The 52,913-nt window shown below is 39.1% G+C and overlaps 1 protein-coding gene across 1 annotated transcript; it reads left to right on the top strand.

Moving 5' to 3' along the window:
- Positions 1-31,099: 31,099 nt before the first annotated feature.
- LOC138826161 (cytochrome P450 2C5-like) lies at positions 31,100-51,428 on the top strand. Its single transcript, XM_070021262.1, has 9 exons — positions 31,100-31,333; positions 32,461-32,623; positions 32,809-32,958; positions 35,016-35,176; positions 36,811-36,987; positions 40,682-40,829; positions 46,437-46,624; positions 47,691-47,832; positions 50,566-51,428. The coding sequence occupies exons 1-9, from the start codon at positions 31,166-31,168 to the stop codon at positions 50,745-50,747; spliced, it is 1,479 nt and encodes a 492-aa protein (XP_069877363.1). The 5' UTR covers positions 31,100-31,165; the 3' UTR covers positions 50,748-51,428.
- The last annotated feature ends 1,485 nt before the right edge of the window (positions 51,429-52,913 follow it).

Raw genomic sequence — 52,913 nt, 5'->3', positions numbered from 1 at the left:
TATCAAAAGGACAAATCATCTGTAGATGGTCTCAAAAGAAAGCCAGATGCTGATGGCTCATGCCTGTAATCTTAACTACTCAAGAAGCTGAGTCCTAGAGGAATGCATGCCAAGCCAACCTTGGCTGAAAAGTCTGTGAGACTTCATCTCCAATTAGCCAGAAAAATACTGGATTGAAGGCATGGCTCAAATGGTAGAGCTCTAGCTATGAGCAAGCAAGGAAGCCGAGAGATGAAGGCCCAGAGTTCAAGTCCTGGTACTGGCACATAGACACAAGAAAAGAGTTATAACAAGAATAACTAAGAAATTCATGCAGAAGCCAGGCACCTGTAATCTTAGCTACTCAGGAGGTTGAGATCTGAGGATTGCAGTTTGAAGTCATCTCTAGCAGGAAATTCCATGAGACTCTTAATCTGTAACCATTGAAAAACCAGAGTTGGAACTGTAGCTTACATGGTAGAGGGCCAGCCAAGCAAGAACATGAGGCTCATTGTTCAAGCCCCAGAACCAACATACACAAAAGAGAAATTCATGAAGGAAAGTTTTTGTTAAATATTGTTTGTCATAATGGAAATGCAAATAAAAATGGCACCGAGATTCCATCTACCCCAGCCAGAATGGCTGTTTCACTTGAATGCTTAGAGGCAAGTACTGTGCTACTGAACTCCACCCATATTCCTTTGTCTACTCCTTCCCTCCAACCTTCCCTCCTTTACCCCCTTCATCTTTCCCTGTCTTCCCTCCCTCCTCACCCCCTCTCTCAGTTTCTAAAGAAAAGTTTGTTTTGATGGCACTGAAGTCTTAAAAAGTGGATGATAAGGTATCCACATCTGGTGAGGGCCACATGTTGCTTCAACTCATGGCAGAAACATGCAGGGAGAACCAGACTCACAAGAAAGAGGTAAATTGGGGTGATCTTGCTTATAACAATCCAATCCACAGCATCTAATCCAGTCCAATGAGGGAAGAACTGACTCCCAAGAGAAAAGCATGAATCCCACGGAATCCTTATCCTCTCCTCACCTTTGGAAAGTCTACCCTCAGCACCACCAAAATGGCAGCCACATTTCACCATGAGTTTAGAAAGGAATACACCATTATCCACACCATAGGCACAGTTGGTCCACTCACAGGCTTGTCCCTGATTTCCTGGTGGCAGCTTCTAGAGGAATCCTGGGAAGACCCAGAGAGATTTTCATTGTGTCTCTGGCATATCTCTGAATTCTTCATTTTTCCCATTAGTTGCTTTTGAAAGCTGCTATTACTGAATATGTGTATTGTCCCGACCCGCAGGACATCAACGAGGGCAGTGAACCTAAGCGAGAAGGAATGAAGGGACAAGAGACACGAAGAATGACAGCAAGACAAGGATTCTGATCAAGCTGCAAATTTTTATTTTTCGCACAGGGGTATTTATATGCTTAGAATAAGGAAGCTTTTTCATTGGCTGTTAAGGAAGCTTTTTCATTGGCCGTAGCAGCTGCAGGATGTTTGCTTAACAGCCTCAAGATGTTCCAGTGAGATAGTCAAGCCTATCATGTTGAGAGACTCCCTGTTGGCTCCCGACATCTCCCCCTTTCTTATTTAGAAAATTGACCTCAGTTGTTGGCTGCTCTTTTTAAGGGGGTGACAGAGGCTCTGTTCCTCTAAGGGCCCAGGGTTTTTCTCCGCTCTTGAGCAAGCGTCCTCACTCGGAGAGGGGAATTTTACAGGCCTTGGCATGTTTTTTGAGGAGACGGCTTGTGGGTATGCATGCCAACCGTCATGCACCAGAGCTTGCCACTCAGGGGTCTTGGGTTTTGGGATCTCGCGGATCCATCCCCCTGCAGTCCTACCTGCACCCTTGATTAGAGCATTTTTTCTTCCTCCCATAGGTGCATCCTCCCCCAAGGGGAGGGGCCTATAGGAGGAGGGGCAAACCTATCCCTTATGGCAAGGGCGCAATAGGTCTTGCCCCTTGAATGGTCAGGAGTTATGAATAAGGAGAAGGGTTTTCTAAATAAGAAAAAGGAAGGGGGGCGGTTCCCACTGGAACAAGCTCATGACAAAACATTAATTAAAAGCCTGGGGTAAATCCTAGATCTCAATGCCTTGGTCTGCCATATCAAGATGATGGTGATGAACCTGTATGGGCTTAGAAGCCAAGAGATCAATGTGTTATTTAATAAATTCAAACAGGAGGGTCCATGTCTGGAGTTCTAGCTGCATCTGTAAGAGAAAAGGAATCATCCTCGGGGGGAAGGTTTCCCCTGGGAAACCATTCACCTGTTTTATCAAGCCATTCACCTGTTTTATCAAGAGTTCTGGCAGCCACCTTGGGGCCGATACTAAAAATCCGAATATCCAAGCCCATGTTTATCTGTTTCTTGGGTAGCTTGGATGGGCTCAACGATTCCTTGTCCTGATTTTCCAAGACCCGTACCAGGGACAAAATCCATACGGAGCATTTGATGTGTAACCACAGAATTGGGACTAGCAAGGATAACTTCCATCTGGGTCAAGATATCCCGGCCCCATAGGTTAACAGGGAGGTCAGAAACAACAAAAGGAGTAACAGTTCCCCTATTGCCTCTTTGTCAGTCCAATTAAGAACCCTGGAGCTGACCAAAGGGTTTTTTGACTGCCCTATGCCTTTAAGGTCAGTTAGGGATGAGGTAAGGGGCCAACTTGGTGGCCAATATTTTTGGGAAATAACTGGCATCTGCACCAGTATCCAAAATTCCCTGAAACTCCTTTCCTTCAATTCGCAGGGTGAGGGTGGGTCTTTTTTGAGTGATAGGCTGAACCCAATATGCATCAGAAGACCCCAAAGAAGCAGTTCCTCGCGGTGTGGTCTGAGCAGTGGAAGAACCCCCTGAATTTAATGGGAGCAGTACCAATTGTGCAAGCCTAGTTCCAGCTGGAATAGCTGCAATCCCATTAATGGCCGTGGCCAAAATTTTTATTTCTCCTGTATAATCATTATCAATAATACCAGGAAAAACTTGGACACCTTGTAAGGTAGCAGAGGCTCTTCCAAGAATAAGGGCACACATATGAGATGGAGGGGGTCCCAGGGTCCCAGTGGATATTATTTGAGGTCCTTGTACAGAGTCTAGTACTGTGTTGGTGGTGGCACAGAGGTCCAGTCCTGCACTGCCTGGGGTTGCCCGCTGGAGGGAGGCAATCGTGGAGAGAGGTGGGGGGCTTGTGTAGGACCAGGAGTTTGGAAGGGTACAAACCCTATCGCCCCTGGGCTTGTGTTGGGGATAGTCGGGGCCAAGAAATGGGCTGCCCAAGGGCATTTGTTTTGGACCTACATTGATGGCCCAATGATGGCCCTTACCACATTTGGGACAAAGAGTGGCAGGGGGTGGTCTACCTGTAGCTTGGGAGGGCATTGCCCCTTGGCTTTGTTTGCCGAAGGGACATTCACACGCAAAGTGACCAGGTTGTTTACAATAAAGCAAATACGCGAGGGGGGGCGCTGAACTTTGAAATGCCTTGGTAAAAGCAGCACCTATGGTGAGCCCCATGGAGTGAGCGATTCCTACTCCAGCACAAAGCCTGAAGAACTCAGAGAGGTCACCCTTGTTTTTATGTGGCTGGAGGTCATCTTGAAGTGCAGGGTTAGCATTTTCAAAGGCAAGATGTTTAACAAAGGCACTTTCACTTTCATTCGGCCCAAGAAGCCTTTCTGCAGCCAAGTTAAGCCGCGAGACAAAGTCACTGTAGAGTTCCTCTGGCCCCTGTCTAACTTTTGCCAGGGAAGTAGTAGCTGATCCCTTTTGAGGGAGACGCTTCCAAGCATAAAGGCCAGCATTTTGAATTTGTGCCAAAAGTCCGGCAGGAAAGCGCGCCTGTTTAGCATTGGTATCAAAGGGAGCATTACCCAAAAGTTTAGTATAGGTCCAGGTTTTTGAAGATGTTTTAGCCAAATTTTTTTGCGCGGTCTCTCTACCTTGTTCCTTAAAGTCCGCATTCCATAAAACAAAATCACCCCCACTAAGGGTGGCGCGGGCCAGGAACTTCCGATCATTAGGGGTGAGCCAGCATGTACTTTAGTTTTCTAACAAGGCTAACGTATAAGGGGCAGTCGGCCATATTGGGCACATGCATTTTTAAGCTTTTCAACAAACCGAAGGCTAAGCCTCTTATACTCTTGTTGGCCTTTTCCCTGGGTGGGTTGTTCCTCTTCATCCCCAGTATCCTGTTCCTCATCCTCCTTTTCCTCCGCTTCTGATTTGTCCTCCTCACCCTCTGAGGTCCTATCTGTCTGGCTCTGAGTTACTGGAAAGGCATGTGATCTAACCTTAATTTTATTAGGCAGTTTTGGCGTGTTGGCCAAGGCCAGTATGCAGAGTTCATAATCAAGGGACCGCAGTTCTTTTAGAGGCCAGCTTCGGCCCTGGTGTGTGCCATGCCGCTGGCCCCACATCCCGCGTCTGTTGCTTCACGGTGGGAACTCAGAGAGGCCGATGTCCTGTCCTGTTTGTTCTGGAGTGCTGTGCAGTCCTGGCCTCCCTCTTTGCTTTTGTGGCCACTTTACCAGTTTGTGTCTATTTTTTGGGTTCTTAAGGAGTCCGTGGGTCTTCTGATTTTTCAGGCTGCAGGCGTAGGAAGCCACACAGTATATGCATACACGCATCCATGCATGCACACATACTTACATACGTTCATATCTGTGCAACAGCTCCCAATGCAGGGCTATCCCGGAGCCGGCAGAGGAAGGACAAGGCACAAGAGTGGAAGATGACAGTCTACAGACAGACAGAAGTGATCCAGAGGGGTGGGGAAGACAAGGGCTTCCCAGAGTCAGAGAAGGAAGACCGAGGGCCGGGGTGGGGGTGGGAGGCGCTCCAGGTTGGAATACTAACCCCCCTCCCACCCTACACCTCTACTCTTAGAACTTAAGCCCCTGGTAGGCTCAGTGTAGAAGGCTCAGGGAGCTTGGAACATAGGGTTCCACCCCTCGTACAGCAAGCACAAAAGCAATGTAAGAAATTGGACACAAAGCCAGGCTAAGGGAGCTCACACTTGTAATACTGACTAATTCAGAGGCTGATATCTGGAGGATTCAAAGCCACAGAGTTCCAAAAACATTTCCAAAAAATAACCAGCAAGCTGGGTGCTGGTGGCTCATGCCTGTAATTAATCCTAGCTACTTAGGAGGCTGAGATCTGACGATCAAGGTTCAAAGCCAGCCCAGGCAGGAAAATCCATGGGACTCTCCAGTAAACCACTAGAAAACCAGAAGTGCTGCTGTGGCTCAAGTGGTAGAGCACTTGCCTTGAGCTGAAGAGCCCAGGGACAGCGCCCAAGCCCAGAGTTCAAGCCCCATGTTGGGCGCCAGTTGTCCCGACCCGCAGGACGTCAACGAGGGCAGTGAACCTAAGTGAGAAGGAATGAAGGGACAAGAGACACGAAGATTGACAGCAAGACAAGGATTCTGATCAAGCTACAAATTTTTATTTTTCACACGGGGTATTTATGTGCTTAGAATAAGGAAGCTTTTGCATTGGCTGTTAAGGAAGCTTTTTCATTGGCCGTAGCAGCTGCAGGATGTTTGCTTAGGGCAAGGTGAAAAGATTGGATTCTGTAAACAGCCTCAAGATGTTCCAGTGAGATAGTCAAGCCTATCATGTTGAAAAACTCCCTTTTGGCTCCCAACAGTGTATGTGTGTCTTAAGGATTGAATTAGTTAAGAAAGGAGAAATGTAAAAACACAATAAGGTTCAAAAGCATTGCACAGGCAGGACTGAAGTACTAATGAGTTAAATGCGTGCTGCAAGTGACCATGGACACAGCCCCCTTTGTGTTCTCTGCAGTGGACCAGCAAGCTGCCAGCAGGAGAGCCTCCTCCTCCTATTGAACAGAGCCTCATTGGCTGGAGCACAAGACCTTCCCATTTCTCACTAGAAAAAGCAGTGGGAACTTTAATTTTCTCTTAACAGCGACCACCATGTATCATAAGAAACAAGACTTTAGCATCTCTTTCTGTGGGGAAGTAATTTTATGCCAAACAGCCCTCCCAAATCTGAGCTCAATACTATTTCATTAAAGTGCTGCAGGAAATGAACTGTAAAAAACACCCAAGTGGCCTGATTGGAAACTCAAGTGTGAGGGGGCCAAGTGAAGAGCCTGAGCCCAGGCTGGCAAGTCCTCCCCAGGACTAGTTCTGAGTTCTGTGGCCTCTGGTATGAGCGCTCATAGCTCTGCATGTGAGTTTACTCAAGGGCAAACGCCACTGTCTTGGGATGGTTGCTGAAATGAACTGCAATTGTCCTTGAAGAATAATTCTAGAGGTTAGAATGAGGTAGAAATGAAGACATTGGCCTGCCTCCTCTCAAAATTGAGTTTTCTTTTTAAATTAATTTTATTTATTTTTTATTATATGGTACCTAGGAATTGAATCGAGAGCCTCATGCATGCTAGGCAAACACTCTACCACTAAGCTACATTCCCAGCCCAAAGCAGGATTTCCTAATGCTGTCTTTTAAATTCACCACTGATTTTAAATCTTTCACATGATTTTCTTCAATTTGGATTTTCTACAGTTCCAAACATTATAAGGGGATAGACTTTTATGAACTTGCACTTTAATTATCCATGGGGAAATAGTTGACACAGTAATTATTTAGTTTCAAAGAACTTGTTTAAAATTCAATTGAGACAATGTGATTAAATAATAATTAACTACTATTTCGGAATATATTTGAATTGAAGTTCTTTGCAATACTGAGTTCACATGTTACAAAAACCATTTAAAAATGTTTATCTTGCCCTTTTTTTTTCTGCTTGATGTGGTATTTTTTTTTAATTGTGAAAATACCATACAGAGAGGTTACAATTACATGGGCAAGGTAATGGGTACATTTCTTATCAAGAAGTGTTGCCTCCTCCTTTGTTTCCCCTTCCCATTCCTTCCCACCTTCCATTCCCCCCACACCCACCAAAGTTGTAAAGTTCATTTTTCGACATAACTATTTGTACATCTCATTGTTGCAATGGGTCCAACCGTATCCCTATTTAAACAATTTGCTTTTTCCCTTCCCCTCCACAAATTCTACCAACATCGAATACAGTGAAAACAGGGGTTATACCGTGGGGGAGGGACATACAAAGCAACAAAGAAATCATCTTATCAATATGTTAGAAACAATCTCAAAGAAAAACCATTTGAATCCTTATCTTGGGGTTCATTTTGCCTCACATCAACTTATCTGACTGTTTCTGTTTGTCTCAGACATATACTAGTTATTGCAAATAAGGGAAACCATGGGACCTATGTTTCGTTGGGCCTGGCTTACTTCACTTAATATAATTTTTTCCAAGTCTTTCCATTTCCTAACAAATGGGGCAATGTCATTCTTTCTGATGAAGGCATAGAATTCCATTGTGTATATGTACCACATTTTCTTTATCCATTCATCTACTGAGTGGCATCTGGGTTGGTTCCATATCTTAGCTATGGTAAATAATGCTGCAGTAAACATAGTTGTGCTGGTACTTTTAGTATAGTATGTGATAAATAATAATTAACTACTATTTCAGAATATATTTGAATGGAAGTTCTTTGCAATACTGAGTTCACATGTTACAAAAACGTTTTTAAATATCCTGCCTTAATGTGGGGATTACAGGCATATACCAGTCAGTATACTTGGCTCTCCATGTCCATTAATGGAGTGAATTCAAAATGAAAATGTGGCATATATATACAATGGGATTCTGTTCAGAAATTTGTGAAATCTATCCTTTTCAACATGGACAGGCCTGGAGGACATCATATTAAGTGGGATAAACCAGTGCAGAAAGCCTCATATGTGGTAAATTCATTTATAAGTAGAACCTAAAAAAATGAAACAAAACATCACAATGTGCCAAAGAAATATGTATAAATACTATTCTTCAGTTAGAAAATCTAAAAATAAATTGAGCGTTTTAGGAGAAATGGTGTAGAGTGGTGTTTTGATTTTATTCAGCTGAGATCCTGATCCATTATGTATCAGGTTTTATCTGTGGAACCTGATACAGTGGTATTTCTAGTGTGAGGAGTTTGATGTGGATAGTGATGAAAACTGAAGTGAGGAATGCATATGCCATTTGCTTAAACCTACAAACCAGTAGTTATTTGTCTTGTGTATGTGCCGTGATGATTTATTTTTATGTCGATTGTCAACATGACTGGACCCATTTACTTGGTAGAACATTCCTTCTGGGTATGTCCCTGAAGATGTTTCTGGGAGAAATTATCATTTCAATCAGAAGACTAAGTACAGCAAATCCACTATCACCGTATGAATGGACAACATTGAATCCACTGGGCTCTCAGGTTCTAGGACCCGTATATCTTCTCTTGCTCTTGGACATTGGAGTTCTTGTTTCTCTGGCCTGTTTTGTTTTGTTTAATTCACACAAGGACTAGAGAAATAATTCAGCCATAGTTTGTTTTGTTTGCCTTCCATGTATGAAGCCCTGAGTTTAGATCTTGCACACACACACACACACACACACACACACACACACACACACACACACACACACACACACACACCATATACACACTCCTCACAACAAAACTTTCTAGTCTGAATTTACACCATCAGGCCACTCTTTTCCTCTTCTCAGACTTTCAGCCATGGACAGAAACTGACACCATTGATTTCCTGGTTCTCAAGCTTGCAAATGGCATCTTGCATGATTTTCCAGCCTCTACAACTCTTGAACTTGTCCCCATAATAAGCTTTATCTTACACCCACACACACACACACACATACACACACACACACACACGCACACGCACACACACACACACACATATAAATGATATCTTCCCTGTTGATTTTGTGTTGAGAACTCTGAGCAATATCCCTCTCAGAAATTAGGCAAGGGTGCCTAGAAAGTAGATTCTGCCCTAGAATGTGTCTATAATTCTCTATTAGGCATTTTTATAATAACCCAGTGTAAAGAGAACTTTTCAAAAAAAGTTTATTGAAGTTAAGTGATTACATAAATTTCACAATATTGGGGAATAGTGATACTTAGCTAAAGTCACAAACACATTTTAACCTTTACAAGTTGAATTGCCATTATCATGGTCTATAAAGCTTGTGAATTCTACAAACTTTGACAATGTAACTATTTCTTCCAAATCGGATATATATATTTCTTTCCTTTTCCTTAGTGTAAACTGTTCCCTCTTTTCCTCTCATTCCTTTCCTCCCATTGCTGTCCTTGAGTTGCTTAGTTCATTTTCATCAATGTAATCTCATCAATCTCCAGTGCAGCTGATGGGCCCTTTTGATTCTGTATCCCTCTGATTCTGTGCCCTCCTCCTAGCTTCCCTCATATGTACACATGTATATACCATATGTGGGGTCAAGAACTTAGAGTCATCTAAAAACAATACGACAAATTAAGAAGAGTTACTTGAGTCTTGTTTACTTTGTCATATCTTGTTGCATTTTGAATTTAACATCCACATGCCAGGGAGACCAGGTGCCATTTGTCCCTTTGATCTTGGCTTATTTCACTCAACATGATTTGTTCTAGTTCCATCTACGTCCTTGTGAATGCCATTATTTTGTTTTCTTTTCCAATGGCTGTATAATATTCCATTGTATATAGGTACCGAATTTATGGATCCATTCATGTGTAGTGGGGCATCTGGGTTGTTTTCATATCTTGGCTATTTTGAACAGTGCATGTGTCCTTGTATCCTGGTTCCTGTTGCTCAGGATAGATGCCTACGAGTGGTATGGCTGGGTCATATGGAAGGTCTATGTTTAGTTCTCTGAGGATGCTCAAGGCTGTAGAGTTCCTCTTTCTCCACATCCCTGCCAGCATTTGTCATTGTTTTAATTTAGGATATAGGCCATTCTGACTGGAGTAAGGTGGTATCTCTGGATTGTTTTTATTTACATTTCTTTTTTTCTTTTTTAATTTTTTTTATCATAAAAATACTGTACAGAGGGGTTACAGTTACATTTCCTATCGAGCATTGTTACCTCATCCTTTGTTTTTCCCCTATCATCCCTTCCTTCCCCACCTCCCCAACTCCTCCCTCCCCTGCCACCTGCCAAATTGTAAAGTTGGTTTTCAACATAGTGCCTTGTAACTCTCATTGTTACAATGGGTCAACCTGTATCTGTAGTTAAGCATTTTGTTATTTCCCTTCCCCTCCCCAAATTAGAAAAATGTATATACAAGATACAGGGCACCGACATCAAATACAGTGAAAACAGGGGTTAGGCTGTGGGGGAAGAACATACAAGAGAAACAAAAAAATCATATAGTACATTTTAAATACATTCAAAACAATAGCAAGGAAGAAAAACCACTGTGTCCCTATCATCAGATTCATTTCCCTTACTATCATCTTATATGGTCGTAAGTACATAGCTTTTGACCTTTTCTGCTTGTCCTAGACTTTCACTAGTTATTGCAAATAAGGAAAACCATGGGACCTATGTTTCTTTGGGCCTGGCTTACTTCACTTAATATAATTTTTTCCAAGCCTTTCTATTTCCTAACAAATGGGGCGATGTCATTCTTTCTGATGGAGGCATAGAATTCCATTGTATAAGTATACCACATTTTCTTGATCCATTCATCTACTGAGGGGCATCTGGGTTGGTTCCATATCTTAGCTATGGTAAATAATGCTGTGATAAACATAGTTGTACTGGTAGCTTTAGTATAGCCTTGTTTGTGATCCTTTGGGTAAAAGTCCAAAAGTGGGATTGCTGGGTCCTAGGGGAGCTCTATGTGTAGTCTTTTGAGGAACCTTCATACTGCTTTCCAAAGTGGTTGAACAAGTTTACACTCCCACCAACAATGCAGTAGAGTTCCCTTTTGGCCACATCCCCTCCAGCATCTGTTGTTAGTAGATTTCTTGATTATAGCCATTCTAACTGGGGTGAGGTAGAATCTTAATGTTGTTTATGGCTAGAGAAGTTGAGCATTTCTTCATGTGTCTATTGGCCATTCTTCTTTCCTCTTCAGAGAAGTTTCTCTTTAAGTCTTTAGCCCACTTATTTATTGAGCAGTTATTTCTTTAAGGATTTGTTGTTGGGAGATTTAATTTTTTGAGTTCTAAGTATATTTTTTGATATGAGACCCTTGTCCATTGTATGGCTAGTGAAGATATTCTTCCAATTTGTAAGCTTTCTATTGATCTTGCTAGCTATGTCCTTTGCCATGCAGAAACTCTGCAGTTCCATGCAATCACATTTGTCCAACCTTTATTTGATTTGTTGTGATTCTGGGTCTTTATTAAGAAAATTTCAGCCTGTGCCAAGGAGCCCTAGAGTTTCTCCTATTCCTGTAATGTTTTCAGGGTGTCTACTTCGACTTTCCATTTGGAGTTGATTCTGGTGCAGGGTGATATATAAGAATCTAGCTTTATTTTTCTACAGGAGTTTAACCAATTTTGCCAGCACCATTTACTGAAGAGGCTGTCTTTCTTCCATTCTATTTTTTTTTTTTTGCTCCCTTATCGAAGATTAGGTGGCTATAGGTCTATAGGTTCATTTCTGGGTCTTCAGTTCTATTCCATTGGTCCTCAGGTGTCTTGCTGTTCCAGTGCCAAGCTGTTTTGATTATTGTGGCTTTGTAGTAGAGTTTGAAATTTAGTATTGATATTCCTCCAGCACTGTTCTTTCTGTTAAGGATCATTTTTGCTATTCGGGGTCTTTTATTGTTCCATATGAATTTTGGGGTTGCTTCTTCTATTTCCTTGAAGAATGAGGTGTGTCCTATGTGTCCAAGAGCCCTTTCCCAGGACTCTTGTGATTATCGCAGGAGACACAGGCCCAGGCATCAGCATTTATGTTTGTGGAGCTGCAGGTCAGTATGGGATCTTTTTCAGGTCCCATCTAATAAAATCATAGGTGGTACTGGCATTGTTCTATACACTGGAATCATAGGCATCAGTTTCCAGCCAGAAGTGTATGGTTCTCTAGGTTCATGAGATGGCTGCAAAATAGTACTGGGGTTTGTAGCACTGTGAACTGTTTTTGTGGAACCTTCTTCAGGTGCTAGGGAAAGACCCTATGTGGTATCATAGTTTTGCATGAGCAGCCATTTTCCAGGGTCCTTTGGTCACGTTCCACAGGTGAGGGCAGGGCCCTGAGATCCACACCCCTTGAGGTGTAGGACACGAGAGAGCCCCTTACTAGGTTGTATGTATTGAGCACTTGGGGTTCTGGGGCTTGTGAGTTTGGTATCTGTGGCCTTAGTTGGGTTGATCATAGGTGGATAAGTCTATAAATTTCTATCTAGAAGATTTTTTTTTCCTAAGGCATGAGCAGATGGCAACAAGGTAAGATTGTAACCAAATAACTTGGTAGATTTGTCAAGAATCACTTTCCTCTATTTGTGAAAGTCTCCTCTTGGCTTTAATTCATTTATCACCTTTGTACTCTACCATCAATTATCACAAAGACTTGGTTACTTATGAGTCCCAGAAGACTTGAAGATAAGTTCACTCTACTCAGCCCTCTAACCTTCTTCTCCCTCAGTACACACACACTCTGCCAGCCACAGGCTCAGTGCTTGGGCTCCACCATGACTAAGGGCTTCCGACCACTGCACCCTTGACTGCTTGAGCCGCTGAAACTTCACGGTGGGTCCATTACAGGCCTTCTCCCTGTCTACTACCAATTCTTCTGTTCATATTTCACCCAAACACTATTGCAAGCTATCCAAAGATTCCTTGATCTATGACTATTTGTTTTCAAGCCTGTAACAAGCTCAGTCTCAGCAGATTGTAATATTATTATTCCTGACAAATTAATAATAATACATACATATATATGTGTATGTATGTATGTGTGTATACATATATGTATATATATGTATATAGTGTGTGTATGTTACATTAACTCAGCAGGGGTTCTTATATTGTTTATTGTCTGCTGATTCTCTTGCTGGTTTTTCCATAGTTAGAGGAGTCCTTGCATGGAATGTACTCAGGCTTCAGTGCCCATTGTGTGTGCCTTGGGGCTTCAAACTCTACAGTCTATGGATCTATGTTTTCCTCAGTATGGTCTCACTCAGGACTCTTGATGAAATCAAAAGCACTAACACTCTTTCTTTTAGAGGGGCCAGCCTTATGCCTCAAAGTAGTCACTACTTCCCCAAATCCCCACCTTGGGTTTAAGGTTTGTGGAAGAGGCATGTTTAGTATGCAGGTAGAATTGTCAAGCTTGCCAATGCCATCTGTCTTTCTTTGTGATTGCATCTGGATTCTTCTAACTCTCTTGTTGGAACTATGAACGGTGTCCAGAAGTATTTTCTGATTGTTTTTATTGGGTTGTGTTTTTCTTGTGTCTTGTCACTGAATACATGAACGTATCCCCCTTGTCTTCAATTCTTGATTTTCTGTCTTTCACTTGATCCTGCCTATTGGTAGGGCTTTCAAGCAAGTATTTTCTCTTATTTGATTTATTGTTCTTTTAACTTTTCAAGCATTTTTTAAACAAGGTTCACATCTCTTAATTGCGTTACTCTTTGTATCAAAAATTGGCTTCTTTATATAATGCAGCTGCTTATTTTATTCTCTTTGATCTCATTCATTTATTCATAGCCCCTTTGATTTCACTGACAATAGTTATAATCATTTTTTATTATCGTTGAATAGTTGTACAAAGGAATTTTCATGTAACCTGTCCCTCTTTGTGTATGATGCATTTGATCAGTTACCCCTTCCATCTGTCTCCCTATTTTTCTTATCTATCCAATTTCCATGATTCTCCTCCAGTTTTCTAGTTCCAGTTTCAGTGAATAACATGATTGCATTCACTCAACATTCCTATCTCCACATGACTGTGCCTCCCATTAGATTATTGTACCATGGCTCAGACAAGCCAAGTTTCAGATTTCAAGTATTCACTTCGTTGAACAATTTGTTAAATATTCAAAGGAGTTACACCATGCAAACCATGCTTTTTCAGTTTGATTGTGGATATATGTATATATTCCTGTACATGCTTTAATATATGTTTACATATTAAGTGTAACTTCCATGTATTAGAGAAATCATGCACTCTTTGTCTGAGGCTGATTTAACTCATTGAATATGAATTTTTTCTAGGTCCATCTATTTCTCAGTAAATGATGTAAACTTATCTATGTTTCCCTCAGTATGGTCTCACTCAGGACTCTTGATGAAATCTAAACTACTTTCCCACAGCACTCACTTTCATAGCAGTTTTGTCAAGAATTAGGTGTGATAATATAGTGTGTGTTGTGTTTGTGTGTGTGTGTTTGTGTGTGTGTGTGTGTGTGTGTGTGTGTGTGTGTGTGTGTGGAGAGAGTCTATAAGAAGAATAGTGAGTGATATTACCCACCATCATCTTATCTCTTCTTTCTATTATTTTGTGTGTGTGTGTGTGCCAGCCCTGGGGCTTGAAGTTAGGACTTCATGCTATCCCTGAGTATTTGTGCTCAAGGCTAGTGCCCTATCACTGGAAACAAAGCTCTAGTTTCATTTTTTTGTTAGTGGTTAATTAGAGATAAGAGTCTCATAGAAGCTGGGACCCAGTGGCTCACACCTGTAATCCTAGCTACTCAGGAGTCTGAGATCTGATGATTGTCGGTTAAAAGCCAGCCTGGGCAGGAAAGTCAGTGAGACATCTCCAATTAACTTATCTCCCATTAGCCACCAGAAAACTGGAAGTGGTGTTGTGGCGTAAGTAGTAGAGCGCTTACCTTGAGCTGAAGAGCTCAAGGATGGCACCCAGGCCCAGAGTTTAAGCCCTATGACTGACAAAGAAAAAATGTCTCATGGACTTTGCTTCCCAGGTTTTAAACAGTAATTCTCAGATCTCAGCCTCCTAAGTAACTAGAATTACAGGAGTGAGCCACTGATGCCCAGCTCATCTCCTTCTTTTGCATATATATACGCACATATGTATGTATGTATGTATGTATGTATGTATGTACGTATGTATGTATGTATGTATGTATGTATGTATGTATGTATGTATGTATGTATGTATGTATGTATAATACTGAGGTTTGAACTCAGGGCCTTACAGTGGCTAGGAAAGCTAGTGATCCATATACTCAAGCCTCTTTAAATTTAGTTTTGAGAATAGGTCAGGTAAGAACTATCCAAAACAACAAATAGATAATACCTCATCCCCATAAGAATTATTATTCTCAATAAGAAAATAGATACTATTTTGGATTAACTAGAACTCTTGTATATACTGGTGTGAATATGAAGTAATGTTGACCTTCTCCAATATTGTCTGTGAGCTCTGATTTTTTTTTAAAAAGGTCAATGATAGGATCAAACAATCCCAATGCTTCTAAATTTCACAGAATAGTAAAACATGTTGATGACATAACTGTAGCACATAGTAGACCTAAGACAGAGACATCTTGCACAAGCACCAAAAGATAAAACAGTAAACAATAGACTACATGTTTACAATATACTACTACACAGATATACAAATATAATCTTGTTTGTGAAACATACAGAAGTGGAAACATTGAAATGGTCCAGGCATAAACATAATTATTGGATTATTGGATCACTGGACTCCTTGAAATTGAGTGTAGCATGGCAATGGCTTGAATCACCAGCCTCTGAATAGCCTCTAAGTACAACCTATATGAAAAGTTGAGGCTTCTCTTCCATAGATGAAAAAGTTCTGCTGGTACCTGAGTATGTCCCTTTAAGGTCTGGCATAATGTCTTCATGTTTGGGGAAGGTGACCCCCACCCTCAGGTGACAGGCATGTGTGGATCCCTGGAGACAGGGGTAGGCACTTGGCTGATAGGTTAATAAACCTGTCAGTCCAGTTCCTGGGACTGGGAGTGTCCTGTGACCCTGCCCCCTTGCTTGACCATATTTAGGCATGGAACAGCATAGGCCATTGTGCTGTGCCATGTGTCTCCAAGTCTCAAGTCTCAGTGTTCCTGACCTGTCTCCCATCTCCAGTCACCCTGGCTTCCCAATTCAGTGCTCCATTGGAGCTGAATTTGTTGGTATTGTTTTTGTTCTTTCTTTCCTCTCTGGCTTGTTTCCTAACAGTGTTAAGTGTATTTACCACTGCAGGCTTTTGTAACAATTGGCTGCCTGCAAACTGCAATAGCTCTAATAAAGACTCCCAAACTCGACCTTTCAAAATGTGGTTTCTCTGAATTTTCCCCTTACAACGTCAGCTGGGTGCCAGTGGCCCATGCCTATAATGCTAGCTACTCAGGAGGCTGAGATCTGAGGATCATGGCTTGAAGCCAGCACAAACAGGAAAGTCTGTCAGACTCTTAACTGCAATTAACTACCAAGATCCCAGAAGTGGAGCTCTGGCTCAAGTGCCTATGCCCTGAATTTAAGCCCCTGGATCAGTACAAAAAAATCACAGAGATAAAAATTGAAAATATCTAACACACAGTAGTGGAACTTGGTTATGATAATAGAGTGTTTATTTTCCAAAGAGAGAAGAAATGACTGTGAATGATTTACCACAAAGAAATTATAACAAGTATAAATGCAAGGACACAAATATCTTTTACCTGATATGAACCTCATACAATGCATATGTACTTCAAAAAAATCCCAAAATATACCATAAGTATAATTTTTCAACATATCAGTTGAAATTAACTTAAATATTAAAAATGTGTCATATTTTTATGATCTTGAAGGTTTTCCTGGCATATAGTTAGTGGTCAAACAGCATGCTGTACAAAGCTCATGCATTAGGAGCTGTAAAGAATTCTGTAAAGACGTATTTATAAAACCATATCTATAAAGAATATGTATAATATGTGTATCTGTGTCTGTGTACTTATGTACATCTAGATGCACATATTCACATACACAAATTATTGCAAATTGCCTGACAAAGTTGTTCTCATTGGAAGAGGGGGAAGTGGAGTGAGAAGTTACTTTCACTTAATATTTCAAGATGAAAGGCAAGGAAAAGAATTGCCATCATGTTTTAGATGTACACTTTGCTTATACTCTGCAGTTTCATGGGATAATGACTTCAGGTTCTTGCTATCATCATTTATATTGAATGCAAAACAATATGTGGAAGGTAGAAAAATAATAGAAAAGGAGATGTTTTCTGGGATTTTTGTCTTGTTGGGGACAAAGAAGAATCAAGAGATATGAAGACTAACACTTTGAAATATGGAAGCATAAATTCACACATGGTTCTAGGTTGGCTAAATAATATTTCAAGTTTTCTTACTTGTTCACAGTAACATCAAAACAGAGTCATGAATTCTAACCTTAATGTAATGACTCATTCCCAAAAGGATGAAATTTCTACTTTCATCCTCACGTTTGTTTCCTCAAAGGGTTAGTGTTTTCTAAAGAATTCTCTGTATTGAAACAAATTGAATTAGAACAGGTTTAGGCCTGCTTTTTGGACTTGTTTTTAGAAGAGCATACCTGATTTTTTTTTTTTTTCGGGCATGGGGCTTGAACTCAGTCTGGGCACTGTCCCTCAGCTCTTCAGCTCAAGGTGAGTGCCCTACCACTTGAAGCACAGCACTACTTCCAGGTTCATTGGACATAAGAGTCTCACAGACTTTCCTGCCCGGGCTGGCTTTGAACGTGATCCTCAGATCTCAGCTTCCTGAGTAGTTAAGATTACAGGCATGAGCTGCCAGTGCCCGGCCTCACCTAATTTTTTTGTTTTGGTTGTGGAGCCTGAACTGTGGGCCTAGATGCTGTCCCTCAGCTCTTCAGCTCAAGGGTAGCACTCTACCACTTGAGCAACAGCACCACTTTCAGCTTTTTTTTTCCTGCTTATGTGGTGCTGAGGAATTGAACCCAGGGCCTAATGCATGCAAGGCAAGCGCTCTACCACTGAGCCACCTTCCCAGCCCCACCTGATTTTTTGTACTGTTACTCAGGTTATGTACAGAGAGATTACAGTTGCATAAGTCAGGTAGAGTATATTTCTTTTTGGACAATGTCACCCTTCCTGCTCTCTCTCTTTCAGTTTGTTCCCTCCCATCCTCATCCATAATTTGTATAGTTCATTTAAAACATAGAGTCTAGTGAGTACCATTGCTGCATTTGTTCACTGTTTTGATGTTTATTTTTAAAAGTCCTATAGACGTGTGCTCTGGGAATTCACCCTTAAAACAAAATATAGCATTTGAATCCATTGGAAAATTGACCCCCACCCTGTTTTCCCAGGTGAATACAGAAACAGGCAAGCCACCAAAACTATGTGCAGACTGCTTAACATAGGCAGGGCAATCACCTAAGCCTGGCTGCAAGCATTCCACTGTGGGCCCAACTGAAAAGCCCCCCGACCCCTTCACCAGATGTAATAGCTTTTTCATTAACCTCTGCATCCTTGCTTAAAGATCATAAAATCCAACTTCAGTCCCAATGCTTTGCACAGTTTACAAGCCTGCCCAAGATTGTGCCCTTTGCTGCACTATCTCAATAAACACTCCTTGCCTGTGGAAGATCGAGTCCACCCTGTTTCCTTCCTTTCTCCTCCATTTTTGTAAAATCCATAATCTACATGAGTTGTGTGGAATGTTCAGTGACAAACTGGAGGGGGAGGTGGGACAGGCACAAGAGCTCACACTCTTGAAGAAAACATGAGCAGGTGTAGATGGTTTTGCAATACTAGAGTGATTAGAACTTCAAATAGATTTTGAGGACGCATTGCCCTAATCTTTGCCCGTATTCTCAGAAACAGCTCCACTGATTGCATGCATCATGTGTCTCATTGGAATTGTCACTGCTCTGTTTTTGGAAAGTAGGACTAAGTGATTTCCAACTGAACTCTTAGCTTCATGATTTCTTTATCAGCCTGGTTTTCTGTATGTATTATTTCCAGGCCACAACCATACTGACATCTCTAACATCTGTGCTACGTGATAACAAGGAATTCCCCAACACAGAAATATTTGACCCTGGCCACTTTCTAGACAAGAGTAGCAACTTTAAGAAAAGTGACTGCTTCACGCCTTTCTCAACAGGTATCAGTCTACCATTAATCCATTTGCCTGTGTATTACCCATTCCAAATTCCATCTGACGACCATATTCTCTGGGGGCAGATGCAAACACAGGGCTTAATATTGTAACAATTACATACCAGGAGTAACTACACTCTGGAGGATTTTTGTTTCTGTAATAAAATGGATGTGTGTAGGAGAGGGTCTGGCCCATATGGAGCTATTTTTATTCCTGACTACCATTCTATAAAAATTTAAACTAAAATCTCTAGTTGACCCAAAGGAGAGCCTCACCATCCCAGAGGCCAATGGATTTGCTACCTTTCCACCCACTTACCAGCTCTGCTTCATTCCTGTCTGAGGAGGTGCTACTGTGCCAGCACCTCTTCTGAGACCCTGGCTCCTTCTTTACCTGTGCAGGATGGCTTCCCTCCCCTCAATGTTCATATCACCTCTTGTGTGAAAGATCCAGGAAACCCATTCACCACTCTATAGAGTTAGCAGAGGAGGAGTGGTCACTGCACAAACACACCTGCTATTCCTCGTGTTTTATTGCAGTTGTCTTGACCATGCTAATTTACAGTGCACAGCTACAGCTGGTGTTTTGTATGTTATGACTGAAAAACAACAAAATGATTCACAGATGTTATTTTGGAGCCATTTCTCCTCTGTATGTTTTTGATAACAAGTATTCTTGATTGTTCTGACTGTTCTTAGATTTCCTTTCCTGTGTCAAGGAAGATAAAACAAAACAGAAATGCAAAGAGGCTCCTTTTCCACTCAAAGAAAAGCTAGAGAATTTAAGGGGAGGATGGTTAACGATGGAATAAGCTGAGTGTCACTCAATGTTTCCAGAGGATTTAATTCAAAACAGAGTGATAATTATCAGAAGCACATCCAGCCTGTAGGGAAACAATTGGAATGAGTCACAAGAATGACATTATATGAAGGTGAGAATTCATGCCCCTGTTTTGATGTTACTGTGAACAAGTAAGAAAACTTGAAATACTATTTAGCCAACTTTGAGCCCTGTGTGAATTCATGCTTCATATTTTTGAGTGTGATTCTTCATATCTCTTGAGTCTTCTTTGTCCCCAAGAAGACAAAAATCCCAGAAAAGATCTACTTTTCTATTATTTTTCTACCTTCCACCTATTGTTTCATAGTCACTCTAACTGAGGATGGCAAGAAACCGAAGTCTTCTTTTCCTTTCCTTTCCTCTTAAAATATTAAATCCAAAGTAACTTCTCATTCTACTTCCTCCTGTATTCCAATGGGAACAACTTTGTCAGGCAATTTGTAGTTAACATTAGTGTCTTTTGTGGATATGTACATCTGGACACACATGAGAATACAGACACAGATCCACATATTATACATATTCTTAATATGTTCTACAAATACAATTCTTTGAAGCTTATAGTGCATGAGCTTTGTACAACATGCTGTTTGGCCAATATATGCCAGAAAATACTTCAGGATTATAAAATCATGAGATATAATATTTTTTCTCATCCTGGGGACTTGAACTCTGGGCCTAGGTGCTGTCTTTGAGCTTCTTTGGGTCAAGGCAAGCACTCTACTGGTTAAGCAACAGTGCCACTTCCGGTTTTTTTGAGTAGTTTACTGTAGATAAGAGAGACACAGACTTTCCTGCCGGAAATAACTTTGAAGTGTGATCCACAGGTTTCAGCCTTTTGAGTAGCTAGGATTAGAGCTGTGAAGCACCAGCACCTGATGAGATAAGTTATTTAGTAGTTAATTTCAATTTATAGATTAAAAAGTTATCTTAACTTATTGTATTTCGTGGTGTTTTTAAGCAGATATATTATATGAAGTTCATATCAGGTTAAACATATTTCTTGTGGTAAACCATTCACAGTCATTTCTTCTATATTTGGAAAATAGACACTATATGATCATAATCAAGTTCCTCTACTATGATTTTTATACATTTTTATCTATATGGTTTTTTATGTACTGGTCCAGGAACTTGAACTCAGGGTCTGGGTTCTGTCCCTGAGCTTTTTTACCCAAGGCTAGTGCTCTAGCAATTGAGGCACAGCTCCACTTCTGGCTGTTTGGTAGTCAGTTGGGTTAAGAGTATATGTTTCAAGCACCTGGACTGGCATACACACAAAAAGAAAAAGAAAAAAGGAAAAAAGAGATGATAATGGTTTAAATTGCTCATTATTTTTCATATAAATACACTTTATATACACTCTATATACTCACACCTAATTCATGAGAAAACTGCTATGAAAGTGAATGCTGTGGAAAAGTAGTTTTGATCTAATCAATAGTCATGAATGAGGCCATACTGCAGGCAAAGTAGATCCATAGACTGTAGAAGTAAAAGACCCAAGGCACACACAGTGAGCTCTGAAGCCTGAACACATTCCATGCATGGACTCCTCTAACTCAGAGGAGAAACCAGCAAGAGAATCAGCAGACAATAGACAGTGCATACATAGGAACCCTTGCTGAGTTAACGTGATTCACACACACACACACACACACACACACACACACACACACACACACACACACACACACACAATGTATTATTAATCTAAGAGGAAGAATGATATTACATAATTTACAAAAAATGTATGGGCCTGGAAAAGAATTCATATTGAGTGAATTAAATCAGCCTGAGAGAGACAAAGAGTGCATGCTTTCTCTCATATATGGAAGTTACCATGTACACTTAAAATATAAACATATTAAAGCACATACAGGAACATATACATATAGACACAATCAAAATGAATGAAGCCTGGTATAACTCCTCTGAACATTTAACAGGCAGTTCAACAAAGTGCATACTAGGAAGCTGAAACATGTCTTGTTTGAGCCGGGGCACAGTCTAATGGGAGGAGCAGTCATGTGGAGAGAGGAATGGTGAGTGAATGCTGGCCTGTCACTCACTGAGAATGGAACCAGGAAACTGGAGGAGAATCATGGGAATTGGATAGAAAGGAGAGAGAGAATGAGGAAAGTGGTAACTGATCAAATGTATCACATACATAAAGGGATGGGTTACATGAAAACTCCTTTGTACAAGTATTAGAAGATAAAAAATGATTAAAACTATTGTCAATGAAATTGAAGAGGCCAGGAGTAATTGAATGAGATCAAAGAGAATAAAATAAACAGCTGCATAATATAAAGAAGACCATTTATGTTATAAAGAGTGACTCAAGTGGTGCTGTTGCTCAAATGGTAAAGCGCTCATCTTGAGGAAAAGAAGTTCAGAGATAATGCCCAAATCCAGAGTTCAAGCCCCAGGACTAGCCAACAAGAAATAATCAAGCAAGCAAGTAAGTAAGTGAGTAAGTAAGTAAGTAAATAAATAAATAAAGATTGACTCAAGAAATGTAACAATGTAATTGAAAACAGAAAATTAAAGCACAAATGAAAATGATCTGTACAACTTGGGGAGGGGACCAGAGGAAGGGAAGGATGGAGAAAAAAGGGAGAGTGTTCACAAGTTCGACAAGAAGTGTAATCATCACCACCTTACTTATGTAACTGTAACCCCTCTGAACATCACCCTGACAATAACATTATAACTTTAATAAGCACAATAAATTAAACAAAAGAAAATCTTGGTTGAAAGCCCTACCAGGATCAAGTGAAAGAAAGTCAAGAATTAAAGACAAGGGGGATGAATTCACAGATTCAGTGACAAGACAAGAAAAACACCGAGAGATGGACACAATAGAAAAAATTAGAATATAGTTCTTGGCACTGTTAGTAGTTCCAACAAGAGGGTTAGAGAAATCCAAAGCTGCAATTACAAGGTAAGTCAGATAGCATTGGCAAGATTGACAATTCTAGCTGCATACTAAACATGCCTCTTCCACAAACCTTAAACCCAGGATGGGGATTTGGGGAAATAGTGACTACTTTGAAGTGTAAGGCTAACCTCTCTAAAGAAAAGTGTGTTCTTGCTCCTCTGTCTCAAGGGGGTTATAACAAAGGGCAATCTGCTGAGAATGAGTTTGTTGCAGGCTTGAAAACAAATAGTCATAGCTCAGGGAATCTTGGGATAGCTTGTAACAGTGTTTGGGTGAAATATGAACAGAAGAGTTGGTGCTGGACAGGGAGAAGGCCTGACATGGACCCACAGTAAAGTTTCAGCAGCTCAAGCATTGAAGGGTGCAGTGGTTGGAAGCCCTTAGTCATGGTGGAGCCCAAGCACTGAGCCTGTGGCTGGCAGAATGTGTGTACTGAGGGAGAAGAAGGTTAGAGGGCTGGGTAGAGTGAACTTATCTTCAAGTCTTCTGGGACATGTAAGTAATCAAGTCTTTGTGATAATTGATGGTAGAGTATAAAAGTGATAAATGAATTAAAGCCATGAGGAGATTTTCACAAATAGAGGAAAGTGATTCCTGCCAAATCTACCAAGTCATTTGGTTACAATCTTACCTTGTTGCCATGTGCCATTCTTTAGGAATTTTTTTAAAATTAAGACAACTTGGTCTTGGGGCTGGGAAGGTGGCTTAGTGGTAGAGCGCTTGCCTTGCATGCCTGAGGCCCTGGGTTTGATTCCTCAGCACCACATAAGAAAAAACCCAGAAGTGGCGCTGTAGCTCAAGTGGTAGAGCGCTAGCCTTGAGCTGAGGAGCTGAGGGACAGTGCCCAGGCCCAGAGTTTAGGTCCTATGACCGGACCACCCCCCCCAAAAAAAAGACTACTTGGTCTCAAAGATCATTCATATCTTTTTTATTTTCATTTTTGTTTATTTTTTATTTATGCACAATGTTACAGGTAATTTTTCCAATATGTCACAATAATACAGTGATAATAATAATGACACCAATAACAACATTTCTTCTTGTAAGGTGCTTACTGAAACTTTCTTATTTGTTCTAAGTATTATTTACTTTAATCTTCACTACTGCTGTGATTTAAGTATTTCCTTATCCCCATTTTATTAGTGAGCCAATTAAGGCTTTTAGAATTTGTTATTTTTCCAAATTTACACAACTAAGTCTAGGTTTCTGGACACAAAATCTGTGGTAGTAATTTTTTTAAACCAGCACCCTTAGTTTACTACATATGTCCTGAAAAATTCTGTGGAACTGTCGTAAAAGAAAACATAGTTCTTCAAGGCAAGGATGCCCACTGTCTCCACTCCTCTTCAATATAGTCCTAGAACCCTTAGCCAGGGCAATAAGGCAAGAAAAAGACATTAAAGGGATCCGCATAGGGAAAGAAGAAGTTAAACTATCCCTTTTTCCCTTTTTGCAGATGACATGATACTATACCTCCACGATCCCAAAAACTCCATCCCCAAACTCTTAGAAATCATAAATCACTTTGGCAAAATAGCAGGATACAAAATAAACCCACAAAAATCAGTTGCCTTCCTATACACTGATAATGTACAGGAAGAGAGGGAAATAAAGGGAGCAACCCCATTCACAATAACCTCCCCCCCAAAAATATTTAGGAATTAACCTAACCAAAGATGTAAAAGAACTATTTAATGAGCACTATAAAAAGTTAAAGAAAGAAATTGCAGAAGACACTAGGAAATGGAAAGACCTCCCATGCTCCTGGATAGGCCGACTTAATATAGTAAAGATGGTAATACTTCCAAAACTAATATACAAATTCAACACAATTCCTATTAAAATCCCAATGACGTACATCACTGAAATACAGAAAACAGTCCAAAAATTCATATGGAACAACAAAAGACCTAGAATAGCCAAAACAATTCTAGGGGATAAAGACAATATGGGAGGGCTATCGATGCCGAACTTCAAACTCTACTACAGAGCTATAATAACAAAGATAGCATGGTACTGGCACAAAAACAGACCCGAAGACCAATGGAACAGAATAGAAGATCCAGAAATAAATCCACAGGCCTACAGCCAGCTGATATTCGACAAAGGAGCCAAAGACATACAATGGAAGAAACATAGCCTCTTCAACTGCTGGTGCTGGGAAAACTGGGCAGCCACATGCAGAAAACTAAAAGTGGACCCCAGCCTATCACCATGCACCAACATCAACTCAAAATGGATTAAAGACCTTAACATTAAACCTGAATCTCTGAAACTACTGCAGGACAGAGTAGGAGAGACACTTGAACTAATAGGCACAGGAAGGAACTTCCTGAACAGAGTCCCAGGGTCACAAGTTGGAGAGAGACTCGACAAATGGGACTACCTTAAAATAAAAAGCTTCTGCACAGATAAAGCTATCGCAACCAAGCGAGAAAGACAACCAACTAATTGGGAAAAAATATTTACCAGCAATATATCAGACAAGGGGTTAACATCCTGTATATACAGGGAACTCAAGAAACTAATCCCTCCCAAACCTAACAAACCAATTACTAAATGGGCAAGGGAACTAAAGAGGGACTTCTCAAATGAAGAAAAAAAATGGCAAAGAAACACATGAGGAAATGTTCATCATCCCTGGTGGTGAAGCAAATGCAAATAAAGACAACCCTGAGATACCACCTTACCCCAGTCAGAATGTCCCACATCCACAAATCAGCCAACGACAAATGCTGGAGGGGATGTGGAGAACGAGGAACCCTATTACACTGCTGGTGGGAATGTACACTTATACAACCACTTTGGAAAGCAGTCTGGAGGGTCCTTAGAAAGCTAAGGATTGACCTCCCTTATGACCCAGTCATACCACTTCTAGGCATCTACCCTGAACAACAGGAACCAATATACAAGGACACGTGCACCTCCATGTTTATTGCAGCACTGTTCGCAATAGCTAGGATATGGAAACAACCTAGATGCCCCACCACAGATGAATGGATCCAAAAATTGTGGTATCTATACATACACAATGGAATATTATGCAGCCATTAGAAATGGCACAATAATGGCATTTGCAGGGAAATGGATGGAGCTAGAAGGAATCATGTTGAGCAAGGTAAGCCAAGAATGAATAGACAAACAGTACATGGTCTCCCTGATAAGTGGATGCTAAATCCAAAATGTTAGGTGATATGACAAAACTAACAGGACTTAAGAAACAAAGAACTCCCACTCATCTGGTTGAACCACTACCAAATATCCCCATGCTGCTGATCACATATATGGTATATAACATGTGAGCACCGTTACAGACTGTGATAGACAATTTGCTCCAGGAAAGTTAGAATGAACTCGTGACTTTAAATGAGCATCATTATTCCACAATACTGTGAATTTCCGGAAATTATGTAATCACTTAATCACAATCAAAAAAAAAAAAAAAGAACCTCGGGGAAGGGAGGGAGGGAGGGGATGGCAGGGGGAAAACAATGGAGGGGGTAACAATGTTCAAGAGGAAGTGTACTCATTACCTCACTCATGTAACTGTAACCCTCTGTATAGTATCTTTACAATAAAAAAATTAAAAAAAAAGAAAACATAGTTCTTGCAGTTATTCTTTACAGAGTTTCATCTCAGACAACATACTAATGTAACAAATTGTTAAAATTCAGCTTTTCAATAATACACATTTCTTGCAACTTTTCTTTTTAATGGGTTACTCTTCTGTTTACATGTGTGTTAGCAATTCTGAGCTACTTTATTAACATTTCTGTCTCAAATTTTATATCCCTACAAATCTCTGAAGCTATTGATGCATGGTTGTGTAAAGAATGTATGCTATAACCCAAATAAGTATCTGCTGAGACACAAATGCCACTGGCCACTGACTGGTTCCAAATTTGAAGAATGTACAGTAAGAGAGTAAAAGAATCTCTGTAAGGATCATGATGACTAATTTCAATGTCATAACACATTTCAAATTTGTGATATGTTTGTGCACTCTCAAAACACTCAGGTTTCCTATAGTCTACTTAAGGGACTTTGGGGAAACACAGTCCCTTGACTTTATATTTTGAGATAATTTTAGATTTATAGAATAATAACAGAAATATTTCAAAGAGCTACTTGTCATTTATCAGCATCTGTTAAGGCTGAAAACCCACAGAACTTTAGTAAAATTACCAAGAGATGTAATGCTTTAAATTAAACTGCTCTAGTTCATTGTCTTTATTAATATTAACCAGCATTTTTTTTTTTTTTACTAATACTGGATTTCCATTACAAAATCTAATCTAGTCTGCTTAGTTATCCTGTCTACTTAGTTTACCTAGTCTGCAACAATCCGGTGTCTTTCTTTGTCTTTCATTGACTATAGCCTTGAGGTTTTCAAATATTAAGTATACAAGTGCAAGCCTGGAACAAAGTCTTCCAAGAAAATGGCTTTCATGAACAGGCTAGGGTAGTAATACTAATATCAGATTAAACATGTTTCAAATCAGAAAAAACAAAGAAGGGCATTTCATATTAATAAAGCCAATTCTTGATTATGTTTCTGTCTGAAGTGGTTCCCTGGTCATGATTATTTTCTTTGGGCTATATTCCTCCATTTAGTTTTTTTTTGTAGTGCTGGATTTTTGTTCATTAATTCCTTTATTTTTCTTTATTATTAAAAATTTTAGTTTCTCCATTGAATGTGAACGCTAGTTTCGCTGGATATACCAGTCTGGGTTGGCAGTTATTGGTTTTCAGAGCTTGGATGGTACTTTTCCGGGGTCTCCTTGTGTTGAGGGTTTGTATGGAGAGGTCCACAGTGATACTAATTTTCTTTCCATTGTTGTATAGCTACTTCTTTGATTTTACAGCATTTAAAAATCAGCTCTGCAATTCAGGTCTACAATGTGTCTAGAAGTGTTTCTTCTAGGATGCTCGGTGTTTTGTATGCCTCTGTTATGTAGGTGAGGTTTTCTCTTTTGAGATTGGGGAAATTTTCTGTAATAATCTTATTGAATAAGTGTTGTATCCTTCTATTCTGGTATTCCTCTCCTTCATTGATCCCAATTATATGAAGATTAGATTTCTTGGCATTGTTCGCCCGTTCTTGAACTGTATTTTTTTTATTTTAATGAGTTTTTTTTATTGTGAAAATACTGTACAGAGGGTTTACAGTTACATGAGCAAGGTCACGAGTACAATTCTTATCAAGCATTGTTGCCTCCTCCTTTGTTTTTCCCCTACCAACCCTTCCCTCCCACCTCCACAACCACACTCCCATCCCTGCTCCAGCAACTTGGTTTTATCTTTAGCTCCTGATAGTCTATTTTCCATCTCATCCATTCTGTTACCTATGGCTTCCATTGTTGGGGCAGCGTTCTTCGCGTTTTTCTGCCTTTGTGCAAGTTTCGAGGGCTTTAGTTTTCTTTTCCTTTTTTCAGTTTCTGTATTTCTGTGGGGTTCGCCTTTTTGTTTTTGCCAATCTCTTGGGGGAACTGTGTGTGGGAACCTGAATACTCTATTTCCTTGGAGACAGCTGTGGTATTTCCCTACTGGTTGGTGGCCATCCTGGATCCTCTCCCTCACGTTCAGCTCATTGTTAAGAGGAAAAGTTCATGTGGGATCCTCATGTCAGCGGAAAGAAGACCAAATGAAGAAGGGACATTTATTTCTCAAGGCATAAGAAGACGCTACTTTGCCATCAAAACTACTGAGCTTGTTTTCTGCAGTCAGGTGGTGTGAATCTTTGTTTCATTGAGAGCCATGTGGGTGGGACAGCATGTTTTACATAATGTTTTACAGGCCCCGGGTTCACTCAGATTCTAAAGGTTATAAATTCAGACTTCTCTGCCCTCTGTATTAATTATTAATTAATCCCATGTTTATTTGAATGTCACTGATTAAGAACAAAAATCAAGTAGTTAGCCATAGTACACAGTTTCCAAATTATTTGTAAACCCAATTGAACTGAATGTCTTCCTCAGGGAGAATAGTAGAAGATGTAGGAAATGTGTGTTTTAGCCTCAGCTCTACCAATTGCTGTTTGTGTTTTTCACCAATGTCCTCAGTATCTAAGACTCAAGCTTCTTTCTTTCTTTCTTTCTTTCTTTCTTTCTTTCTTTCTTTCTTTCTTTCTTTCTTTCTTTCTTTCTTTCTTTCTTTCTTTCTTTCTTTCTTTCTTTCTTTTTTTGTGGTTCAGTCGTGGGCCTGAACTCTGGGCCTGGGTGCTGTCCCTCAGCTCTTCAGCTCAAGGCTAGCACTCTACCACTTGAGCCACAGCACCACTTCCGACTTTTTTCCTTTTTGCTTATGTGGTGCTGGGGAATCGAACTCAGGGCCTCATGCATGCAAGGCAAGCCCTCTACCACTGAGCCATCTTCCCAGCCCTAAGACTCAAGTTTCTAAGCCCTAAAACGGGACAATTTAATGGCAGGCAAATAAAAATCAGAGAATGGAAATGGTTTTGATAGCCACATATGATCTTAGAATCCCCATATACCAGGTTCTAAAATGGCAGGTAACTGGATTTTAACAAGTCTTAATTTTCCATACAAAGGACGATAAGAGGCCAAGTACTAGGGCTCAGGCCTATAATCCCATCATAGAAGGTAATTGCCACTTTGGAGGCAAAAATTCAGAGGACTGCAATTTGAGGCCAACTTGAGCAAATAGCAAAACCCTGCCTCAACTAACAGGCCAGGCATGGGGGTCTGTGCTTGTAGTTTTAGCTTTGGTGGAAGGATAGACAGGAAGATTAAAATCCCAGATAGCTTTAGTAAACATAAATGTCAGACTCTATTTTTAAAATAACTAAAGCAAGGATGGAGGTGTGTCTCAAAGGTTATAGCACCTTGCACTAGTAAGTTCAAGGCTTTGAGTTCAAACCCCAGTACCACCAAAATTAAAATTTAAACTATCTGCCATTGTTAACTTAGAAAAAAATATAATATCCTTACAAATATACCTTAACTTAAGCATTACTTTCCTAACAACATGTGTTATCTTAGTAGTATTTGAGACTTCCAGGTTTGCATTCTGTGGTGGTTTTTTACTTAAGTTTAAACTTCTTTATGACCCATGATGACTCGATAATGCTCTCGATACTGTCCCTTCTTTACTGTGTATTTTTTTTTATTGGCATCAATGCGTTATACAAGAGGCTTTCATATTGATATATGCATTTATGCAAACATTGTATCTAGTCTTATTTTCAGTTCCTTAAAATAAGAGATCAAAAGCCAGACACTAGTGGCTCATGCCTGTAGTCCTAGCTACTCACCAGCCTGAGATCTGAAGCCAGCCCAGGCAGGAACGTCCATGAGACTCTTATCTCCAATTAACCACCCAAAAACCAGAATTGGCATCGTGGCTCAAGTAATAGACTGCTTGCCTTGAGCTGAAGAGCTCAGGGACAGTGCCCAGGCCCAGAGTTCAAGCCCCACAACTGACAGAAAAAAAAAAGATTAAGATCAGCATAACAGCTTTTCTTGTTGTGAATGTAAAATAGACAAGCCATCATTCTTCATGCCTCATGACTAAGTCACATGAAGACTTTCCCCTTGGTTTTACTGAGCAAGTTTCAATGCTGCAGTGTTGGGAAGAGAATTCCAGGACTGTTCTTCAGGAAATTATCGGGATTACAATGGCCATGAGGCAATCTCCCTGATAGCCTAACTCTTCTACCTATGAGCCACTCAGCATTGAGATTTCCCGCTTACTCCTGATTCTCCCTTATCTCATTATGATTGTAACTTTCCATTTTTTTTTCCTGTTATACAGTGTTCAAGGACCTGAAACCTTTGGTCAGTACTCAATATATAGTTTGCGTTTCAGAATGTTTGACTACATTTAGTTAGAAATAAAAATCAATGAGTTTACTACCTTTTTGAGGAGTCCCATTAGTGACAACACATCTCGAAGTGTTGTATAGAGCAAAAAACAAATTTAAATGTACATTTCATAGAACATACAGAATATCCTCAAATCCATAACTTCCCAACTTGTTACTGATCTGAGAATCAAGAAATGTCTTCTTTATCTGACTTATATATTGTAATCCCTCTGTTCATCTACCTTTATAGTAACCCTTTTTTTTGAGTAATGTTCTTATATATTAAGTCATAGATTTTAGTACTTCTTAATCATGGCTGTACATTGAACGCATGTAGGTTTGTATTTTACATTAGCAATATTTGATTGCCAAAAACTGCAACTAAAATACATTCTCCGATGTGCCCTTTGGGAAGAGGGACACGTGTACAGCTCATTCTACTTTTATCTCTATCATTGGGACAAAGTCTAATCAGAAGAGATGGGAAGGTAACACCTACCTAATTCATGACTAAAACATCAAAGAAGCACACACTAGAGTCTCAGGGAGCATTATAAAAGGTCAGCACTGCAAGCTAACAGTACTCTCAGAAGAAAAGGCCTCAATGGGTCCAGTAGTTGTCTTGGTGCTGGGTCTCTCCTGTCTGCTTCTCTTTTCAATATGGAGACAGAACTCTTGGAGAAGGAAGCTCCCTCCAGGCCCCACTCCTTTCCCAATTATTGGAAATATATTGCAGATTGATACTAAAGACATCACTAAATCTTTAACCAGTGTAAGTACTCTTCATGTTTGCCCAGTGGTCTCTGACAAGAGATAAATTAAACCATATTATAAATCTAATAGCATGATTGAGTCTTATAAAGCAAAATTCTTGTATAAAGTGTTATATGCCTGTGACTGTTCCAGTTTGTTTTTCAATCATGGAATGAAGTAATGTATTATGTGAGTGAGTTATTTTCCATTATAGTCTCAGTCACAAAATTGCAAATGTTATGGATCTTAGTTTAACAGCTATGTTTATGTTTTTTTTCCTGAAGATTCATGGTAAGGAAAGTGTTGTGATTAAATGTTCAATTAAAAAACTCAGAGCATATTACACATGGGTTTTTATTCAGAATCATCATGGAAGTTAACTTATCTGAGAGGTTGTGGAAATATCTGTGAAGATGAGATAACATAAAGACATGAAATCATTTAGGGGATACTGATGGTGTCAGAATCCACCTGGATTTTTTCATAAAATATTTGTCTGGGGCAAAGAATGCTGCTGGGGAAGAAATTGTATTGGAAGGTATTTCGTGTACTGGGGCAGCCTCTGTGGAGTCCACCCTCTGTTTCTAATGCCAATCGATCCCAAACCGTCCTGGCGTATAGAAGCACCTGTGCTGATTTAAAACTTCCAGTTTCTCATTTGTCCCATGAAGTGAGATCTCAACAGTAAGAGCTTCACAGGTTATCTGAAAGTAGTTATCTGGCTATTGATTTGGTGTGCAAATGAGAATTAAACATATCTCAAGCAAGGAATGTTCAATAGGCAGAAGTTCAACTATGAGTCTTCTATTCATTACCTATGCGGCTCTAGAAATGAATTTAGAATCTACAGACGTCTGTTTCTTTCTTTGTGAAACATGACAAGCCTGCTGTGTGTTTTCATGTGAGGATGATTTACAATGATGTATCAACTGCCTGGTCCACTGCATGGCACAGTGTAGGCCATCTCTAAATGACAGCTATAACAGACCCCCTTTATAACGTATGAACTTTGGAAATATTTGAAGTTGTGTTTGCTAAAATAAAGAAGCATAAAAAATACAATGATGGTATCAGTTTTGCTCAGGCTCAACCTAAGGAGCCAACAGTGACTTCTTCCACTAGTATTTTTTTCTTCTGATTTTCCAGTTCTCAAAAGTCTATGGCCCTGTGTTCACTCTGTATTTGGGCATGCAGCCCACTGTGGTGTTGTATGGATATGAAGCAGTGAAGGAAGCTCTGATTGACCATGCGGAGGAGTTCTCTGGAAGAGGCAGATTTCCGGTGGCTGAGAAATATGGTAAAGGCCTTGGTAAGTGTACCTATGCATGTGTGTGTATATTTGTGTGCTGGGCAGAGGAGGCGGTGGTAAGGAGGATGGAAAATGAGGCCAGATGGGTTCTTTACTCAGCGTTTGACCTTTCCTGTGGCTGTCATGTTTTGGCTTCCTTTTCTTGCTTGATTTCTCCATCCATGTATCTGCTTCCTCTCATTTAGGAATTGTTTTCAGCAATGGACACACATGGAGAGAGATGAGGCGCTTCTCACTCATGACCTTGCGGAATTTGGGGATGGGGAAGAGGAGCATTGAAGAGCGTGTTCAAGAGGAAGCCCGCTGCCTCGTGGAGGAGTTGAGGAAAACCAAGGGTGGGAGCTGCTTTATATCACTACTTTAGACACGGTTGTCAAAGGCTCCATTAAGTCCCTTCTGTCTCAGATAAGGATTCTTTTGTTTTCAAATCAGAAATTGTGAATGTGAATTTTCTTTTTTTAAATTATGCTGATACTGTGGCCTTGAACTCTGAGTTTTAAACTCTTGCTTAGCTCATGTCTGGTGCTCTACCATTTGAGCTACACCTCCAGTTCAAACTTGTTGCTGGTAAGTTACTATAAGTGTCATAGGTTTGCACATATTTGGCCATCCAGGGCTGGTTCCCAGATTTAAGCCTTCTGAGTGAGGTAGGGTTTTAGTCATGAACCACACCAGTATCTGACTAAATAGATGCATGAGTTTCATTTCTGAGGAGTTAAGGAACAATGCATGCCTCTTAACATAATTCAGGGTACGTAGTGAAGTCTTTTCAGGTCAGTGCTTGCTACATGAACAGGGTGACAATGACCCTATCAACCCTCAGAGACCCCCATATAAATGCAGCTATATGATATGCTCATTTTCATTGACATTTCAATGATTCCTCAGTACCCATGCCTGCAATTGTGGATAGGCATGATGTGGTGTAAGATATGATTCCCTTTGCTTTATTATCTCTGATTAGAAGTCACATAAAATTATTTTTCTGCAAACATAGAACAATTGTTACAGAGCAACATTAGTTATTTCTTCTTACTTAGGACTTTAGAGTTTTTATTTTCACATGTTGAGTAACTATGTGCTCTATCATGAATCTGTAAAATACACAGATTGATTAAATGATTCAATTAGCTATATTTCAACTATTATAATTCTTTATCCAGCCTTCTTTTACTATATTCTAGCTCAATTTTCAGTTTTGCCTATCACTTTTCTCCATGTTTATTAGATTTTTTGTTGAAAATCTACAGTATTTACTCCCATAACCAAATCTACTAACCTGTAATCACAATGATAGGATTGTCCACATGGATTCTAATGACCTGGCTTTTTGACTTCATTCTTCCAAATAAAGTGGAAGACTGAAAATCAGATTCAACCTATGAATGACTCACACATGCAGTCATAAAAAATCTCAATAACTTACCAAGTAACCATTTCTTTCAAAGTTAAAACAATTTTCTGAGAGCTTAGACTCATTTCAATCTTTAAGTAACCCCCATACATGAAACCAATTCAATGAATATTCTCCATTTCAAATGTCCACACCCATTCACAATGCTGTTAATTCATGATCACTTATGTCTATGATTTAAACTCAGTAACACCATACATATTCATTATTTTCCCAGTGGCAATTTCACTGTACACAGAGTGCAAAAATAATTCTTTCATTTATCTGTCAAATGCTAGAACCACAGAGATAGATGAATTTAAAATATATCAAACATATTATTCATCCCAGAATTCCAAAAGGTCAGCCTTGTCTGTAAGTTAAATTTGGTGTTTAATTAGGAATACTGTCTTTATTTCCTAAGGAAGAAATTTGCTCTTAAATATTGAAATAAATAGGAGTCTCCCATTTATTAATTTTATGTTTTGCGTGCTGTACCTGGCTTTTATATTTAATAAAAGGTTTAAATTTAGTTATTTTTAAAATCCTCATACAACATGAATGCATTCTGTTTTTTTTACCTTGGTTCCTTCTAGTATTTGAACTTTAGTACAGTCTATCTTTTTTGTTCCTCTCCATTGGAGATTCAAAAAAACTACAGGTACCTGATATTCTCTCCCTTTCTTTCTCAGTGTTGTGTAGTCTATAGGCTTGGGAAACAGATGTATTACTTCTCTGAAATGTTGATTATTAGCTGCATGAATGTCTTTTTTTTTCTAAAATAGCGTACATCTGGGATTGAATGACTATAGGTAAATGCAATTATTTTGCTCTTTGGTTTGTACTGAAGCTTCAAGTAAAGTGATATGCTGGTTTAATTCAAATGGGATATTTGCATGTTAAAGAAATTTATAAGTAAAATAGTAATAAAATGGTAAAGATGACAAAGGCTGAGTACAGTATTTCATATGCATATTTCATTTGTTTCTGACTCTTCAGGCTCACCCTGTGACCCTACCTTCATCCTGGGCTGTGCTCCCTGCAATGTCATTTGCTCCATTGTTTTTCAGAATCGTTTTGATTATAAAGACCAGAACTTCCTGAACTTGATGGAAAAATTCAATGAGAATGTCAAGATTCTGAGCTCATCATGGATGCAGGTAAAGCCAAGATCTTTTCTTCCTAAGAAAACACTTGTGGTTTTTTTTTCAACAGACCCAAATTAAATAAGGTGAGCACTAAGGTGCACACCTGGACCCAACAGTGCTATCTAAAGCATGGTAGAGTGCCATTCAGGAAGTTACTGCCTATGGCAACGTGTTCTAGCATTTTCCCTATTCTATTTTGGTAGTAGCTTCAAAGTTTCTGGTTTTATATTAAGATCCTTGATCAACTTTGAATTCATATCACCACAGGGCAAGAGAAAAAGTTGTAGTTCATTTTTCTGCAGTTCCAAAATAGAGCAATGAAGCTTGTTGGAAGTGGTTTGGGAAGCAGGGAAGGGAAGGATGAGGGAGAGTAGCAGAGGAGGTGAGTCTCATCTAGATATATTGCATAGCTGGGCCCTGTTGGCTCATGCCTAAAATGCTAGTTACCCGGGAGACTGAGACCTGGAAGATCAAGGATTGGAGCCATCCAGGGCAGAGAACTCTGCCAGATCTCATCTCTCAGTGCATCAGCAGAAAACAGGGCAGGAAATGTAGCTCCAGTAGCAGAGCACCAGCCATAAGGAAGAAAACCAACCAAGAGCCTGAGGCCCTCAGTTCAAACCTTGGTACTGACACCCAAAGGAAAGATGTATTTCATTTATATATAGACATATCAGAATGAAAGCCTTTGATAACTAACTGATGCTAAAAGAAATGGAAGAAAAAGAATATCCAGTAAACAGTTGAAAGAGATATCTAAGTTTATATTTTATATCCATTAAAAATAGTCCAAATATAGGATTGACTCAAGTTAATGAACTCAAGCAATTAATTTGATATTTCCCATTAAATCCCAAAGGGATATTCCTTTCAATTGCTTTGTTCAGTTCAAAATAGATGCCTAGTGGATCAGTGGATATCCAGGTCCTTAGTGAAGGTTTACATTTCCCAGAGGTTTGTTTTCCAATCTGACATCTTATACTATTCATACTATTACTTGGAAAGAAGTATTTTTCCTCAGAGAGGAAGCATATTAGAAACAATGGAAGCTGCTAGGGTCAGAGTGTTTGCTGATTCCACTGTGATCCTAGAGGATGAAGTAGTCTGGGGAGAAATGAGAAAATTAATTTATAAAAAATCCTCACAATGTCTTCCCTTGTACGATTCAACATGACCTAAACTCTGCAAAAATTAATAATTATGTGATCATGCAGAAGTCAGTTAGAAAATCTGGCATGAGACAGTTTTAGGGCATCCAGTCATGGGAATTGAACTCTGGGCTTGGGTGCTGCCCTTGCGCTCTTCAGCTCAAGGTAAACGCTCTACTGCTTGAGCCACAACGCCACTTCCAGTTTTCTAGTGATTTATTGGAGATAAGCGTCTCACAGAATTTCCTACCGGGGCTGGCTTTGAACTGAGATCCTCAGATCTCAGCCTCCTGAGTAGCTAGGATTACAGGTGTGAGCCACGGTCACCTGGCTTTTAGGGCATCCTTGAATCCCTCTCATTTTATATGTTCCTTCAAAATTTCCCTTTAAAATGGGAGCCATATATCATTTCTATTTACACCCATGTTTTCTATAATATGTATAGTATGTACATGCAAATATACTTTTATTTAATAAATTATTATTTTTAACTTTTAGATCTACAACCTTTATCCTGATATCCTTGATTATGTACCAGGGAGCCATAAAAGAGTACTAAAAAATGTTAATGATATAAATAGCTTTATTTTGAAGAAAATAAAAGATCACGAGGAATCACTGGATGTTAACAATCCAAGAGACTTGATTGATTATTTCCTGATTAAAATGAAACAGGTAAAATGTTAAAATTCTGCAGTTATTTGAAATCTTGAACATTTTGTGTCACATTGAATAGTGGGTGTTACTAAAGATGTTTAAACAGTCAGACCAACAGTGCTTGAAAAAATAAGCTATCAGTTATGTAAATGAATCTACACTAAACATCCTGGGAAACAAAATTAATTTGTTAAATAATTAGAATGCATTTACTCTTTTATTGTATAAAAATTGTCTGAATAAGGAGAATGAAAATGAAACAGAAACAGTTAAACAGAAACAATTGCCATGCAAAGTATTGTATCATTATATAAAGACGGGTGTCATTATTATATAATGTATAGAATAGAATGCCAAATTAGTGTGGACTTCCTATATGTTCTGTAAGATAGAATTGGCCTTGAAGAAATAATTCTGGAATGATGCTTAATTGGTCATGGTTCATCATCCTTAAAAGTTTTTTTTGTAATATTTAAAAATATATATGCATCACAGTATTATATTACTATACTTTTCATTAACAAATTAATTGTACAATGACCTCATTTGTGATATTTTATAGATGAGATTAATGTATTTTAGTCAAATTTATGTCTTCTATTATGAACTATATAGATTTTAGTGTTTTATTATTTTTTCACATAAACATATAATGAAATATACTATATAGGTAACATATATATAAAATGCACATAGATAATGCCTAGATGATAGATATATGCATAATACTGCAATCAACTAAGTATAGTTGATTCCTTCTTAGTTATCATGGGGTTACTATAACAAATTTATGACAGCCTTCTGTGAAATTATAGCAAATTCGCTTCTAACTGAAACATTTAATCTTTCCCCGGCCTCCAATTGCATTCTTGTTAGGTTCTTTTTGTCACAAATGACATCTTTAATACATTGGGTATCTATAGCATTCATCTAGGATTATTGCCTTAGGTATCTCCTTTAAAATGTGTATAAATTAAAAAAGAGTTTGAATACAAAAATATAGTATAATTAGCATTCATATTTTTCTGTAGGGGCATAGATATAACAAGGATACATACTTCTTGATATGGCATGTATTTGTTTTAGTTTCAGCTTTAGTTTCTACTTGAAAACTGACTCCCTTTAGCACTTCTTTTTTTTTTTTTTTTGTCAGTCATGGGGCTTGAACTGTGGGCCTGGGCATGGTCCCTCAGCTCTTCAGCTCATGGCTAGCACTCTACCACTTGAGCCACAGCACCAACTTTCGGTTTTCTGGTGGTTTATTGAAGAGTCTCATGGACTTTCCTGCCCAGACTGGCTTTGAACCTCTATCCTCAGATCTCAGCCTCCTGAGTAGCTAGGATTACAAGTGTGAGCAACTGCTGCCCAGCCCCTTGGCACTTCTTATATAGTAGATCTATTCATGAGAGACTCTTCTCTTTTATTTATCTTTTTTTTTGGTCAGTTGTGGGGCTTGAACTCTGGGGCCTGAGTGCTGTCCCTCAGCCCTTCAGCTCAAGGCTAGTGCTCTCCTACTTGAGCCACAGCGCCACTTCCAGTTTTTTGGAGGTTTATTGGAGATAAGGGGCTCACAGAGTTACTGCCTGGGCTGGCTTTAAACGGTGATCCTCAGATCTCAGCCTCCTGAGTAGCTAGTATTACAGGTGTGAGCAATAGCACCTGGCTACTTTTATTTATCTTAAGAGTACTAATTTCTCCTGCATGATGGTAGGATATGATATAAAATTGGTGTTTTAGTCCATGACATGGAATGATTAGGTTTTCATTCACTTAGATTTTCATTCAGTTTTCAATACTTATACAACCCAGATTATAATGGGGTATGTGCTTTGAAACTATAAAATCTCCCAATTCATTTTGACAGATGAAAGTTTTAATATTGGTGGTTGAGCACAATATTTAGAGTAATTTTAACTTAAGATTTAAGAGTAATTGTAACTTGGTGATCATAGAAAAGTCCATACAATAGATATTACCAAAGTTTGTTTAACTTGACCAATTTAAAAAGCACCTGAAGTTGATATTTTCAAATGAGATGAATCTTTTCCTAGCAAGAACAAATGTTGAGAAATTCACTTTTTAAAAATTATTTCATTACATAATATTAGCTAGACTACAAGTCATCTGGAGATTATAAAAGCATGATGGATTTAATGTTGGCCCAGGGGCCAGTGAGAAAATGATGTATTTTGACCATTTAATGATTTCCTCATTCAATATTTAAAACTTCAACCTTGGGCTGGGAAGTTGGATCAGTGGTAGAATGCTTGCCTCCCATGCATGAGGCCCTGGGTTCGATTCCTCAGCACCGCATAAGCAAAAAAGCCAGAAATGGCTAGAGGCCTTGAGCTGAAGAGCTGAGGGAGAGCGCCTAGGCCCAGACTGACACAAAACCCACCCCCCAAAAAACCCCAAAACAAAAAAACAAAAAACTGCAGCCTTGTTGGCAACCTAGTTTCGCACCATCTTCTCAGTCCTTGACACTGCTTTATGCATCCTCTCTCCTTTGTTCCAAGACAAGTTAATGTGAACACCTTTTGTCTTCATGATTAGTGTCTCTTCAGCTCATGCATTCCTAGTCCTTCCTTCTCAGGTTCCCTAGACCCCCGACTTCGTGCTTCCCATCTGCTAGCCCATCTAGTTTTTTATTTTTTTGCCCATCCTGGAGCTTGAACTCAGGGCCTGGGCACTGTTCCTGCACCTCTCTATGCTGAAGGCTAGCACTCTACCACATTAGCTATAGCACAACTTCTGGCCTTTTCTGTTTATGAGGTACTGAGGAATCAAACCCAGGGGGCTTCATGCATGCTAGGCAAGCACTCTACCACTATGCCACATTCCCAGCCTCCATCTAGGTGTTGTTTGTTTGTTTGTTTGTTTGTCATGGGGGCTGAACTCTGGTCCTGAGCACTGTCCCTCAGCTCTTCAGCTCAAGGCTAGTGCCCTACCACTTGAGACACAGCACCATTTCTGGCTTTTTTCTGCTTATGCGGTGCTGAGGAATGGAACCCAGGGCCTCATGCATGCAAGACAAGCACTCTATCACTGAGCCAACTCCCCACCCCTTTCCAATCTAGTTTTGATGAACTAATTCTTACTTCTTTTGACCTTTAGGCTTTGCTCCTTTTAGCATTTTTCACACTCAATATTGAGCATATGTAAATTTTTGATACAAGAAGTTAAATTGCAACTGGGAACTAATAACTGTAAAGCTAGCTGTTCAATTGGTTGAGATCTGAGGATCAAGGTCTGAAGCCAGCCTGGGCACAAAAGTCCCAGGGACTCTTATCTCCAATTTAAACAGTAAATAGTTCGAAGTGGATCGCCCTAGGCTTGAGCCAAAAAGTTCAAAGACAACACCCATTGCCCAAGTTCAAACCCCTGGCCCACTACCACCACCACCAAAATAGTTTAATTGCAGATTCTTGCTTCAGGTTTACACCTATGTCCCTGATTTTCCTAGTTCTATTAGTCAATCTTCTGATACTTTAAAATTAGAGAAAATTCACTTATTAGTGACTTAAACTTTACTGTATCGGTTAGAGTAACGACAGCACAGTAGGCCTGAAGCCTTAGCCTCAGCTAGTCACTACCCCATGTCATTGTGCTTTTCTCTTGGTCTTTTATTCTACAACTTCATACCACTGTGAGATACTGTAACTTCAATGTCATCACATGTTCTGGTAAATAATATAATTGTATTAAATCTTAGGACCAGGAAAATCACAAGGAGCCATCAGAATTTACTACTGAAGGCTTGACAATTGCTGCATTGGATTTATTTGGTGCTGGGACAGAAACGACAAGCACAACACTGAGATACTCCCTGCTGCTCCTGCTGAAGCACCCCCATGTCACAGGTAGGTGAATTCCAGGAAAATATAGGAAAGACACTGCTAGCGATTTGCATTGTCAAATGTCACACAGCCCAACATCCTGTGCCATCAGCTGACATCAGAGAGAAGTGATCAGAACAGGCTATAGGAATAGGAACAAGACTGTGCTCTGGTGTCCTGATTTTATAGTAAGTAATTATTGGAAAACAGGTTAAGCATAAATTGACATAAGTTACATATTGATTTTACACCAAAAATTCCAGTTTTTATAATAGGCAAGTTTTTTACTATACCTTTCCTTATTCTAACAATTCTAATGTTAGCATAGACCAAAGAGACCTCTTGTCACTAATACATAAGTACAAGTCCTAGAAATTAATGAGGGTGTCTGGGACATGTTCTAAAGACAGACTCATTAGAAAGGTATTATTGCGGCAGAAGCCATACCTGAAGGAATTTTACAATTTCAGAAGTCTAACTTTGTGAAATTTATGTTTTATAAAGTAAGGATTTTAAAAGACACCCATAATTTTTCTATTACAATGTTATTTTATATTTAAAGAGTTCTAGTTGAAGAAATACTGTGGAAAGATTTAGGAAATAATGATAAAATAATTTTAAATGAGAATTAGTCCTATGATTTTTTTTTTTTAATTTTTTTTATTGTAGAGATACTATACAGAGGGTTACAGTTACATGAGTGAGGTAATGAGTACACTTCCACTTCCTCTTGAACATTGTTACCCCCTCCATTGTTTTCCCCCTACCATCCCCTCCCTCCCTCCCTTCCCCAAGGTTCTTTTTTTTTTTTTTTTTTTGATCGTGATTAAGTGATTACTTAATTTCCGGAAATTCACAGTATTGTGGAATAATGATGTTCATTTAAAGTCACAAGTTCATTCTAACTTTCCTGGAGCAAATTGTCTATCACAGTCTGTAATATATAACGGTGCTCATATGTTATATACCATATATGTGATCAGCAGCATGGGGATATTTGGTAGTGGTTCAACCAGATGAGTGGGAGTTCTTTGTTTCTTAAGTCCTGTTAGTTTTGTCATATCACCTAACATTTTGGATTCATCATCCACTTATCAGGGAGACCATGTACTGTTTGTCTCTTCGTTCTTGGCTTACCTCGCTCAACATGATTCCTTCTAGCTCCATCCATTTCCCTGCAAATGCCATTATTTTGTCATTTCTAATGGCTGCATAATATTCCATTGTGTATAGATACCACAATTTTTGGATCCATTCATCTGTGGTGGGGCATCTAGGTTGTTTCCATATCCTAGCTATTGCGAACAGTGCTGCAATAAACATGGAGGTGCACGTGTCCTTGTATATTGGTTCCTGTTGTTCAGGGTAGATGCCTAGAAGTGGTATGACTGGGTCGTAAGGGAGGTCAATCTTTAGCTTTCTAAGGACCCTCCAGACTGCTTTCCAAAGTGGTTGTATGAGTGTACATTCCCACCAGCAGTGTAATAGCGTTCCTCGTTCTCCACATCCCCTCCAGCATTTGTCGTTGGCTGATTTGTGGATGTGGGACATTCTGACTGGGGTAAGGTGGTATCTCAGGGTTGTCTTTATTTGCATTTCCTTCACCACCAGGGATGATGAACATTTCCTCATGTGTTTCTTTGCCATTTTTATTTCTTCATTTGAGAAGTCCCTCTTTAGTTCCCTTGCCCATTTAGTAATTGGTGTGTTGGGTTTGGGAGGGATTAGTTTCTTGAGTTCCCTGTATATACAGGATGTTAACCCCTTGTCTGATATATTGCTGGTAAATATTTTTTCCCAATTAGTTGGTTGTCTTTCTAGCTTGGTTGCGATAGCTTTATCTGTGCAGAAGCTTTTTATTTTAAGGTAGTCCCATTTGTCGAGTCTCTCTCCAATTTGTTGTGACCCTGGGACTCTGTTCAGGAAGTTCCTTCCTGTGCCTATTAGTTCAAGTGTCTCTCCTACTCTGTCCTGCAGTAGTTTCAGAGATTCAGGTTTAATGTTAAGGTCTTTAATCCATTTTGAGTTGATGTTGGTGCATGGTGATAGGCTGGGGTCCACTTTTAGTTTTCTGCATGTGGCTGCCCAGTTTTCCCAGCACCAGCGGTTGAAGAGGCTGTGTTTCTTCCATTGTATGTCTTTGGCTCCTTTGTCGAATATCAGCTGGCTGTAGGCCTGTGGATTTATTTCTGGATCTTCTATTCTGTTCCATTGGTCTTCGGGTCTGTTTTTGTGCCAGTACCATGCTGTCTTTGTTATTATAGCTCTGTAGTAGAGTTTGAAGTTCGGCATGGATAGCCCTCCCATATTGTCTTTATCCCCTAGAATTGTTTTGGCTATTCTAGGTCTTTTGTTGTTCCATATGAATTTTTGGACTGTTTTCTGTATTTCAGTGATGTACGTCATTGGGATTTTAATAGGAATTGCGTTGAATTTGTATATTAGTTTTGGAAGTATTACCATCTTTACTATATTAAGTCGGCCTATCCAGGAGCATGGGAGGTCTTTCCATTTCCTAGTGTCTTCTGCAATTTCTTTCTTTAACTTTTTATAGTTCTCATTAAATAGTTCTTTTACATCTTTGGTTAGGTTAATTCCTAAATATTTTATTTTTCGGGAGGTTATTGTGAATGGGGTTGCTCCCTTTATTTCCCTCTCTTCCTGTACATTATCAGTTAGTCCTATGATTAAACAAATGAGAGGAGAATACTAGACAGATAAGAAGTCATATCCTTACAAATATCCTTACCCTCAGGGTAGATGTAATTGTAAAATAACTGAGCCAGATACATGATACTTTCACCTAAATGTGATAACAGGAAAAGTTCTAAGGGAAGAAAAACCAAGCTATGTCTATAAAATTCCCTTAAAGTTTCCTAGTTAGAAATAACAAGTGTTGAAGAAGATAGAAAACGCATTTAGCAAACAGACTCTATACTCACCACAGCTCCATTCATCAGGTGAAAAGAAAGACTCTCTCTCCACAGAAATTTGAACCTGGGAAACTCTGTACTCAGAATTTTGAGTAAAGACAGTGAAGTGTAAAAATGAGAGGTCTGGTAAAGCCCTCTTGTTGTTTGTGATGCACACTTTTTATCTAATACTTGTTTCCTGAAATTCATCAGAAAAGTATATCCCCAGAGTGAAGAACTGTAAGAACCTCCATTTACCAATTTGATAGAAGATTCTCTCCAAGTGTGAAGCAGAACAAAGGGAATAAAAGCACCCACTCTGCATAAGGTTGTAACATTTCAAAACACCAGGATTAGAAAGGTCATCACAACTTCCAGAAAGACACAATTAAGTCTTATGTAAAGAGAAGGTGGAGATTGCATAAGAATTCTTTCTTTCTTTCTTTCTTTCTTTTTCTTTGGGGTCCAGTCTTGGGGCCTGAACTCTGGGCGTGGGCACTGTTCTTCAGCTATTCAGCTCAAGGCTATCGCTCTACCATTTGAGCCATAGCACCACTTCCAGCTTTGTTTTTTCAATCGAACCCAGGGCCTCAGGCATGCAAGGCAAGCGCTCTACCACTGAGCCACCTTCCCAGCCCCTACATAAGAATTGTTAAGAGTAACTACTACCTATGTATTGATAAGAAAAGGTGGAAGAGTTAGACTTCCATATCACCTTTAACCTCATATCCCATTTTCTTTGTTTTCCCATAAAATATAATATAATGTATTTCATTCAGCTATCTAAAACCAAGATAAAGAAAATTATGGGCTCCAGAAACTAGGACAGAAAGGTCATGGAGTACTCTCAGACTGTCACTGAGGCTGCTAGAAACTCAACTTAGGAAATAACCACATCAGAACAAACCAGAAACCAATGATGCAAGGAGGGGAGACACTGTGAATGAAGAAGACATGGACAAGTGTCTTACATTTCCTACTTACTGAGCATATATTGCGAGACATTATAAACACCTATTTGTATATTTGCAAATAATTCTAACTCAGGAAATAGAAAATCATGAACTGATATGAAAGACAAGGGAAGTAGAATAAATAGAAAGTAATCCTAGTTTTCACTCAGGGAAGGATATTAATTAACATTAGCAATGTCAATGAAGTGAGGAGAAATGTGCATATGTATTTCCATGTATCTATTGTAGATGTGGCTAAATATTTGAGATAGAGATGTAAATGCAAATTTTGATCTCACATATTAGGAAATCCATAAATATTCTCTAAAAGTGATTAAAAAAATCAACCAGGCACCTGCACCAGTGGCCCATGCCTGTAATCCTACCTACTCACGAGGCTAAGATCTAAGGATCATAGTTTGAAGCCCATCTAGACAGGAAGGCCTGTGAAACTCTTATCTGCAATGAACTACTCAGAAAAAGCCAGGAGTGTTTCTGTGGCTCAGGAACAGCACAGCACCCAGGCCCTGAGTTCAAGCCCCAAGTCTGGCAAAAAAAATGGGGGAAAAAAAGAAAAAAGAATGAACCATTATTTAGAAATATGAAGATAAGTTTCCAAGGCAGATACTAGAATGTCCAATATGGGGATCATTAGAAAGTGGTCGTTTAATAGTAGTATTATTGCAAATTACACATATGCATGCACAAACAGACACACTATTTGTATAATGTTTAAATCAAAACATTGGTTTTGACATTAAAATCAAACATTGGTTTGATTTTAACATAAACAGTGTTTCTTTTTTAAAGGACTGTCATTTCTTCTTCTGCATTTTTATTAGTGTAAATTAATTGTACAAAAAAGTTAGTGCTGATACTTCCATATATATAGGTATATACACACACACACACACACACACACACACACACACACTATATAACCTTCTTTTGTATCATTCAGCAGTGTATAAAAGAATTTCAATTCAACACATCAGTTCATGAATTACAATGCATCTTCAACAATTTCACTCCTTACAATGTATTTTAATCCGAATTTTCACTTACTTGTATTCTGTTTACTTTTTGAATTATATTTATTTCTTTCCATATCAATTATAGAAGGTAAATTCTTTCTTTAAAGACATAATTTCTTCTATATATTAATAGAGATTGAAAATCACTTTATGGTGAATCACTGCTTTTACAGCAAAAACATTTCTGAATTAGAACAAAATCGAAATATTTTATTAACATCTTAAACATCATACTGTTGTCATTCTTAGAGCCATTTATATTATTGTCTAGCCCATGGATTACCATTCATATTTGTAGAGATTTGGGAAATCTGGAGATATAAGTGAAGATAATAATGTTCTCAAAAATATACTTTTATTGTTAATATTTTATTTCCCTTATTTTGTAATGTTTTATGATAACAGTAGCAAAACTATATAGTACCTATAACAATAAAGGTATTTTACTTTAATATTTAAGGTACATTACATGTACATGAATAGTTTTTTGTTTTTTTGTGTATTTTTTTACAAGAAGCTAAATTTTTACGAATATGTTAATGCATTTAAGGCTACTTAATAGGACAGTGAGGTGTGTATATATTGAAGTCTAAGCATTCCATGGGACATTTATTTTTTTTTACCTTGAATCGTGTTCAGATACATAAACCATGAGTTTTATGAAGCACTGACTTACTCTGATCAATGTGCCACTTTTCTCCTGTTTCACCATTTCTTATTATGTCTCATCAGCTAAAGTGAAGGAAGAGATTGACCGTGTGATTGGCAGGCACCACAGCCCCTGCATGCAGGAGAGGAGCCAAATGCCCTACACAGATGCTGTGCTGCATGAGATCCAGAGATACATTGATCTTGTACCCATGAGCCTGCCCCATGCAGTGACCCGTGATGTTAAATTCAGAGGGTATGTCATCCCCAAGGTGAGCTTGTTTCTTCTATCCCTGAGCTTCCAGAGACCCTGAGTTTCTGAGTTGCTTTTCTTTCCTTTTTTTTTTTTTTTGGGTCGGATTGTGAACTCTGGGCCTGGGCACTGTCCCTTAGCTCTTCAGCTCAAGGCTAGCACTCTACCACTTCAGCCACAGCGCCACTTCTGACTTTTTTCCCCTGCTTATGTGATGCTGAGGAATCGAACCCAGGGACTCATGCATGCGAAGCAAGCATACTACCACTGAGCCACCTTCCCAGCCCTCCATTGAGTTTTTAATTTGATTTATATAGCTTTTAATTTCCAAAATAGTAGTTTCTTTTTTTTAAAGATTTCTGTATCTTTATTGAAGGCATTGTTTGCCTTACTTCATTCAGATATTTATTTGTATTGTCTTTAAATTCACTCATGTTTTTATATATGTCCTTTTTCATTTTATTGATCATTCTTGTAGTCTTGTTTTGAGTTCTTTGGGCTTTCTTCTTCTTCAATATCCTTTATGTCTATTTCTATAGAATTGTTAAACTTCGGAGATATTTGCCTTTTAAAAATATTTTCTGTGTTCATATTTATTAGTTCTGAAGCCAGTTCATTGGTTGGAAGTCTTCATTACCTGTAGACAAGAAGATTGAACTAAGTGATTTTCATTTTATCTTAACTATTTGTTTTGATTTTTGTTGGTCATGGGGCTTGAACTCAGAACCTGGGCACTGTCACTGACTTTTTGCTCTAGAGTAGTGCTCTATCACTTTGAGCCACAGCTCCACTTCTGGTTTTCTGGTGGTTATTTGGAGATAAGATCCTCACAAATTTTCTTGTGTGGGCTGGCTTTGAACTGCAGTCCTCAGATCTCAGCCCCCTGAGTAGCTAGGTTTACAGGTGTGAGCCTCTGGCACCTGGCTTTATATACATATATAAATATATATATATATGTATAGATCTATATAGATCTAGGTATATATGTATAGATCTATATGTAAGTATATATAGATATAGCTCTCTCTACATATATTATATATATTATATAATTAGCTTAGCTCATCTGTGTGTATTATTCCCAGGGCACAACTGTATTGCCATCATTGACGTCTGTACTATATGACCACAAGGAATTCCATAACCCAGAGATGTTTGACCCTGGCCACTTTCTGGATGAAAGTGGAAACTTTAAGAAAAGTGACTACTTCATGCCTTTCTCAACAGGTAATAAAATTTTATTCCCATAATTCAAAATAACTTTGGGGGCGGGAGGGGGATGTCAGTTGGAACCTATATAAATCCTCCTTTGGGACTGATACATTTGCCCTAAGCTTGTGATTAGGAGCAGCACTCTCAATGCCCATGTACTTTCTTGTTCATGATGCATCCTCACTGTTTGACCAGATCAGTGAGGCTTCAGTTTCTCTGTGCATTTCTTCCACATTCAGCAAGGTAAAGCAAGCAATTCTGGCATTCTTTCTTTACATATTTCATAATGATCTCTTCCTAAACAGTAAAACTCATTTAGAATGGCCTCACTCACAATGAGAAAGATGATCTCATCACAAGTCCCTCCCCCATCTTTCTGGCATTTATCACTCCCAGGCTCCTCTACAGAATGAAATGTCTCCCAAAAGACATGGAAGAACACCAAAGAACGGTGAGGGAAGATCATCACAGATTACAAGACATCAGAATTTGTAGGGTGGAGTATTAACCAATTGATCACTTTCTTGTACCCCAATATTAAACAGAAAATGAACTAAGGAACATTGTAAGACATTTTGGTACTTCAAAGGGGACAGAGAGTAGACAGAAGACAGAGCAGAGCATTTTTAAGAAAGTTATGAACCACAAGAGCAGACCATTTACCCTCAGCCCAAAGTGTCAGAAAGTGTCAGATGATCTTTTGCACATATCAGGGGCCTGTGTCAGATATCCCACAATGATCACAGACCACTTGCTCTTCTTTTGATCCAAGATATGTGTCTTGGATATTGTATCTCGACACCTGCAGTATGTGTGCTGTGTGTCTGGCCAGGGAGCAGCCTTCCTGTTCTGATGCTGTGACTTTTTGTCTTTTTTTTTTGTTCATTTTTGTTGTTATTGTTGTTGGTTGTGAGGTTTGAACTGAGGGCCTGGCTGCTATCCCTGACCTTTTTTGCTCAAGGCTAGAGGTTTGAGCCACAGCTTCATTTCTGGTTTTCTGGTGGTTAATTGAAGATGAGAGTCTCATCCACTTTCTTAGCCCATGCTGGCTTCAAATCACCAGCCTTAAATTTCATCCTCCTGAGTAGCTAGGATTGTAGGCATGAGCCATTGGTGTCCAGCTAATGCTGGGACCTTTGATATCTGCTTTATATCAGTCACATAGATACCATGGGGAAAGCAGTAATCTCTCTTCAAATAATCACTTGATTACACAAAGGGAAACATTAAATAATGAGAAAATTATGCTTTCAGATGATTTTGTGCTTCAGTGAAACTCTGGATATGATATTTGGGAAACTGACTGAGAACAAGTATTTAAAAAAATAGTATTTCACTTTAACTTCATTTATTTTTTGTTTGTGTGGTGCCAAGCATTGAACGCAGGGCCTCATGCCTGCTAAACAAGCGCTCTACCACTGTGCCACATTGCCAGGCGAGGGCAAGTTTTTATGGCTTGAAGGAAACAAAATGTGGTCTGGGTCTTGGTGTCTGTAAGGAAAAGTGTCATAGACAAAAGGAATTACAGGATATAATATATTTAAACTTGTTTACCTTAAGTGGATAAAATGGAGAGTAGAGCTGTCAATATTAAAATGTAAAAAGTGTTCATTGAACATTTTTCTAGGCACAGGTTACATGAGCAATAGGAATGGGTTTTCTTAGAAAAGCACAGATATCTCTAGAAAATACAAAGTTTATCAAAATTTTATAAATAGAATAATAAAACCCCATGAAAATTGTAATAAATGAAAATCTAGTATTATTTTAATTCCTCACCAACACTTCATAAAAGAATTATTAGCATCCTTATTTAATATATGAAGAAACTAAGGCTCAGATACTTTAAATAACTCATCCACATGGGTAATAAGTGACAGAATCAAGATTTGACTTTTGAGTTGACTTTGAAAGCAGTGTTTCCATGGGATGAATTCCACTTAGAGTCAAGGGAAGGTCTAGTCCTCCACTCCTAAATGTGTATCACTCCACAGACCCAAAGATTTGAGGAAATCCCAAAGTACATGGTCACAGGCCTTCCTCATAAGTAAGGTTAATAGTAAGAGAGAAGAAATAGGAGTAGGCCTTCAGGTTGAGGATAAACAATTAATTCCTCATCTCAACTGCTGGGAAAAAATAAGATTGGAAGCTTAATTGTCTTCCAGAATTATGATTCCTTCCTTTTGCAGGGAACATAGTACAGTATCTGACATACTAATTCAGCAACCTCCAACTCATTATAGAGAGAAAGAGAAAAGGGCAAAGAGAGGAGGAAAAATTTTTAAAAAGAGCATTTGTCACATAGAAATATTTAGTAAAAGGTTTACATAAAGATGGTAATCTATTTTTCTTTTAAATATAATTTGGTTTAGTATGGTTTGCCTTTGGATTTTTTTTTTAAAGACAGGATCTTAAAAATGTAGCTCAAATTGGTTACCAACTCAAGATTCTTCTGGCTTAGCCTCCCGTAGTGGAATTACAGATATGTGCTGCCGTTCTTAGATTATAAACAAAAACAACAACAAAAACAAAACTTTTAATGATGTATGTTAAGATTACGTGTTAGGTAGACAAATAGTTTCTCTGCCTTCCCTGTGTACTTCCATGCATCTATCTGCTATGCAATTGGTAATTCTTTGAACAAAGATTGACACTTTCTTTTGCCAGTTACAAATGCAGTGCTTCATACTCTCACACTTCCATACATGAAGTCATTTCCTGCTTTGACTTTTTTTCTTTAAATTTCAGGCAAAAGGATTTGTGTTGGAGAAGGCCTGGCCCGCATGGAGCTGTTTTTATTCCTAACCACCATTTTACAGAATTTCAACCTGAAATCTCTCGTGGAGCCACAGGACATTGATACCACTCCAGTTCTGAATGGGTTAATCTCTGTGCCACCATCATACCAGCTGAGCTTCATTCCAGTGTAAAGAAGAGCTCTGCTGTCTGGCTCCAGCTGTGCAGCAATCTGCTGTTCCCTTCCCTGAGGCATCACCCACCTCCTTCCCCTGCCAGGGATGCTTTCCTGTCCTCTCTTCTCACATCTCCCCTCTCCCTCCCAGATCCAGGAAGATCCATTCTCCATTTGGGAGGGTTTCCTGTGTCACTGTACTATCATATCTATAGTCCCCTTTGTTTAGAATATCCTAAACATAGTCTTATTCACAACCCCACCTGTTAATACTTACCTAATGCTGATTTACTAATATGCTAGGATGGCAAAACCATAAAATGATGACCATGTGACAACACAGACTCATTTCTCTGTATATTATCCATAATATTATTTTTCATGCCTTTGGTCATTGTTGGACTTTGCTACTTTGTTCAAAATTCAGTGACACAATGAAACAAATGAGTCCCATGTTGTCCCCATTACAGCAAGCACTGGCAATGGGAAGGGAAGATGGTAGGAAAACTCCTTGGCTATGTCACCTGTCATATCTGGAGATGTGGATTTAACAAACAAAAGCAATGTCCAGAAGCAGCTCCTCCTGGAGGAAAATGTTGAGACAGACATAGACAGAATAAACATTAAAGGCTAGTGTTCACATCTTTATTTTGGTGTTAGTGTGAACAAAAAATAAAATCAAAATACTCTTGTCAATTGATCTTTGCACTTGAAAGGAGATATGATTTTGTTTTCATGTTGAAAATCATCTGCTTTATAATTTTTATTTATGCACATCAATTGTACATTTTAAGATGTTTCATATCTGCATACAATTTACTTTGACCATACCATTTTCCCTTCACTTTTGGCAGTACTAAGTTTTAAATTCAGGGCTTTATTCTTCCTAGAAAAGAACTCTACTGATTGGACTGTCTCCTGCATGTTTTTCTGCTTTGTGCACATTGTTTTACACTGAACATAAATATGATAACAGTTATAATAAGGGCACTAAATAATTTCTCCCATTTCATTTTTGAAACCTTCACAATTGTGCATCTAATGCACAATTTCCCCTTCCTTCTACCTTGTCATGTATCACATGAGAAGTAACATCATTTATCTACTCTGCTGGTCTCATTTCCCAGAGGAAGCCCCTTGGCACAGCAATTTTTAAGCTAATATATTTTGGCCTAGATAAATACACCATCTGTACATATATCAATGAATTGTTATATATACAAGGTATATTTATACAGGGTATAAACATATATATGGTTTTCCATGAAATTGGGTTCACTATAAAATATATTGAACAGGTACTGGTAGCTCATGCCTGTAATCCTAGCTACTCAGGAGTCTGAGTTCAGAGGATTGGGGTTCCAAGCCAGCCCAGGCAGGAAAGTCCATGAGAATCTTTTTTTTTTTTATTGTATTTTATTTTATTTGAGAACATACTGTACAGAGGGGCTACAATTACATGGGCAGGATAATGCATACATTTCTTACCAAGCATTGCAGCCTCCTCCTTTGTTTACCCTTCACTTCCCTTCCCCGCCTCCCCCCTCCCCCCACCCAATTTTACCCCCCTCCCCCCACCCAATTATAACCCCCTCCCCCCACCCAATTATACCCCCTCCTCCCCCCCCACACCGACATTGTAAAGCTGGTTTTGACATGACATTTTGTACTTCTCATTGTTGCAATAGGTCCGCCTGAAACCTTAAACGACTTGTTTGTCCCCATCTCCTCCACATGTTATACTGACATCAAATATAGTGAAAGCGGGGTTACACTGTGGGGGAGGGACATACAAAGCAACAAAAAAATAATCTTATAAATGCGTTAGAAACACATGCATGAAAGAAACGAAAACATTAAAATACATATTTAAGGGTTCATTTTCCTAACATCACATTATCTGACCTTTTCCGCTTGACTCATACCTATACTAGATATTGCAAATAAGGGAAACCATGGGACCTATGCTTCTTTGGGCCTGGCTTACTTCACTTAATATAATTTTTTCCAAACCTTTCCATTTCCTAACAAATGGGGAAATGTCATTCTTTCTGATGGAGGCATAGAATTCCATTGTGTATATATACCACATTTTCTTGATCCATTCATCTACTGAGGGGCATCTGGGTTGGTTCCATATCTTAGCTATGGTAAATAATGCTGCAATAAACATAGTTGTGCTGGT

Source organism: Dipodomys merriami, unplaced genomic scaffold (genome assembly GCF_024711535.1).
Source record: "Dipodomys merriami isolate MVZ:Mamm:240054 unplaced genomic scaffold, mDipMer1.0.p SCAF_14, whole genome shotgun sequence".
Taxonomy (NCBI): domain Eukaryota; kingdom Metazoa; phylum Chordata; class Mammalia; order Rodentia; family Heteromyidae; genus Dipodomys; species Dipodomys merriami.
The sequence above is the reverse complement of the archived record's forward strand: the minus strand, read 5'-3'. Positions and strand labels throughout refer to the sequence as shown.

Excerpts from the sequence above, each read along its gene's own strand:
- LOC138826161 (XM_070021262.1), top strand. The coding sequence starts at position 31,166 with ATGGGTCCAGTAGTTGTCTTGGTGCTGGGTCTCTCCTGTCTGCTTCTC. Across the intron at positions 31,334-32,460 it reads TCACTAAATCTTTAACCAGT|TTCTCAAAAGTCTATGGCCC; the intron begins GTAAGTACTCTT and ends CTGATTTTCCAG. Across the intron at positions 40,830-46,436 it reads GAAGCACCCCCATGTCACAG|CTAAAGTGAAGGAAGAGATT; the intron begins GTAGGTGAATTC and ends ATGTCTCATCAG.